This window comes from Chionomys nivalis, chromosome 4 (genome assembly GCF_950005125.1).
Source record: "Chionomys nivalis chromosome 4, mChiNiv1.1, whole genome shotgun sequence".
NCBI classification, from domain to species: Eukaryota; Metazoa; Chordata; class Mammalia; order Rodentia; family Cricetidae; genus Chionomys; species Chionomys nivalis.
Window position 1 is genome coordinate 24,728,557 of NC_080089.1, and position 72,089 is coordinate 24,800,645.

The 72,089-nt window shown below is 39.1% G+C and overlaps 1 protein-coding gene across 1 annotated transcript; it reads left to right on the plus strand.

The window, feature by feature from the left end:
* Positions 1–544: 544 nt before the first annotated feature.
* On the plus strand, positions 545–46,907 carry Septin7 (septin 7; the record flags this gene model as incomplete). The annotated part of the gene is made up of 13 exons (XM_057766872.1): positions 545–565; positions 2,347–2,449; positions 15,306–15,412; positions 24,859–24,959; positions 26,356–26,490; positions 29,277–29,394; positions 32,478–32,570; positions 33,978–34,074; positions 35,767–35,818; positions 40,459–40,584; positions 41,638–41,773; positions 44,386–44,525; positions 45,851–46,907. Coding segments are annotated over 13 exons (1,269 nt in total), but the record flags the coding sequence as incomplete, so codon positions are not given.
* Between the last annotated feature and the right edge of the window lie 25,182 nt (positions 46,908–72,089).

The following is a 72,089-nucleotide window of genomic DNA, read 5'->3' on the forward strand; positions in this document are numbered from 1 at the left end:
TGATTTCCTCGTATGGTACGGCATATCGTTTTCTTCCTCCGGTCTCTATGTCTTTTAAGTCTGAGTTTACAGAATTTGAAATGCATCATTGTATGAAAAGATTTTAACTAAAATGTTAAGCTGGGTTGTTGACCCACAACACAAAAGTTGTATGAAATTCATAGTACACCTTTCCAAAACATATGTCTACTTATTTTGTGGCATTTTCTCTAAGACACAGTATAGTAATTGGCCTTAATTAAAAGGTAGGAGGTCTTTTTATATTTCTAAGGGAAATGTAAAAACTACTAAAAATATGAAAACATTATTTTGGCATGCATAGGAAAGAATGTCTTCAATTTATTTTAATCTCTTTTATTAATTTACTTTTAAGTCATTGAGTTACATGTAAGTAATTTTAACTTTTTTTCTATATTTTGCTGTGTTCCAATGGATCTGCTACTCCTGCTTGAACTGAATGTGCCACTACAATTTGTGGAATTCCTCACATGCTGTCTTCTGTGAATTTGTTCTGCTGGAATCTGGAACACTGGAATGATGGACATGTTTCCATTACAAAGTAGCTGTGAGTACACTACATAATTTATGCAAAACCTTGTTAATAGTCTAAATTTATCTTGTGATTAGATGAAATATGACCTTTAAGGAAGCGTTTAACTTACAACATTGCTTTAGCTCCACTCATAATAGGCTTTCAGATACTTGGCTCTGAAATGCTGTATTATGGTCAGTTTGCTAATCATGTTCAAAATTAGCTTTTAATTTAATTGGCTGGCTTGACTTACAACATTAGGCTTAAAAATTAGTTAATTTTAATGGCAAGGATGAAAGTTGTAGTATAGCTATAAATGTGATATGTAGTAGGAGGAACGGCCGCTTGTCTCCCAGCTGGGCCCTTTGTTCCGTCCCCGAAATAACCACATAAAAACTGTATTCATTTAAACACTGCCTGGCCCATTATTCTAGCCTCTTATTGGCTAACTCTCACATATTAGTTTAACCCATCTCCAATAATGTGTATCGCCACTTGACTGTGGCCTACCTGCGTGAGTCTAACCAGCATCTGTCTTGGGCAGGAGAATCATGGCGTCTGCTACACTGCCCTTCTTCCCAGAATTCTGTCTTCCTGCCGACCAGAGTTCCGCCCTATCAACTAGCCAAGGCAGTTTCTTTAATACCAATGAAAGCAACACAAATACAGAAGGGCCTCCTACAGCAGTGATAACCAGTGAGGAGTGCAGACTCTGTTTAAACCTGGATGTGTTGGAGTAATGCTCTTCTGTCACAAGTTGTTTTATGACTAGGATTAAATGTGTCAGATTTAGGAGACATATGTGCCTCTTGAGAGTATTTTGCCACAATATTTAAAGATGACTATTTCTAAAGTAAAATTAAGCAGTAAATCAACTTACACATATGATGTAACTGAACAGTTGTTTTCACCAGTGGGTCAATTAAGAATCAGACTTACTTTACCAATGTAGAATTAAATTAAAAAAAATTACTCATGAAATGATTGTTTGGGTCATTGAAGAATCAGAACTCCATGTAGCTAACATAATTATGGTTTAAATTCTGGATACATTTCATTTCATGAAGATGGAGGCAGTAACATCATGGGTAACCTTGAAGTGACCCAAATGGGCCTGGGATTACAGCTTGAAAGACATGTGCCTACTGACATTGATTTTGAAAATCTTCAAAATTTACAGAAAAGAGCTGGGCGGTGGTGACGCACGCCTTTAATCCTACCCCTCAAGAGGCAGAAGCAGGCAGATCGTGTGAGTTTGAGGCCAGCCTGGTTTACAAGAGTTAGTTCCAGGACAGGCACCAAAGCTACACAGAGAAACCCTATCTCGGAAAAACAAAAACACCAACAAAAAACGATTTACAGAAAAGAATTGCTTTAACCACAAATTTTTTATTTTATGAGTCAAGATCAATTTCAAGAAGCTCGTGAGGGTAGAAATTAGTCAGTGTAAAGAAAGGTTCTTAGTGTACACTTAGGGGGTTGAATTTTTCCATAGTTGGAACTTGTCATTTTGTTCCTTGTTACTAGATTACTGTCAAATAAAATCTTTGCTCTGAAACAAGTTTCATTAATTATTTATTCTTGGATTTTAGTAATCATTTTATTTTCAATTCATGTTCAATTTATTCTGTACATTCTGCAATTAATGTTTTTATTGGTGACAATATAAACTTTGATTTTCTGTGAATAATAGTTTATAATTATAATTATGTAATTATAATTTTAAAAATAGTTTGTATAATTAAAAATTTTTTAGAAAAGAATGAGGGAACTTGAAATGTTTATTGGTACATGGTTCTTTTTGCCTTCCTCAGCAACCGAAGAACCTTGAGGGCTATGTGGGATTTGCCAACCTCCCAAATCAAGTGTACAGAAAATCTGTGAAAAGAGGATTTGAATTCACACTTATGGTAGTAGGTGAGATAATTTCTTACTAATCTGAGTTTTGGTCTTTATCTACTTTGGATGAATTTAAGGAATAATATCTCAAATAACTCTAGAGAATGTATGTCGTATTTTATGTAGAAATGTTTAAAAATTTAGCTTAGTTGCATAATAGAATTTGTATCTCCTCTTTCTCCTTCCTTTGGTAGAAACTGAAAATTGAGAAATGATGGGCGGTTGTGATGGATTAGAACAACACAGTGATTCTTTCCAAGTGATAATGCTAAGAAAGGAAGGCATCAAATAGCTACTTATTATTGCAGTATATGTTTGCTCTCTGGCTAATCACCTTCAGTGAAGTTGTGTCACATGAGCATTTAAGTTAAATGAGTATTTGCTTTAAGTTTTGCAAAGAAAGGTAGGATAAAAAATAATTCAAATGATTGCCTTTAGAATTGCACTAGTGTATGCATGTTTCAGGGAAATGTGATTCTCCTTGTTTTCTTTGTTTATTTTAATTTTATTTATATTTTATGTATGAGTGCTCTGCATGTATGCCTTCATACCAGAAGAGGGCATCAGATCTTATTATAGATGGTTTTGAGCCACTATGTGGGTGCTGGGAATTTAAACTCAGGACCTCTGTAAGAGCAACCAGTGCTCTTCACTGCTGAACCTCATCTCTAGTCCTCTCTTTGTTTTCTAATTCATCTGTGAATACTTTGCTCTGCTCTGTAATTCATTTGAAGATATTGTTAAGGGTTATTTTGCATATAGGTTAGTTAATGGCATTATTGTATATAAAGAAACAGCCTGTACTTTTATGACCTGGGTAAGATTACTAATCTCAGTGACAGTCTTATTCTTAAGTGATGATTTTCATTGGTTACATAGGCTGACTTTAGACTTAAGTAAAATCGGGAGTGTAAAAAAATTTTTACTATATTTTCCTATTACTTGTTTTAAGAAGGTGAAAGCAGGATAGCGAATAAACTATTTTTGACAAAATTGAGTCCATATTCAACTTACACAGTGTATATTGTTTTGCTAATCATGTTTTGCAACAGTTTTTAATTTTCTATTAAGTTACTAAATTGACTGTGAAGCACTCTTTACTGAGGGGAACAGTGTTTTTTCTGTGTTGATTACCATAATGTTTTTCCTATTGGTTAATTTTTTTTATTTTGAAAGTTGGATTCATTATAACAGTTCATGTAGCTAAAGCACTACAGTTTGCTTTTTTTTTTTTTTTTGAGCATGACAGTTTTTTACTCAATAATGTTGGTGTAGTGGTTTGAGTGAAAATGCCTCTCATAGGCTTATATATCTGAATATTTGGTTCCAGGTTGGTAGTATGGTACTCTGTGGGAAGGTTTAGGAGGTGTGGTCTTACCGGAGGAAGAAGTTGCTGGGGGCAGACTTTGAGAGTTTAAAGCTTCATGATATTCACGATTTGCTCTGTATGCTGTGAAGCTTGTGGTTAAGGATGTGAGCTCTCAGTTTCCTGCTGCAGCTGTCATGCCTCCCTGCCATGATGGATTCTTAGGCCTCTGGAACTGAAAGCCTTTCCTTCTGAAAGTTGCCTTAGTCGTTGTGTTTTATTACAGCAAGATCAAAATAACTAATACAGTTTAGTTAACTTGATTGATTCTGGTTGGGTAGAAGTATTGTACATGCAGCTCTGGAGCAGAGGTAAGACTAGACAGATGGGTTGAGTCTACCTTTTCTTCTGTAGGTTGGCAACTTGATAATTATATATGAAGAAACACTACATCTTTTGTTTGAGATGTCACTAATTTTAAAAAGGTTTTATGTTAGAATTTTGGTTTAATGAATAGCTTTTGAACGTGTGTTTAGTAGAATAATATCTGTGGTCATTTGAATGAGACATCCCTTATAGTCTCAGGCGTTTGATCTCCACTTTATGGTACTGTTTGGGGGAAGTTCAGGAAGTGTAGCTGCCTGAGGAACTATGTCACTGGAGGCAGGCTTTGAGAGCTTAAGGTCTCACCTGCTCCCAGTTGCTTCTCTGCTTCGTATCTGTGGTTCAAAATGTGGGCTCTCAGCTTACTGTCCAGCTGTGCCTGCTGCCATGATTTCCCTTTTATCATAGACTCTAACCTTCTTTAACCAGAGCCCAAATAAACTCTTCCTTAAGTTACCTTGGTCATGGTGTTTTATCATAGCAACAGAGAAGTGACTAATACACTCAGCTTGCTTTTGTTTTTTTAAAATAAACACCCGTCCCCAGAGGTGTCACTGCCCACAATGGGTTGGGCACTTCCATACCATCTGTTAATCAAGAAAGTGCCCCACAAACTTGATGGCAGCCTTTTCTCAATTGAGGTTTTCTCCTCTCAGATGGCCTCCCCCTAAAATGAATAAAACAAAACAAAACAAAAAACTAAACAGTACAAAATCTGATGGTGAGGGCCATATGGTTGATATAAAATTTGTGTTATTTTTCTAATTTGGGGTGGGTAGGTTGTTGGGTGGGTGAGGAGGCTAAAGTCATCTGATACTGATTTTTGTTTTTTAGAGGAAATATGCATTCTCGTGATGCATCTTATTTATGAGCTTTTCCGATGAATCCTTTAATGAAATTCACTTTGTTTGGTTTTCTTGTTATAAGGTCTCAAGTATCTGGTCATGAACTCAATCTGTAGCTTTTCTAGTTTGTTCTCTATTGCTTTCTATAAACATTATGGTCAAAAAACAAAAAACAAACTTGGGGAGCAAAGGGTTTATTTTTATTTTTGCTTACAGCTTATAGCCCATCATGAAAGGAAGTCAGGTCAGGAGCTGAAGTAGAGGCCAGGAAGGATTACTACTTACTAGATTGCTTCTTGTGACTTGTTTAGATTGCGTTTTTCTGCAATCCAAGTTCATCTGCTCGGGTTGGTATTACCCACAGTAGGCTGTGTCCTATATCAGTTATTAATGAAGAAACTGTTCCACAGACTTGCCTATAGGACAGTCTGATGGAGACCTTTTCCAAATTAAATTTCCTTTCTCTTCCCCAATGATTTTAACTTGTGACAAGTTGACAAAAAATAAACCAAACAGGACAGTAGCAGAGTCTGGTCTTGAGCTCATTCTCATACTTAAGCCTACTGAATCTTTGGGTTAGAAGTAGTGCACCTGTGCCCAGCTGGAATACAGTTTTTGTTTTTCTTTTTCATAAGGTTTCTCACTTATATGTCCAGAGCTATCTCTTTTTTGATTTCAGATCCAATTAAATTGACATCTAAGGCTAACAGTCACACTGCTTTTTTATTATTTATGTTTCAGGCATTTGTTTATTATGTATGTTAAGTCATTATCCTATAGTAACCATTGCAACTCATTTCAGATATGAAATTAAGGCATTAGATTAGCTTACTTGCTCATAGTTGCAAATCCAGTTTTTTCTGTAATTAATATCCATGAAGAGGCTCATATAAGAAAAAGGAGTATGTGTTAATGCTCAGTTGAATACACTGAAGCAAGTATAGCTGGAGAATTCTTTTTTGCAAATCTTTGTTTAAAAATTAATTAAAAACCATTATCAGGCTGAGTGTGATGATATACTTGGGATACAGAGACAAGAAGATTTCTAAGTTTGAAACCAGCCCAGACTACACAGTGACACTGTCTCAAATAAAAAGAACATAAGCAAAATGCCACCACCATCAAGAATCAATGCCAGGTTTGTCACATAATAAAGCAGTGCAGGTCAGTGTTCACTGAGACATGTCTCATTCTCGATGGCAGTGGGGTCAAATATATCTCTATTTGTGATTCCCTAGACAAGTGACTGGACTTTCACTAAACTGAGTTCTACACCTCACTAAATCATATTTAGTAGTAAATCTCATATCTGGTGAAAAAAAGAAGTCCTAAAAATATATCCTATATAAAGCACATACTAGATAAAGCTATGAATTACATGTCAGTCTTAAGCCTGTGATTTTTTGAGACAGGATTTTTCTGTGTAGCAGCCCTTGCTGTCTTGGAACTTGCTTTATAGACCAGGCTGTCCTCAACTACTATAGGCATGCACCACCATGTCTGGCTTAAGCCTGTTTTTATTAATACATTTTCATGACTTAATTTTAAGATCCAGAACTGAAGAAGGATGCTTAAAAGAAATCCCACACTAGCTCTGAATTGAGAAATAGATGGTTATTTATTTAGAGGTAGACAAACAAATCAGAATCCTCTGCTTGAACGGTGATCAGAAACTGAATGTGTAGAGCTGTATCTTATTGTTTTCATTTGCATTTCCTTATTATGAAATAGTCTGCTTTATCATGTACTTTATTTGCCACTTGTATGTCTTATTTGTATCTGGTAAATTATTTAGTCCATTTTAAATCACTTTTCACCCATTCAGTTTTAAAATGTCCTTATATATTTTTTGGATAATAGTGTTTTATCAGGTAGGTATGTATATACATGTTTGTGTGTGTGTGCGCGCGTGTGCGCGCGCATTTTGGGTGTATGTGTTTTGCTTTTCACAGAGCTGAAGTGTTAGATTTGAATGCGTCTAGTTTATCAGTGATTCTTTTCATGAGCCCTACCTTTTGTGTTCTAAGAAGTCATTGCTATGTCAAGGTCATCTAGGTTTACTCTTACATTATATTATCTACCATGAGGTTTGTAGTTTTGCATTTTAAAATAGGGCTATTGTCTATTTGGGGTTAATGGTTTTTTTTTAATGAAATGTGTGGAGATTCACTTTTTAGTGAATTATGTATGAATAGTCAAGTATGACACATGCAGTCGTTTCAGTACTAGCTACAGAATGGCTTTTTTACTCTGAAGTATGCTTTTATTCCTTTGTATAAGATTGACTGACCCTGAATTTCTTAATATTTCTGAGTTCTCTGTTCTGTTCCAATAATCTGTTTATCAGTGTATAAGCATATGTACACATATACATATGAACATAAGGTGTATACATAAACATAGAATTGATTACATTGTTGCTATTATTTTGAACAAAAATATCATATGTTATGTTATATTAATTAGGAACAGGGAAAAAAAGGATAAAACTAAGTTGCTAGGCCTAGTGGTATATGCCTTTGATCCCAGCATTTGGTAGGCAGAGACAGGTGGATCTCTAAGTTCACGGTTAGCCTGATTTACAGAATGAGTTGGAGACCAGCTTTGACAAAAATACCACTTAACAGGGTAGGGGCATGGGGATTAGAAGAGTTAGTAAAGAGTATGAAGACACGAATGAAAATAATAAAACAGAAAACATGAGATAGTACTGGGAGAGAGTTCCAGTGAATACTGAAATTGCCCGTGTTTAATTTCCAGTTGCTTAAAATACCCCTGACTCCAAAAGGTAGGTGTAAAATAAAAAATTGCATTAACATGATAGAAGGAAATGAACACACTAATTGAAGGTTGCGGGCTGAATTCTTAGATAAACATTTTGTTACTAGAACAAGACAAGTAAAGCTCACACTCTAGACCAAAACGTTATCTCCTAAAGGGCCCAAGAGCTTAGTAGGATCCTTAGACTTTTGTTTGCAGTAGAAACACATCTACTTTTCTATTACTGAAATAGAAGGGCTGAGTATTAGTCACACCTGGAGACAGTAACCTTGAGAGAGCAGAACTGTGATCTAAATCTAGATAGAAATACTCAATAACCTTGAAGGAGTAGAGGTTAAGTTCCAACTCTGACTTTTGGTCCAAGGTAGAAATAGGCTCACATTTTTTGGCCTCCACAGTAAGTTCTAGGACAGGATTCTACAGAGAAACTCTGGTTCAAAAAAACAAAAAACAAAGCAAAAACAAAACAGCGAAAAAGTAAACTAAAAATTTTGTTGTTTTATTACTGTTTTCCCTTTTATAATTATGCTTTTATATTTATGTTTCTGTTCTGCCTCATACATTGTAATATTCAGTTCTATGTATTTACCTAGACATTTGCACTTTTAAGAGTATTAAAACGGAATGCACATGTCCTTCAGGTGTGTACATGTTGTCACAAATGACAAGATTTACTTCTCTTTTAAGGCTAAACATGGTTCCATTTTTATGCTACAGTTTTTTTTAAATATCCGCTGATTGGCTGTTGTGAATAATGCTGCAATAACCATGAGAGTACAGGTACCTCTTCTAATGCACAGGGTTCATTTGTTTGGTTATATAACCATTAGTTGGGTTGCTGGGTATGTAGTCATTTTAATTTTCCTTTTTGCATCTATATTTGTGTGTGATGATGTTCTTGTATGTGTGATTTTGTGCTCACATGTGTGTGCATGTGAAGGCCAGAAGTTGACAACCATTGTCTGTCTTCAATCACTGTCCACTTTATTTACTGGACAGATTCTCGTGCTGAACCTGAAGGTCTTGAACTTGCTCCAAGGATCTTTGTCTCTAGCTCAGGGGCTCTGACTCACCAGAGCTTACATCTAGCCTTTCTTTTCAGTCTGTTGCTTATCCCAGCTTCAGTCTTCAAGATTGCTTGGCAGTTAGTTTATTCATTGAGCCATTTCTCTAATTACTTATTTTTAACTGTTAATTTTTTTTTTTAAACTGTCTTCTATAATGCCTGTACCAGTTTATACTCCTAGCAGTGCAGAAGGGTTTCCTTCTTCCAATTCCTGGCCAACACTTGTTATTTCTTATGCTTTTGAGTTAAATGTGTTGCAGCAGGTATGGTCTGATGTGCTTTTAATTTGTGATTCCCTGCTGGTTAGTGAGACTGAATGTGTTAATCAGGGTTCTCTACCAGTAGCTCTCTACGCCAGTCACCTGCTCTGTTTATGAGACTGAAATGCTGAAGGGCTGGAGGATTACTGGAAAACTACTAGTTACTCTTCAGGCTATGTTGGAAGCCCCAAAGAAGTTGAGTTCTGTTATCAGTGACGAAATGTAGAAGTAGCAACAGCCGGAGCAACAGTAGGGTAGATGATCTTTCCAACAGGATAAACAAACTCACCAATATAATATGAAGATACTGAGGCCTCAAACAAAGCATTTTCTCTTGGCTGCCACAGGAAAGGACCATCCACAATTAGAGTGTGTCTTCCAACTTTAAATAACCTGATCAAGAAGGTCATTTATATGTGAGTGCGTGCTTTATTTCTTCATTGAATCCAAATCCAGGACAAATTGAAAACTAAGGTTAACCATCACACCAAGCACTTTTCACATGTGTGGCCTTTTGTAAGTCTCTTGCTTTAAGACAGGGCTCCACTATGTAACTCTGTAGTTCAAGCTGTCCTTGAACTTAAATTTATCTTGCTTGTGCTTCCCAGTTGCTGTGAGTACAAGGGTCTGCCTGGCTTGTATGTTCTTTGAGAAATAAATGTCTGTTGTCTCTTGGTTCATTTTAAATTAGTTTGTTGTTATTTTGTTGTTGAGTGGTAAGAGCCCTGCACCTATTCTGCATAGTAACCCATTATACATTGTTTCCAGATATTTTGTCCTATTTTGAGCCCCACCACACCTCCTGCATATACACTATGCTATGTAGAAGATTTTATTTTGGTGTAATTCTGTAGTCCTTTTTATCCCTCTCCTCCATCCCCTGTTGATTGTCCATGCTTTCTGGGGTCACATCAAAAGCCCTCTTAAACCCTAACCTGAGAAGTCAGTAATTGCTGAGATTTAATTTCATTGAGCTTTTTCCTATGGTTCTTCATTAGGATTATACAGTTTCAGGTCTTATGTTTAAATGTTTAATTCATTTGAGTTAGATTTTTGTAATCTTAAAATTTTGCTTTTGAATATTCAGTATTCTTACCACTGTTCATGGAAGAAAGCTGTTGGCTTCTCCATTGTGTGTGTTTCCCATTCATGCTCAGTCTTGAAAACCAAAGCATGTTTCTGAGCTTTCTCTTCTAGTTATTCAGTCTGTTTTATATCAGTACAATTGCTGTTCTCATTACAATAGCTCTGTAATATATTCTGAAATTGGGAGTCTAATGCCTTACTTTATTACTCTTTGATACTCAGAATCTTTTTCTCTTTAGATTTGTGTGTTTTACCTGTGTGTGTATATATGTACCATGGCTGTGAGTCATCATAGGGGTACTGGGTCCTCTGTAAAAGCAACAGGGCACTTAACCACTGAACTATGTCTCAGCCCTGATATTCAAAAGCGTTTTTGTGGTTCCCTGGGAATTTGAACATTTTTTTGCATCGGTCAAAAATGTTGGAATTCTTATCTTTTGAATAATATGGATATTTATCAATGTTGATTTTTGTTTCAGTTTGTAAACATAGTCTTCTTTTTTAAATTTGTGTTGTCTTCCATTTCTCTTATTTGATAACTCACTGTCTAGACCAGGCTGGCCTCAGACTCTGAGATCTGCCCGCCTCTTCCTGCTTAGTGCCTGAGTACTGGGATTAAAGGTGTATGCTGCCACTGCCTGGTTTATTATTCGTATTTTTGGGGGGCTATTGTCGTCAATGGGTTTCTTCTCCCTCCTCCCTTTGATTTATTTTCTGTATAGTTTTTATTAGTGTATGGGAACAGTTTTTTGGGGGGGAGGGGCAGCAGGATCGGGGGTATAGACCTTAGAGTTTTCTAAATATACCTTAGTTTTCTAAATAGACCTTAGAGTTTTCTAAATAAAAATCTTGTCTGAAACAAGCAGTTTTTCTATTTTAGACCCCTTCTCTCCTTTTCTCGCCTGATTGATCTGACTTGGAGTGCTATGCTCTCTATAGACGGCATGTGTTATCTAGTTAGTTGGCATATTAATAGTACTCTGTTAGTCTTTTTCTTACTGTACAATTAGGAATAATAAAAATCCCATTTTTTATTTCTAATTTCATTAATTTGAATTTTTCTTTCTTATTCTCAGTGTAGTTGATGGCCTGTTAATTTTGAAGGCCCGTTTGGGCAGCTCACTTAGTTTTGTTAATTTTTTTTTCTTTTTTCTCTCTCTTTTTTTTTTAATTTGGAAGGGGTGAGAGCCTGCCATAGCCATTATTTTGCTTTGTGTTTAGTTTACTCTTTTCTAGATCATATGCTGAAAAGGTCATTTTTTTTTTTTAAATCTGATCATTTTTATGTGAAAGCATTTATGACTGACAATTCCCTAGCACTGACTTTCTCAGTGCTATAAGGTTGGCACACTGTGTTGTCATTTTTGTTTTTCTCTGTATGTGGATTACTCTCCCTTATAGTTTCCTTTTTGATCCTTTGGTTACATGAGAGAGTATGTTGATTAATTTATAAATATCTGTGAATTTTTCAGTGTTTATTTTATTGTACCTAGACTCATGTGACCATGCATGTGGAGGCCAGCAGTTGACCCCAGGTGTCAACCTAGACTCACTGATTGGCTAGACTACCTGGTGATCCCCAGGGACACTCATGTCTCTGCCTCCCTCCCCAGTATCTCATCCTGCTTTTACATGGTTCCTGGGGATCACACTGTTGTGTTTGCGTTTTCACTGCGAAGTGCTTTGCTCACTGAGCTGTCTCCATAGCCTCAGTTTTATTTAATTTTGATGAGGAATATGTTTTCATTTCAGTTTTTTTTTTTTCAAAGTCTGGACTCAGACTTAAAAGTAGATGCTCTTAACAGGACAGTTTATGTCTCCTGGCATTGTGTTCCTGGCTTCTTTCATTCTCTTAGCCAAAAGTTAGCATATTTTACATGCTTAGTGTCTTGTTTCTTCAGGGCAGTATGTCGGCGTTTCTGTTGCAGGACACATGGAATAACAAGATGCTAAATCTTGGGTGTTTTGTTCCTGGACTTTTTAACTTCTTTGTATAAGGGCTTTCTGATAATATTTTGGTGGACATCATCTTTAGAGAGATTGAAAAGCTTTTCGATTCTGCCAGCTTTTTTTTGTTCTCAACGAATGACGCACAGAAGTATCTTGTCAGGCCAGCTATATCTTTTTTTTTTTTTAAATAACCAAGTTGAAAATACTTAAATTAAAATCCGCAAACAGACGCTTCCTCTCTCCAGTTCTTCATGGCCTATAACGAGATTGTCCCTTACTCAACAGCAGGAGCACTCTGCCATGGATCAGCACACCTGGTTCATGAATAAACCTTGTTTCTTATACCCACCACTGACTCAGACCAACACAATGCTTCCACTCTTCACTCAGAGCATCAGCAGCCAGTCTTGTGACCATGTGCTCCTCAGAAGTTACAAGTTTCTCATAACAGGTGGCTTCATCTCCACACAGCCAGACACCTAGGAAGCACCACAAAGAACTTACTTTAGTATTTTTAAAGGCAAATGAAGGCTTTTAGTCATTCCTAGAAAATGTTTACTTTACACTTGAGCAAAATGCCTATTAGTCACCTGGGTTCAGTGTCTTGTCTATATGGTTAGGTCTACTTTGGTTACAATATAGCTCAGATCTTATTGTTTCCTTATTTTATTGCCCATCTAGTTGTTCTGTTATGGGATCTGTTTGGAGCCAACACAACTCACACACCAAGTCAATGCAGATGACAAAAACTTACTGTAATCAAGTTCCTACTGATTGATCAGGGCTGCAGAATAGACTCAGGAGCTGAACTGTGACCCCAAGCCAGAATGTTAGAGTTTTTAAACCTGAAAACCACAAACATCTGTGCCAAGTTACACTTTCCACCAATCAGGATTCAGGGATTAGGGACTGTCCTATGAACATTTCCCTATATAGTTTACTTACCTTGTTCTCATTGGTTGGTTTACTTAAATATCTTGCCCACAATTCATGTCTCACCTTGTCAGCCAAGATGTCAGTAGTTATCCAGGGAGGTCTGGGGAGATCTTGGGAACTTAAACTTTATTTGACCCTTATTTAAAATGGAAGTTCTATCCAAAATGACTTCAGTTTGGTTCCTTCTTACAGTTCTGTTTATGATTGAAGTGTCCAGCTATAATTATAGAACTATTCACCTTTAACAGTTTACTTTACATGCTTTGAAATTTTGCTATTTGGTATCTGTATGTTTATAAGTGTTTGTGAACTGGTACTTTTTAAACATACAAGGTTCTTTTTGACTGTACTAACAGTTTTGACTTATGTATTTTGTGTGATACTAGCATGACTATTCTACCTCTTTTGCATGGAGTGTCTTTCCAGCCTGTTTGTGTTCTTAGTTCTAAAGTGACTCCTTTATAGCTCCCATGCAATTTTACAGTACTTTATCCATTTGAGTCTAGATTATTTAAATGTAAATGTCAGTGAAGAACTTGCACCATTCTATTTGTTTTCTGGCTTTTTATAGCTGTAAGAATCTTACCTCCTTCCCAGCACTTGGGAGGCAGAGGCAGGCGGATCTCTGTGAGTTCGAGACCAGCCTGGTATACAGAGCTAGTTCCAGGACAGGCTCCAAAACCACAGAGAAACCCTGTCTCGAAAAACCAAAAAAAAAAAAAAAAAAAAAGAATCTTACCTCTTTTGTGAGCTATTATAAACAGAACCTAGCCTGCATATTTAAATGTTATTATTTCAAAGCATGCCTGTTATTGTGCATTAATTAGTATAAATGCATGAACTGTTACATCAATCATCATTATATTTTATAACATATTTAACCTTGTATAATGTGTACCTTAAAGCTATGTATGTTTTGGAAAAACTGGTATGGTTGGTACTATATACTAAGCATAAAAAATTAAAGATACCACAGGAGAAATCATGCCCTAGCCTTTTCTCTTCTTTGTTGGGCATGTGCATGGATGTGCAAGTACCCTTGAGGCTAGAGGCATTGGATCCCCTTGAACTGGAGTTACAGACAGTTGTGGGCTACCTGACATGGGTATAGGACACTTATTTGGTTCCTTTGCAAGAGCAGTATGTGCTTTTAACCACTACTAAGGTATCTTTCTAGTCCCAGATTTCCATTTTTTAATGTCTTTAGTCATTCACTATTGTCTATACTAAAGATTAGTACTTTTACTTTTTCACGAAGCAGTGATATGTAAACTATTTTTTTTCCTTAATGTGACTGTATTTGGTCACTAAAACACATTTTTGTTAAAGTGACAGTTACAATATTATTTGTTACTTTTTTTAAAAGATGGGTGTAAATTATTAAACTGTTTAATTCCAAACTTTGACAGTGTGGAATTTATTTGGCCAATGTCTCTTCCTGTGGCTGTGGTATATTCCCTGACAGAGCCAGGCAGTGCTGGCGCACGCCTTTAATCCCAGCACTTAGTAGGCAGAGGCAGGTGGATCTCTGTGAGTTTGAGACCAGCCTGGTCTACAAGTTCTATCCATGACAGGCTCCAAAGCTACAGAGAAACCCTGCCTTGAGAAAGCAAGGAAAAAAAACCTGACAGATCAACAATAAGAAGTGTTTATATGGGGTCACAGTCCATTAGAACAGGGAAGGCCTGGTGTCAGAAGCTTCAGGCAGCTGGTCACTGCAGCCAGGTAGGAAACAGAGAAAGTTTATTGCTTCCTCTCACCTAGCTTTCTTTTATATTTCTTTAAGGTTCTTTACATCTGTTATTCAAATCAAATAATCATTCACAGACATGCCCAGAGGCTAACCTAATCTAAGTATACTGGAAGTTTGTCTTCTGGATGGTTCCAGGTCCTATTAGGTTGATTACCCTAGCCCAGGCTTAGTGTGAAACTGAGGACAAACACAATTTTTCTGAGGCCTGCTCTTTTCTGAAGGGAAATAAATGTAGGATCCGTGGATCTGGACAGGAGAGGTTGTGCGCAGAACTGGGAGGAATAGATGTATAAGAGAAGAATAAAGAGGAAAAAAAAGTTTTTTCTTACATAAAGTCTTGATATTTTTGATTGTGAGTTTATTCTTTAACGGTTGAACCATCTTTCCAGCCCTGATGTGGAGTTTTTATAGTATATTTGAATGTCACTAACTAGTGAAACACTAGCATTATTATATTTGTTGTATAATTTGGCTGAGTTTGACAGGTTTTTCTTCTTTTTCTTTTAGGTGAATCTGGATTAGGAAAGTCAACATTAATCAACTCATTGTTCCTCACAGATTTATATTCTCCAGAGTATCCAGGGCCTTCTCATAGAATAAAAAAGACTGTACAGGTTTGTATGTTATTGTTATTAATTAGTAACAGTCATGTTAGCACACAACACATTCATTTTATTTGGTGTCTAGAAGTAGATTCATATTTGACTTTTAGAGGAAAGTGTTAAACACGACTTGATTAAACTAAAACAAAAACATATATACATGATCAGAGGTATTATCCTGACTAGAACCTGCCATAAGTGATCTGATGACCCTCCTAGAAACTGCATTGTGATATAGGAGTAACTCTGGGGTTGTGTTGTCCATTATGATACACTCTTTGCACATATGACTAAGGTCAAAACAATAAAATAAAATTTAGAATGCAGTTTCTCAATTACATCATAAACATCTCAAGTGCTCTGTAGCTCCATGTGCTAACTGGTTCTTTTTTTGGACAGCCATATATAAAACATTTCCCCTATTGGCGTGAGTTAATACCATATGATAACTAAATGGCAGTGGTAATTATGTAAGACTGCCAAACTATATATTGTCCAATTTTCACCTCTTAGTCTTACGATACATGCTGATGAGCTGAGATCTTACTAAATATAGTTCCTGGTCTTGTATGTGTGAAGTCAGACTGGACTTCTGCATTTCTAACTGGATCCCAAGTAGTGTGGATGCTGCTGGTTGGTGGAACACACTTTATAAACAAGGTCTAGACTCTAGAGCAGTGGTTCTCAACCTTCCTAATGCCATGACCCTTTAATATAGCTTCTCATGTTGTGGTGAGCCCCAACCATAAAATTATTTTGTTGCTATTTTATAACTGTAATTTTCCTACTGTTCTGTATCCTAATGTAAATATCTGAAGTGCAGGATAGCTGATACATGATTCCAAAAGGAGTTGTAACCACAGGTTGGGAACCACTGCTCTAGACTTTAAATCTGTACTTTGCAACACAATAGCTTGTAACTACCTGTTGCTCCTGAGCTTTTGTAATAAGTGTATTCCAAATTGAGATATTCTACAAGTGTAAACTTACTTCATGATTTTCAAACTTCTCATTGGTTTTTGTCTATTTGCTTGTTGTTTTGTTTTGTTTTGTTTGTTTGTTTGTTTGTTTGTTTGTTTGAAACAGTTTCTCTGGGTAGTCCTGGGCTGTCTTCTAACTCAGAGATCCTCCTGCCTTTGCATTTACTCCCAGTGCTTGGATTAAAGGCATGCACTACCACCATCCTGCTCTTTCATTGTTTTGTATCAACTATATTTAAAGTGGCTACTGAATTTTTTATTTATTTTATTTTATTTTATTTTTTTGGTTTTTCGAGACAGGGTTTCTCTGTGGCTTTGGAGCCTGTCCTGGAACTAGCTCTTGTAGACCAGGCTGGTCTCGAACTCACAGAGATTCACCTGCCTCTGCCTCCCAAGTGCTGGGATTAAAGGCGTGTGCCACCACCACCCGGCTGGCTACTGAAAAATTTAAATCTACTTATGCGGATCACCATATACTTTACTTTGGTAGCACTGCTCCAACTGCTGGTTCAAAGCTTATTGGTGGGCTGATAAAGTAAGATATGGCATATTGTTGAGGCATGTGGGTTTAGAGCTGGATTTGAAGTAGTGATTTATACCACTGTACAAGATGGAAGGGCAGAAACATGTATATCATACTGCCTGGTGCATTTGATTAAGGAGTGTTTTGTGAAGAAAATATTTTATTTCTCATTTAGCTTAAAGAGGGAATAAAATGTAACTTTTAAATTACCTACAGAAAAATGTTCCTAAGAATGTGAGCCTACATGGCTTATTTTGTGGTTAATATTGAAGATTTTAATCTTAAAGAAGAAAAACTTATCTTCAAAATGTAGATCTTAATATTGAACATCAGAAAACTTGGATATTTATAGTGTCTAAGTTCAGATGTATTTGGTTTAAAGTAATCTAGATATTGTCATGGACTTATAAAAACTATTCTTGGTTAGGTAATTTTTTGAGTTCTCATTGTTGTTCTAACTTGTAGATAGCTAATTCCAAATCTCCATGAGTAATGATTTTTGAGACAGACTGTGCTGTGCCCTGAGATCTTGCAATAAATGAAAGAGACGAGTTTCAAATCTGAACTGTTTGTATACACACACACGCACACATGCTGTAGGTGTTTAATGACTGTTAGTTGAATAGACTAATCAGTTCTTTAAAAAAAAGGAGTAGCTTTTCTTTTCCTCCTACTTTATGAATAACGATGCACTATCAGTTTTACAAGTTAGCACTTCGGATTTATTTTGCTAAATGGCAGTCTAAGGTGGTTGAGACATGTCTTCCACTGGCTGGAAGTTGCTTAGGCTATGTTGTCTATCCAGTGAACCGTAGGTATATTCCTGTCTCCACTGTTCAGCATTGGCATTGCAAATATACACTGCTGAACCTGAGTGGCTTTTTTTTACATGGATTTTGGAGAATCAGATTCAGATCCTTTTGCTCCTGTGGCAAGTACTTTACTGATGGTTTTCTCCCCACCCCTAGAAATGAGGAATACACTAGCAAAAGTTACTGGGTGTTTTAATAGATAAAAATATTAACATGTAATTTGGGGATTTAAGACAAAGAAATATATTTGACAAAACATTCATTGAGATATTATAGTTATGGTTATTTTGTTATTCTACAAATTTTAGAAGCATCTTTTAAGTAGGATTCATAAGACATAGCTGTCACTGATTTTCTTTTTTTTTTTTTTTTTTTTTTTTTTTGGTTTTTCGAGACAGGGTTTCTCTGTGATTTTGGAGCCTGTCCTGGAACTAGCTCTGTAGACCAGGCTGGTCTCGAACTCACAGAGATCCGCCTGCCTCTGCCTCCCAAGTGCTGGGATTAAAGGCGTGCGCCACCACCGCCCGGCCTGTCACTGATTTTCTATAGTACTGTGATATTTTTTCCTTTGCCCTTTTTATTTAGTTTTGTTCTGAAAGTCATTCCTTCCCCAAAGATAAGCACCTCACCTCTCTAGATTGATTAGTTTGGATGTTCTTGAACTTCATGTAGGTTTATTCTTGAAGCTGATTTCTTTCACTGAGAATTATTTTTCTCACTTGTTCATGCTTGTTGTACTTGTTCTTTCTCATTACTGGATAGTATTGTGGGAGCTCAACCCTTTTAGCCAATGACATTTGGGGTGACTAACCCTATGGGTCTGGTTTGCTCTGAATGCATGACCAGATAAAACTGAGGAAGGGGTAGCATGCTCTTTCTTGGGTGGTCATAGCAGGGGCAAACCTTGTGGTTGGTCCGCATCACCCTTGAGAAAAATGGCATGACAACAGCAGCTGCATCAGTATCAGCTTATACCTTGTTCTGTATTCATGAGTCCGTTTTTCCGTTGTACCCCTTAATAAATTACAAACTAGACTTTTATGAATTTTCACTTCACCTGGCACCCAATGTGGGAATAGAAAAAAAGGGGATAGATAGATAGGATAATAAGGTAGATTATTGTATCTACTTGTAAACTAAAATAGCAGCTATTAGTTTTAGATAATTTGCATTGGTATGGATTCTTGTATATTGATACAAATATAAAATTATTTTTCTATTCCTGTCCAAGATAATTTGTGTATTGATATAAATTCAAAATTGTATTTGTCATATTGAATATAATGTTCCTACTTCTGTCTAAAATACTTTTATATATTAATACAAATGTAAAGTTTTTTATCATACTGTATGTATGTTTCTACTTCTGTTTAGGATATTTTGTATTTTGATGCAAATTAAGGATATTTTTGTCATTGAATTATACATTCCTATCTCTGATTAAGATACTTTTATATATTGTCACGATTTTGAGGTCACTGTTCTTACGTTGTACATCTGTTTAAAGACTGCTTCTTTTTATAATATGAAGCTTTATTCTTTAAGCTATATAGGTTATTAAGAATTATAAGTTAATAGTTACTCATGTTTGTTCTACTTACGTTATGTTAGTTTTTCTAGATGCACAAAGATGTATTCTATAAAGCTAGGTAATCTTCAAATGCTTCAAAGACCTATAGACTATGGCATTTAAATGTTTTAATAACTTAGAATTCTGTTGATATAAGGCTCAACGGCTCCTGGCAACACCCATTTACTCCTGAGAGAATGGTGGGCACTGAAGACCCTCCATATGGAGCTTGTTTTCTTCTTGGCAAAACCGGCCTAATGGGCAGAAAACTGCCCTTGCCTCGACTGCTGACAGCATGCTGTCCAGTCCAGACAAGCAGGATACAAGGAAAAGCAATTGTTGAACATTGCCAAGACAGGGTAGGACAGTCTTTCAAATTTTCCTGCTTCTAAAAATGGTCTTGTCAGATATTCTAGGCCTGTAACCAAAGTTGGATGCCCCAACATTACAGAGAAACGTTGGGTGACTGTCCAGGCAGCCAGGTGTTCCTTGCATTTTTCGGAAATCACTTGCTTGCACTTCCTACTTAACTTAGGTAATACTATGTTCCTTTTCAGGTCTTTGATGAGGTTGAAGACTAGATAGTTACAGTTTTTGTAGAAATATATCACAGCATGTCCTTTTTGTTTTGGATAAACATTTAGGTTTCTATTTTTTATTCATGTAAATATCCTGTTCTATATGTATGTGTAAAGACAAAGACATTTTACTTTTTTCATCTGTTTCCATTTGTAGTTCAGTTGAGCAGGTCTGCTTTACTCATTGGCTACTTAGGTTTCATTGAACTGCTTTGGTCATTTTAATATTTCCTGACTTTTTCTTTCTTATTTCCAGGAGTTTTTTTATCTAGATATGAATCCCTGACATTTTAAACATTTCAGTGTCTTATTCCCAGCTATAATCTATTTAGAAAGCTGAAACTTTTGCTCATTTACTCTCAGGGAAGAACATGACATACCGTAGAAAAGAGTCAAGAGGCCTGAATGTAGTTAGAATGTGATCATCCTTTGCAGCCTCTTGGCTCCCCCATCCTCAGCCCAGCAGTCTAGCAGATAATCTGTCCTTGATGTAATAAATTGTCTCAGTAGAGGGTTTGGTCTACCGTTATTGTATCCCATTTTATAAATATAGACCAATATAGGCATACTCTCTGGAGTTTTGAAAGACAAATGTCTGTGGTTTTTGTGATCTGAAGGATTTTTAGAACATTTCCAGTTGTCAGAAAATGAAAGAAGAAAAATCCTGTCCTAGAGTAAAACCCTAATAAGTAATACCGCAGTGCCAGTCGCCTTCCTGAATGTTATATTTATAGGAAATTGTGTTTTGAGGGAGAGATTTGTTGACATTTATGGTCTTGGAAGATTACTAAGTATTTAAACTAATAGAGAGTCGATTCTGAGATCTCTGTTCCTCATGAAGGTCTCACTTGAACTCTGAGATTAATTCTTAATCTCCTGTGTTTGCTTGAGGACCTCTATGGAGCATTTCCAGATGTGAGCAGACTCTAGTCCTGGCTTTCTCTATACTATTGTTTTCAGTGTGAGTGTATATCAGATGAGGCAAAACCCAAATAATTTGCATTTCTTTTAAATTCTCAAGTTGTTGTAGTCACAAAGTTGAGTATTTACATACTCCTGGACTATTGTAAACTGCTTTCAGTTTATTTCAGGGAGAAGGTCAGAGAGGGAAATGTTTCTCCTTAGTACTTTTAGGGATATTACAGAGTGAATGCAATAGTGCCTGATTACTTCTCTGTTGGTTGATGTTTTTTCCCAGTAGATTATTAAAATTAAAGGGAAGAATACATAGTTGTGCTCTTCTTGTTCTTATTTCAAATATAGATCCCAATATTGACAAATTTTAACAAACTATGTCATAGTATATGTATATAGTTATTACATTTTATTTCATATTTTTATTGTTTTTTAAAAATGGTGTCTTTTCGTCACTGTAAGATTGTGAACTATCTTTCCTTGGTGGCGAAACTATCTTTTATTTGAGATTTAGTTAATTTCAATTTTAATTTATTGATTGGCAAATTTATGTTGATGTACTGTAGAATGTTTTCTTGGTGTGAAGTTTCGTGTATCACTTTAGACGTCATTTTATAGTGATACAGGTGAAGTAGCTCTACAATTTCTGGAGGTGAGAAAAATTGAAAGCAATAAGTTGTACTCTTAAATAAAACTCTTCAGATTTGTGGACTTCTTGAAAAGTTTTCATAAAGCACGATTAAATATTCCTGTAGATAATACTCCTTTTTTGGTTTTTGAGCTGGTTGTTTGCATGAACATTTTAGTGCTTTGCATACTAGGTTTGTCTGTACAGTAATAAAGGACACAGCATTCTCAAGGATCTCTAGTGGGAAAACATAGAAAATATGAAATCACACGATGCTGCTGTTAGTAAGGTGCCTTTCAGAATTGGTGAAGTGGTGTGATGGCAACAGGCAGTAACAGTGAAGAGGGGCGATAGCTGTGCAGAAAAGGGCAAGAGCAGATACTTATAAATGAATAGTCCCAGGATCCCTATGCTAGCCTGTAATTTACTTCCTGGGTGCTCAGATTACAATGTTATGCTGTCACACCCAGATCTTTTTCACTTTATGTTTTCTAAAGAAACATTTGAGGTATTATTAAATGGAATATTCCCTGTCTTTGAGCCAAGTAAATGCATCAGGCTGTCTGTTCATAGCTTTGGCCTTGCTGCTACTTCTTAAGGAAGGTGTAAATCCTTGACAGAAATTTTAAACCTTTTCTTCAATATGGTTTTCAGTTAATTAAATAACACATTTATTTATGTTAATGAATACCTTGTGAACATGAGATTAAAAAGTTAAATGTACTTGGTAGTCCTTTAAGTTTTAAAACCGAATAATAAACATTGAAGGCTTGACTTGCTTCTAGATTGAAAAACTACAATTTTAAAATAGTGGTATCTTTCATTTGTTGGATGAAGAGAATCAAAACATGCCTCAATAAATCAACAACACACATAAACAATATGAGATCTAGTTTTACTTAGTTTCTAGAGAAAACCATAGCAGAAAATGCCCTTGCTTCATTTCTTTGTATCACTTCATTCCATTGGCATTAAGTTATACATTTAATCTTAGACAAGTCTTGAGATGCTTTAGAATGTCCTGATGTGACCTGCTTAAGAAGAGTGCATGGGAAAGTGACCATTTGAAACAAATTGTTTGAAAACTTTGAAATTCCTGGGCTTGTATTAGTTTGTTTTTCATGGATCCCGTGAGGATACTTGCAAAACCAGATGATATGATAAAATTGGATACTGTGAATGGCATTAGATTTTTTTTTAATATTTTCCATTTGTTGCTGACTTCTTTGTATTTGATCATTTATTGATACACCAAATTTCATAGGCCAGAAACAGAAAATATCTTTATAAACAGATTCATCAAAGTACCTAAAAGCTTCATTTTTCAACAAATTGAACTGTTTTGAAAATGGTACTGAGGCCTTGAAAATGCTAAATAATCACTTTGTCACTTTACTTACAGACACCGTGACTAATCTTAATACAAAAACAGTCTTAAAATACAAGCAAATTAGGATATTTATTAATATATGCTATTACTGAAAGAGTAATAGGACTTATTAATAAGAAAACCAGAAATTGTTTGGAGTACATTTATTTTAAAATATGTATGTGATGTGTATGTATACCATGTACATGGTGCCTTCAGAGGTTTAGTAGAGGGTGTCAGGTCTCTTGGAACTGGAGTTAGTTGCAAGCTTCGATGCCAAACTTGGTTCTTTGGCAACAAGTACTCTTAACTGCTGAGCCATCCATTTCTCTAGGCTCTGTTAATTTCTTTTAATTACATATTTCATTAATGAATAACTTATGAAAGAACTAGGAATGAATTCAAGATATTTTGAGATAATAGATTAGATCAGATTATCCTTTGACTAAAGAACCATAAGAAAATTAAAGTGTGAACTTCTTGATAATCTAACATTGAATAGTTAAAATTTTGTTTATTGGTATTTGGTTTTTAATCTATATAGACTTCATACTTAGTAATATTTAATTAATACTTTTAAATGTTCAGATTGCCCATAGATAAATATGCTTATGTTTGGGATACTCAGTTTTCACCGATAACATAAGCCAAGATGAAAACACTTTGAAGAATATGATTTGAGACTTTTCTGAGAGATAGGAATCATGCTTTTCATAGATGTGCATGTCTGAATTACTGGCTTTCTTTCCCCCAATTTCAGTAGCTTCTGATAATAAGCTACTTTTATCAAAAAATTCTTGATTGCAGTAAACATAAAATGTTCAGTTTGGCAGCTACATGTGAGCTATTTAAGTTTATTCACATGAAATAAAACTAAATATTCAATTTCTTGATTGCACGCATCAATATTACAAGAGGTAAGTAACCACATAACTGTACAGCAATTGCTGTACTGGATGGTAGAGTTGAAGGTCAATTTTGTCACTTCAGAAGTCCTATTTTTGGACATGGTTGCAAATGACTCTTGCCCAAACACCCTAGCCTCAGCTTCACAGACTCTTTATTGACGAGCAAACGTCTGTTAAAATGCCAGATGGGAGTGGAAAGGTATTCTCATTTGCATAGTCCTTAGAAGTATATCAGACTTTCTTAACACAAATTGCTGAAACTGCTTTTCATGTTTCCTTGATCACATTTTCCTCTCACATCTGATAGTGTTAATGTTATTTTTGACATTTGACATTCAAAGTTTGAGTACAAATCTTGTCTTCTTTAACTTAAATTATCAGTACATCTACAGCCCCTGGGGAAAGTATTTCTGCTCCTAGAAACAGTGATTGATTTCTCTTAGATGCCTGAAAGTTGATAGTTTATAGTTATCACAACAGCATATGCTTTGGACAGATAATATATACCTTTGGACATACAACGGGCTTCCAAAAAAAAAAAAAACCTGTAAGTTCTGTCAGGAAATAAAGCTGTTGTTTAAGGCAAACTTCTGAAGACACTTGAAGTATGAGTTTGCCATACTATTTACATGTGCTTTTCTTTGAAGTAACTAGACTCTAATGACCACAGTCATTTTCAGGAAAATATAGGGGCTGGAAAGATGGCTCAGTGGTTAAAAGTGCTTTCAGTCCTAGTGTGAGGACTGGTGTTGTGATCTGCATCCCAAACTGTTGTCAAGACCTAGTGAGTGTGGCAGAGACAAACCCACAGCAAAGTGATTAGCCAGACTAGTGATGCCAGAGGGTTCTGGGTTCAACTGAGAGGCCTTGCCTCAGTGCATAAGATAAAGAACAATAGATGAAGGACTCCCACATCAACCGTGGGCTCTACAGCCATGCACATACAGGTACATCTGCACCTGCACACATGGATACATATATGCCACACACCATGCACATTTGCATATGCACACACACACACACACAGTCAGACAGACAGAAAACTTGTAGGTGGTTAGATTTAATTTGTAAACAGCTTCCAAATTGGTTTTGAGAAACTTGAATGTCCTTGCCTCTTGTTATAGGAAATAACTCACATAATATATAATTAACATGTACACCAATGACTCTTACAGGTGGAACAATCCAAAGTTTTAATCAAAGAAGGTGGTGTTCAGTTGCTGTTGACGATAGTTGATACTCCAGGATTTGGAGATGCAGTGGATAATAGTAATTGGTAAGAAATGTTTGTCCCCATTGTTTCCCAGGTCATTTCAAATACTAGTGTAGTTACCTAGCCAGACATGATGGCACATTTCTTTAATCACATGAGTTGGGTAGCAGAGGCAGGCATATCTTTGAGTTGAAGGCTAGCCTAGTCCATATAGCTAGTTCTAGGCTAGAACTACACAGTGAGACCCTGCGTTATAAACAGAAACACAAACCTAGAACAACCAAAAACTTAATAGTGAGAATCATTACGTTTTAAATGATTAGGACTTGGGTTCATATACCAACTTTGCTATATCTCTTACTTGAAAACATTTCTTCCTGGACTTTTTTTTTTTTTCTGTCCTTTTTTCTATTTTGGTGTTTTGAGATGTGATTTCTTTGGTTCCAAAGATGGTTGAGAACTTAAATCCTCTTGCTTTAACCTCTGATTTCTCTCTTTAAGCAGTGGAGTTACTACTTCTTATACTAATATATGTGTGTCTATATATGTGTGTGTGTGGTGTAAGATAGATAGATAGATAGATAGATAGATAGATAGATAGATAGATAGATAGATAGATAGACGCTCATGAAACTCTCATCCAAAATAATTTTATATTAGTATTTATAAACTGTTTCCTCTTTGAGTTTCACATTGATGTTGAGTTGCAAAAGATGAACATTTTTCCTCAACTCTTTTTTTTCTCAACTCTTAAAATATTCAGTAGGCTAATCATGAGGTTTTTGTATTCTTTAATCTTTGTTGAACATTTAAAACTGTAGATGTAATTGTTTTCAGATTCTAAAATATTATCAATGAAAATAGTATACCAGAACTTTGTTTTAACAAAGGACAAGTCATTTTTTTTAAAAAAATTAACGAATCAAGATGTATTTCATGTAGTTTTTTAAGCTATTTTGTGTGTGTGTGTGTGCGCGCGCGCACACGCACGCATGCACGTGTGTTTTCATGCATGTATGTATGTTGTGTGTGTACATTCAAATATGGTTAGTGTCTCCTTAATTGCTCTCCACCTTTAATTTTTGAGACAGGGTAAAGCTTATCAGTTTACCTAGACTGATTGTTCAGTGATCTTGAGAGATGTATCTGTCTCTGCTCAATACTTTTCTGTAAGCTTGGTGTCAGAGGCACATGCCACTATGCCTGGCTTATTACATGGGTTCTAGAGATTGGAACACAGGTCCTCATGCTTTCAAAGCAGGTACTGTACTGATTGAGCCATCTCCCCAGTCCTAATTTTTACCTACTTTTGAATCAGTGTGCAGAACAATTCAAGATGTTGTCTACTGGTGAAGTAATATTTTTTAAATCAAATTAAAACTACTATTCTTTAATTGTCGAACAGTTCATTCCTTTGTAGGTTTGCAACTTAATTGTTCTGTTTTTCTACATTGTACAGCTGGCAGCCTGTTATTGACTACATTGATAGTAAATTTGAGGATTACTTAAATGCAGAATCTCGAGTGAACAGACGTCAGATGCCCGATAACAGGGTGCAGTGTTGTTTATACTTCATTGCTCCTTCAGGACATGGGTCAGTACCTTGATGCTTTGCTATTTTATTGTTTATATTGTGTATATTACTCATCTTGTGTGAATATTTTAGAAACATTGTGTCTGTGGAGTACATATAACTAGATCATTTATAACAGAACCTAATACCATGTTAAAGTGGATTGGAACAACTGGTTTAAGACCTAGGTCGTCATTTTCATCTGCTTCATAAAAAGAAGTGTTTCCAATTTCAGTCAGATTTTTGAGTTTAAAAAAAAAAAAACTTAAGTTTTTTTTCAAGTTTTTCTTTTAGCCATGCTTTTGTAAGAGGTCAAATTATCAAATTAAGAAGACAGCCATAGATGTTGAGATTATGGAGATCCTAAGAAACTCTAAGGTAACAACCTTTAAACAAGGAAACTTACCATAATCCAAACAGAAAAAGTGATAATAATAAAAACAAAATGTAAGTGTTAGGTGCTTTCTCGGGTTGTTTCTTTCTAAATGTTTTGTCACACTTTAATGTGAAGATTACTGTGTTTAGGTCAGAATTACCATCTTTTAGTAGTTCACACTGATCTTTTTGATAGTAACTAACCTCTTCTTTAAAAAGAAAACAAAAACTGTACTCTTCTATTTTGGGTAGGTAGTGTCATTATTAGCTATTAATATTTCCATTGCTCTTCAGTCTTTTGGGGGGGGGTAAATCACAACATAATCTAACTACCTAATCATTGTCTTTCTACCCACTCTTTACCAAAAGGAACTAGACTGTTATATGACATAAACTAAGTAGTGTTGTCGCCCAATACTCAAATTAGAGTAGTATAAACTCATTCTCCTCTGGTTTTGGTCTCTTCTGCCTAGTATGATGCCCATTTTTCACTCTGGTAGAACAAGGAGCTATATGTAATTACTATTTTTTGTAAGATTGAAAAGGATTCTTTTATGCTTAATATTGTGTAGTATTGTCAGAAGTTTATGCATTTATATCACTAAGCTAGCACATCTATTTTACAGGACTATAATAATAATAATAATAATAATAATTAATAATAATAATAATAATTTAGAAATGCAATGTGCCAACAGGCTTCGGTGGCACATATCTGCAGTCTCAGTATAGATAGCTGAAACTAGGAGATTGCAAACTGAAGATCAGTCTAGGCTATGTCTTTTTTGATAGCAAGACCCTACCAAAAGAAAAAAAAATTAAATAAAGGAAAAAATGGACTATGGTGTAGCCCAGTTTAACGTTCTGTGTTCAATTCTCAGGAAAGCCAATTCTTCACCCTGAAACCAAAACCAAACCCGAAACCGTCACACACTGTATATACTGCTTTTTATGAGCACTTAGGTAGCTCTTGAGTTTATGCTTTTTGAAAAATCTTTCTAGTGTAATGGTTTTTTCTTTTGCTTTTTTGTTGTGGTTTGGTTTTTGTTGTTGTTGTTTGTTTTTGTTTTTGGGGGGACAGGGTTTCTCTGTGAAGCCGTAATTGTCCTGCAACTCACTCAGTAGACCAGGCTGGCTTTGAACTCACAGAGATGTGCCTGCCTCTGCCTCCTGAGTGCTGGAATTAAAGGCATGCTCTACCACCACCTGGCCCTAGTTTAACTTTATTAGCACAGTTTTGTAGAAGTCAGCCTAGTGATGCTATGTACAGTTAATAGAATCAGTGAGTTTATAACGAATCCTTCAGGCTCTAAGAGTTAGTGATTCTCATGAAATTACATTCTTCTATCCTTTGGGGGTATATTTTATTTCTAAAAATCACTTAGAAGTAAAGAGTTTTTTTAAGAGAAGAAATATGATTTAAATGATGTGTGTGACTTTAAGCCATTTCTTGCTTGTCAAAAGGGAATATTTTTATTTCCTGTGCCTATTCCTAAACAGTTGCTCAGCTTAATAACTTTTAAAGATGGAGCAGAATTTTCCCTGTTGATATATACTTAGTAGATTTGTTGAAAGAATGCGACATTGAATTTGATCTTGAATTACAAATGACCTACTCTCTATAGGCTGAAGTTACGTACAATCTGGTAAATGAATCAGGCTTTTCTCTCCATCCCTCAATCTGTACAGTAGTCTTAGTACCTTCTACAATCACTGCTAATGTCATATATAACTACTGGGTTAGATAAAATTTTGAGTAGGTATGGATGTGGTAATATTTTGTCCTAAATTATTGTATTCATGTTAGTCATACAGAATGTAAGGTTAAAAATGAAGTGACCTAGCAGAGAATTCTGAGGAAATCGCATGTTAAAGACCTAACTGGCAAAGAGAATCCTAAGGATTCTAGAAGAACTGGTGAAGCAATCATATTTTAGATGCTGAATTCTGGGCAAATTAGTGATGATAGGTACTATAGTGGAAGTCTTAGATGCCAGAGCCAAATTATAATAACAGAGAGGCATATTGAAAATTGACGTTTTAGCATTTTGTCTAAGAAAGATAATTGACAGCAAGAATTGCATATATTGAAAGAGGACTACTGTTTTTCACGGGAAAAAACCCAACTACCTTGTTAACCTTAATAAATAAATATAAAGCTTATTCTAGGAAATTCTACTAGGAACCTTTGTGGTTTTTCCAATTCCTCTTTTAGGGGCATAACCCAGTGACCAGGGTGTTTCAAAGGCAAGAGTCAAAAAGCCTTCTTAACCACTCCATTGCTTCTTAAAGTCCTTCTTGTTCTGCCTGTTGGCTGACCCAGTACATCTTCAAAGTGTTTCTGATAAGTAAAGTAGCTTATTGCATTTAATGTGAAGAATCTGTTCCTTCAAACAGATGTATTCAGTCATATTAAATACTGTATATTTCAGGCTTAAACCATTGGATATTGAATTTATGAAACGTTTGCATGAAAAAGTGAATATCATCCCACTAATTGCCAAAGCAGACACACTCACACCAGAGGAATGCCAACAGTTTAAAAAGCAGGTAAGGAAGAATGAATTAACTTTTGGATTTTCTAGCCATTTTAATTAATATGTTATTTTTAGTCTATTTATCTTCCATATTTTCTCTTGAATCTTTTGTTTGTATTACTTAATAAAATAAATGTTTAGAAAATAATACATATATATACACATACACACACACACACACACACACAAATATGAATTTAAGCTTCCTTCCCCAAACTCATGCCCTGTTATTGCAGTAGCAATCCCCCCATCCCCACCCCTTTTTTGGTTTTAGTTTTGTTTTTTTTTTGTTTTGTTTTGTTTTTTCTTCTTTTGAAACAGTTTCTCTGTGTAGTTTTGGCTATCTGGAACTCTTAAACCAGACTGACCTCAAACTCACAGAGATCCACCTACCTTTCCTTCCCAAGTGCTAAGATTAAAGGCATATGCCACCTCTGCCAGACTGTAATAATATTCTTAATGATACATTTTTTCATTTTGTTGTATTCGGTTTTTTATATATGGAATTTATGAAATCTAAGTTAAATTTTTGAAAGTCTGTCTATTCCAATAGTCTTTTTAAATTTTAGATCAGTGTTTAAAAAATGATTTTGTATTCAAAATAAGTCTTATATTTTTGTTATCTTATTATCTTTATAAGCTTCTATGTAACAAGATATCTTTTAAAACCTTTGAAATATGAATTTTAGAATACCTTAAAACTTGTTACAAAATGAACAATGTTCTTGAAGTGGTGTTAAATTCATACAAATTTTGGCATCTTTAGACAGCTTTTACTACCAATATTTTCATCCCAGGTATGTTTTTCCTCTTCCTTTCTTTTTCTCCATCCCTTTTCTATTCATTCTCTTCCTTTTCATCTTTCATCATTTATTTCTTTGCCCCCTTTCCTCCTCCTTTCCTTCTTTTGTCTTATTTCTTCATTGTTGTAATTTGAGATGGGGTCACTATAACCAGACTGGACTCCACGTTGAGGCAATTCTATCTTTGCCTCTTAAGTTTCTGCCTTGAATAGTTTGTATCTCTATATTGATACTGATTTATTCTGAGAAGTTAGATGTTGAAAGGATATATTAGTATTAGTAATGATTTCTTCTTTAAGATTGGTCATGTGCCTACTGCCCTCCCCCTGCCCCCCATCCCCCATCCCTTTTCTTTTGTTTCACCCAGCATTGAACTCAAGGCCTTTGGTATATGTACTTTAACTCTGTACCGTGCTTCTAGGCTCAAGTTTCTTTTCTTTATGCTTAGAGCCATATTTCTTACTCAGGAAATGATTTGGAATTTTTTCAAAACAATTGTTAGACATTAGTTATAAAGAGGAAGTTGGGCTTTAGCATTTATTTTGAAAATGTTCATTTACATAATTTTAGTGTGTAACTTTTGACCAAGGATCACTGCTGTTTAAGCTTGCAATTTTTCATAGTTGGACTTTCTTTGTCCACTTTCTCCCAAATAATGAAATGGACACCTATTATTAAGTATGAAAGCTTGACTTTAGCTTAGACTTGTTCCCAACTAGCTCTTAACTTAAATTAACTCGTTGATATTAATCTACGTTCTGCCACATGGCTTGTTACCTCTCCTCAGTAGAGTCTGTCCTACTTCTTTGTTGCCTGTGGCAAAAGGTATTTTCATTTTTATTCTTCAAGACAGGAGTCTCACTGTGTAGCTCTTGGCTTGGAACTCACTATTTAGACCAAGATGACCTCGTGAACTCACAGAGATCAACCTGCCTTCTGAGTGCTGAGATTAATGGTTTGTGCCACCTTGCCCAGCCATTGATTTATTTTTAGGGTAGATAGATGCCCAGTGTTAAAGGCATGGTCCTATTGATGGCCATTGATAACTTGTTCTTTTTTGAGCTAGGTCTTCACTCTTCAGCCTAGGCTAGCAAAGAACTCTCAGTCCTCTGGCCTCAGCTTTCCAAGTGTTTGGATTACAGATGTGTACTACACTATGCAGGGATTACTCCTGTTTATTTCTGTTTAGCATAGTAATCATATAACTCATTTGGTTTACAGCCTCTATATGGCTGTTGGAGTCTTTTGTTGTGAGCACAGTAGTAAAAGTTACAAGGGGAGGGTTGTTTTGGGAGTTTGAATTGTATAGGTAGGTGACTGTTAGTTGGACGTCTGTATTTTCCCTTGTGAATTTGAAATCCTCTTAGACAAGGTAATTTAATTTGAAATAAATAATTTCTGTTATTATTAAGTCTTGAGGTTCTTCTAGTGTGTATTTTCTCCTAACTTGCTTGTCTAGCCTTTGATTTATGTGTGTATGCTTGTTCATGTAATAACTTTTTCTGTTGCCGGGCGGTGGTGGTGCACGCCTTTAATCCCAGCACCTGGGAGGCAGAGGCAGGCGGATCTCTGTGAGTTCGAGACCAGCCTGCTCTACAAGAGCTAGTTCCGGGACAGGCTCCAAAGCCACAGAGAAACCCTGTCTCGAAAAACCAAAAAAAAAAAAAAAACCCTTTTTCTGTTAGAGTGTATACCTTTCTCCTAAGACTAATGTTGTAATTTTTTTACTTACCCTTTTCTATTATTTTTAGGTGACTTTAAGCTATGTTGCTTAGGTTTTATAGTAAGTTATATCAAGAGAAAGAATCACATTCATTTTAAACGAATGATCAAAAACCATTATAGTAGATAGAGACCACCTGGATAAATGCCATTCTAGAGTAAATATTCTTTCATTTGTAGAATTATTTTTGGATGATAACCGTAAGATTGACACTTCTGAAGTGATTGAATTTAAAAATGTTTTAAATTTCATTTTGCTGTGTGCGTGTGTGCACTAGAGGGAAGGGAGGGTGGTGCACATGCCACGTCATACTTGTAGATGTTGGAGGATAATTTTGTGGAGTTGGTTTGTTGTTTGCTTTTCTTTCTTCTTCTACGTTTATAAATCTCCCAGACTTTCATGGCAAGCATCTTTACCTTCTCTCCCTGTTCTCCAGTAATAGGTTTTGGTATTTAAATATGAACAACAAATGACCAGAAACTGAGGTGTCTCATGAAAATCCAAGAAAAAGGAAAAATAACTGCTTATGTCATAATTATATGTGGTGTTCTTTCCCTGCTTCTGTTGTAGATAATGAAAGAAATCCAAGAACATAAAATTAAAATATATGAATTTCCAGAAACAGATGATGAAGAAGAGAATAAGCTGGTTAAGAAGATAAAGGTAGGTTTGTTTCTATGCACAGTGAAGTATTTGGGTCTTCTAATTATACTCTAATATGAAAAAACAGAAGTTTCACTTTTAAAGTAGTTGGCTTACAAAAACAAATACGGATATTTCTTAATGTTTATCAGCTTTACAGTTATCTTTGAATAGCAACACATAGCATAGGGCATTGCATGGAGTAGGTGGGTGACTACCATCACATTCAGTTAACAGAAACAAATATGAAGCCGGGTGGTGGTGGCTCATACCTTTAATCCCAGCACTCGGGAGGCAGAGGCAGGCCTCGTCTACAAGAGCTAGTTTCCAGGACAGGCTCCAAAGCTACAGAGAAACCTTGTCTTTAAAAACAACAACAACAAAACAAAACAAAGACACAAATATGAGCAGGAAAGAGATTGTTGTGTGTTTTGATCTTTCAGGAGCCTGATAAAACTGTTGTTTCATTTGTCTTTTTATAAAGGTCAACAAAAACTCTACATCATTTTAATTTTTTTGTTGTTGTTGTGCGTTTTCCTGTGTGTGTACCCCTGCAAGGTTTCTCTGTGTAGCCCTGGCTGTCCTGGAATTTGCTTTGTAGACGAAGGTGGCCTCAACCCACCTGCCTCTTGTCTCCCAGGTGCTGAGATTAAAGGTGTGCACCATCATGCATGGCATTAAAGTTTGTGTGCTTTAATTTAATTTAAAATAGTACCTGGAGCTAAAGTGGTTTAGTGAATACTGGTCTAATTACTGTATAATTGATAAAATATTCATATCTTACATATTTTAGAGGTTTTGCAAAATAGCTTGGTAGCTATGAAAATATCGAAAAGTTAAACTCTGCATTAAAAATAAGTGAATACGGATCCAAAAGTGGGTTTGGGGTTCTGAAGTTATAGTTTAAAAAACAGAATGTTTCCTGCACCTCATAGTGTTAAGGTTAATGATCAGATGGATTCATGGCCTTATTTTTTTTTGTCTTCTAAATACCAATGTATTTTATATTCTATTCCCCAGGTTTTAGAGTAATTTTTAACAACTAATTTGACCAGTGCATATGATATTATTCTTAAAATTTTAACAAAAATGAAATTTTATTCATTGTTTACCTTGGTAGTATACCGTTTGAATAACAATTTCTAGGCCGGATGTGGTAGTACACGCCTTTAATCCCAGCACTTGAGACTGAGGCAGAGACTATGTGAGTTCAGCACAAGCTTATTCTACAGCCAGTGCTACCCAGAAAAACTCTTGTCTTGAAAAACCCAAAAGCAAAAAATAAAATTTCCTGAATATTTATTGCTTGACTGATAATATAGGTACTATCCAAGCAAACTTTTGGTAATATGTTGACTCTTGTAAATTATTTATAATTGAATCATGAGTACTGTAGAGATCTGTTTACAATAACACTTTATTTTATAGGATCGTTTACCTCTTGCTGTGGTAGGTAGTAATACTATCATCGAAGTTAATGGCAAAAGAGTCAGAGGAAGACAGTATCCTTGGGGTGTGGCTGAAGGTAAGGTTCTTTTCAGTGGATACCTTAATGTAAGGTCTCATAAAGATGCTAAAATGTGTATTATAAGTAGTATAAAATATGCGGTGCATGGTACACTCTGGGTTTTCAAGAATAGCTTTTATTTCATTTCCCTAGTCTTTGTTTCCTTCTTAAAGATATTTCTGTTTTTCAGATGTGTTACCTAAGTCAGATCAAATCCTCAAGTTGTAATACTTCACAATCAGTTGCCATTGACCACTTGCCTGTGCCTACACCACTGTCAAGCCAGTGTCTGTCTCTTTTGAAAACGAGCTTTGTAGTTCAGGGGTTTTCCCCTGGCTTAAGGTTATTTCCTAGGATCTTACAAATTTTTGGAAACTGAGCAGTTTGGAGAGAGCCAGCCACAATCATATAACCAGTGCCTCTTCTTTCCTCAAGGAGGAGGTCACCTTTTTAGTTAATTTACTAGTTTGTTGGTTTTCATTGCCAATAAACTCTTAGTGATGACACCAAACCCCAGATACCGTATTAGCAATAGAAATATTTGAGTTTGTATTCATTATATTAGTTTACTCTACTATTTAATCTATATTGTACTAAGTTGGAGTTGCTGTTTGTTCTGTGTGTTGATGTAATTGCACAGTTTTTATAAAATCATGCCAAGTTACTGTCTTTATCTATGGTTTTTGCCCACGGACCATCAACTTTGTTCCCAGGAAACCTGCAATTACCAATTTAGGGCTTTAGAACTTTATATCCTTAACCACAGAGAAACCCTGTCTCGAAAAAACCAAAAAAAAAAAAAAAAAAAAAGAACTTTATATCCTTTAGAAATATGCTCTGAAGCAATTACTTTATATATTATTCCCACTTCCTTGCTATCCCCATTTAGTGTTTTTTTTTGTTTTGTTTTTGTTTTTTTAATAATGAATCTTAGAGCTCTTGTTTAGCCTTTCATTTTGATTGTCCTAAGGAGGTTTTTAATATTTTCAACCACAACATGAAGGTTTTTTGTTTTTGCCTTATTGTTTTGGTGCTTTTGTTTTTGAGGCAGGTGTCTGTGTGTGTGTGTGTGTGTCCCTTGCTGTCCTGGAACTCGCTTTGTAGACCAATCTGGCCTCCAACTCATGCCTTGCCTCTGCCTCCTGAGTGCTGGGGTTAAAGGCATGTGCCACTGCCACTTCCCAGCTAAGGTTTTTTGTTTGTTTGTTTTGTTTTGTTTTTAAATATATCATTTGATGAATGTGTTCTGTACTAATAAGCAGAAAGTGCCTCTTCTTTCAAATTACCAGTGTTTATTTCCAGAGAGTTCATTCATTATATGGCTGTCATCTAGGATTAAGCTATATGAAGAAGGGCTGAGGAGGTGGCTTAGTGGATAAAATGTTCAGTGGGATCCTGCCTCTGTAAATAAATTGAGAGTGGAGGAAACAGCTGTTGTCAACCTTTTCTTCACAGATACGTGCACATGCACCCACACATATATGACATACACATACAAAGAAAAGTAGTGTGTTTAAAATGCCACAGCATTAGTATTAGGGTACATTTGCCTATTGTTCCTTGGGGTCTGTGTTAGTATTAAACCTTAATAAAATTCTCATGTAGGCATTTTAAATATTTTCTCCTTGGTATTATTTTTTTTATTTCTATGAAAAGATAAATTTTATTAAAGTTAATATGTGTGCTCTATTTTCTCTTCCTTTTCTATAGTTGAAAATGGTGAACATTGTGATTTTACAATTCTAAGAAATATGTTGATAAGGTAAGTGTGAGCAACAATGAAAATAGCAAAGTTTTTTTTTTTAATCACCTATAGAAAGTTACTTTGGAAGACTTACTTTGTGCCTCTGTAAGTGGAACTACTATATATTGGCATCTTCAGTCTCCTTTTGAAGTATAATAATGCATGACAATTATTTATATTGTTTATGTAAAGTTTTGAAGTCATTAGCAAAAATATTAAGTGAGGAATACAAAGAAATACTAGTCTTATACTTTTTTTGTCAACAGTCCTTTTTGAAAAAACTTTTGTTTATTCTTCTCTTGTACAATACATTCCTACTGCAGCTTCCTCTCCCTCCATCCCTCCCCGTTCCCTTCCAAGCCCACTTTTCCCTCATTTACCCCCATCGCTCCACTCTTCCCCCAGACAAGAGCAGACTTCCCAGAGACATCAACTGAACATGGCACAAGATATAATAATACTAGTTCCAAAAACTCACATTAAGGCAAGACCAAAGGCCTCCAGTAGGAGGAAACGGGTCCCCAAAGCAAGTAAACAGTTAGAGATACTCCCACTGTCAGAGACCCCCCCCCCCAAAAAAAAAACCACCAAGCCAACAACTATAACATACATGCAGAGGACCTAGCTCAGATCCATGGAGGCTCTGTGATTGCCATTTTAGTCTCTGTGATCTCTTATGGGCCCTGCTTATTTACTTTCATGGGCTGTGCTCTTCTGGGGTTCTCTACCTTCTGGTTCCCACAATTCCTCATCCCCCTTTCTGTGGTGTTCCCCCTGAGCCTCAAGGGGAGGGTCCCAGTGTAGACCTCCAACCTGGGATCTCTCTCCACCTAGTGTTTGACTGTGGGTATCTGCATCCGTTCCCATCAGCTACTGGAGGCAACCTCTCTGATTGCGACTGTAGTTTCATATTTTCATCATTATACTTCATGTTGGATTTAATTCAGTAATAGATTTGGAAAATAGGTTAGAAAAGGCTCTAGTCAAAAGAAATACTTTTGAGTGTCTAAGGTACACAGGTTAGTAGCTGGTAAATGGAGCAGTTTAACATACTGGAACTTCATAAGCAAAACCAATCTTCCTACTAGTTCTTTAAACTACTTTTCCTGGTACTGAAAGAGAAGGAAAGTTAAGAGAGTAGGATTGAGAATATTTTGATTAGAGAAACCCAAGGACTTGAATTAGAATAGTAGCCACAGAGAGGAAATCGTGAAAAAGTACAGTGAAACTAGAGAAAATAGGAACAGAGAGGTGGTCAAATGAGCTGGAGTGTTTTCATGTTAATCTGTATTACATCTCTTCGTTTTCCTTCTGTTTCTAGTTTTCTTCTTTTATCTTGTTTTCCCCAAGCCCCTGCCATGTGCTGTCTTCAAACCTTGGTTTGGGATGTAACCTGAAGTTGATGTATTTATATTCACAGTACTGTTCATTTTCTCAGTACACAGGAATCTCATTTGCACTATAGAAATTGTAACACATTTATGAATGCTAATTGGAAATCATGGAATAGCAAGATAATTACCATAATGAAGGGGGGCATGATTCACAAAACTCAGAGTGCTCCCTCAGAAGCTATATAATCAATGAGAGAAAGTTTGACATCAAAGATTTTAGCATCTTTTCCAAGAGAACACATGTCCAGGGTTCTCTGACAGGAAGTTGATGATAAAGTGAAGTTAATAAATGGGTTTACTTCACATTGTAAGAGCATATCAAGTGTGTGAGAATGGAAAGCCTTCACAGCAGTTTCAAGAGTACATGCTTTAGGTTCTGTTGCCAATTGTTCTCTTTCATTTTGATCCTTATAGAGAAATTTCAAAAGAATATAGTACCTTAGGAGGGCATGGTGGTACACTACCTTTTATCTCAGTGCTCGGTAGGCAGAGGCAGATGGACATCTGTGAGTTGGAGGACAACCTACTTACATGATGAGTTCCAAACCACCCAAGGCTACATCCCGTGATCCTGTCTCAAAACAAACAAACACAATGTCTCATGACAGCATATAAGGACTATTTAAATACATCATTGTGCTCCATCTGGATTTTAAATCTATGCTTCTCACTGTCATATCACTTTTTCTTATGTATTTTTATATATATATATATATATATATATATATATATATATATATATATATATAAAACTAGTAATTACCTACATATATAAAACATTGTAGAAGGGGCTCAAAAGTCACTTTGAATTTTCGTAGCCTCACAACTGGTAAGGAGGACTTCTTAGTATAAGTATTGCAGAGGAAATTGACCAACTTGCAGGAGGATTTAATAAGTGCATCAGCAAGACATCTCATGCTTGTCTGAAAATAAAAATTCTAGCATTGGGTTCAAGAGATGGTTCAGTGATCTAGAGCATTGGCTGATCTTCCTAAGGACGTGGGTTCCGTTCTTAGCACCAACATGATGGCTCACAACTCTCTAACTCCAGTGCCAGGGAATCCAGTACACTGCTCTGCCTGTTACAGGTAATGGCCACACAACTGATACATAGCCCCACATGTGGACAACACACATATAAATAAAATAAAAATAAAATTTCTAGTTTTATTTGCTGTAAGAAGGATAAGTGTTTCATGTAACTTCTAATACAAAGGCACCCACTGTTGTCTAATAAATATTTGAAGGAAGGAAATGTCAATGCCTGTCTAAATCTCAAGTAGTTATCTTACAGGCCAACCTTAAGACTTATACTTGCTTCTAGGAAAGGTAAATTCAAAGAAGTGTCATTTTGCTAAGAACTGGCTGCTGTTGGCAAACCAAGGAAAGCAACTGAAGAAGAAAGATGAAACACTGTTTTGAAGGTGTAGGAGTGAATGGTACAGAAATCACGTAGGAAAAAAAGAAGAGAAGAGAGCAGTGATCAGCAGTGAAAACCTAGAAACTAGAGAAAATTTCTACTGAGTTTTCAGATGGAGGAATGGATTACAAAAAGAAAACACGGATAGAAGTAAATGCAGCTTTATACTTAGCCTCTAAACTTCAGAATAAGACAGTCACAGGAAAAAAAAGACAGTCACAGAGTAGTAGTTTAGTGAAGTAAGTGATTGCTATGCTAAATGATACTTTAAATACATGGAGTTTAGCAATATCTTATTTCTATTTATAAATCTCCTTTGCTATAATGTTTCTTAATGATGTAGTGATTAAATGAGTATTAAATTATATAAAATACTGTTTTTTTTTTCTTTGGTTTTTAATTTTGGTGTAGTTTTAGGTAATGTCTTTGAACTTTGGCCTGGCTTTGAACTCTCTTTGTAGCTAAGGCTGGCCTGTTGATCTCATCCTGCTCCTTCTATTTCCTAAGTGTTTGAAGTACAGGTGTGCAACACCACATCCTGCTAACAATACTGTTTCATGTTAGCATTGTACAATTATCTTTATTCTTCATCTGGAGAATTTCACATAGTGATTCGTTCTTAAATACTATTTATCTTATCTTCTGTATGCAATTGTTACATTATTTAAAGTTCCTTTTATCTGATATTTATCTGTATAAAGAATACGATGAAATACATGTTTATGTTAAAGACAAGCTCACAATATAGTTAAAGACATAATTTGTTATCACTTATAACTTAATGCCAGTTCCAAAAGATTTAACAAATTAGTTGAGCTATTCCATTTCACCTGGTGTTTTAGGAATTGGGAACTGCTCCACTTGACTAAAGTAGAACTGCAGAAACTTAGATATAACTGTTGAGGCTGGAAGAGAAAGTGAGTGTAGTGGTAGACAGGGTTTAAAAGGAGAGGAGACTGGAAAACCCAAACTTAGTACTAAGATAAGTCAAGTAGAAGATAAACCAGATAATTAAGTTACTTTGTGTTTATGATGTGGGGTGAGGTACTTCATAATGGATGGGATTTGGGTGTAAGGAAGGATAAAACACTTTATTTTTGTCTTCCAAAGGAAGTTGTAAAATGGTAAAGATGGTATATACAGGAAGTTCAGAGTGTAATGGGGAAGGAGAAAAGGGAGGATTATTACTCAGTCTTTATCATCTCTAATCATTAAAGGATTATGTCATCATATCCTTTATCCATATTGTATACTTTATCCCCTGTGTGTTGATGTTAGATAACAGAAAGTTATCTAAATTAAGATACCCTAGTTGGAGCTGGGTGATGGTGGCCTTTAGTTCCAGCACCCAGGAGGCAGAGGCAGGTGGATCTCTGTGAATTTGAGGCCAGCCTGGTCTACAGAGTGAGTTCCAGGACAGCCAGAGCTACATGGAAAAAACAAGCAAAAGATTTTCTAGTTGGTTTTATAGTTGATACATAACTTAATCTGTTGTTTTAAAGGTCCTTATATAAATTAACCCGTGAAAACTCAATATTACCTTGTTAATAATTGTACAAGGGAAAACAGTTTCTGCTAGATTATGAGCTTCAGTAGTAATCCACTTTTCATTCTCAATTAAGTTAAACTAGTGGCAATGACTATTTCTTTGGTAGAAAGTTTATTCAGTAGTTTGAGTGATTCAGGGCTCTTGAATTTGGAACCTAAACCTGTTTGTTTTAATCTGCTTTGTTTGTAAATGAAGACATATAAATGACCAATATTTTGTCTGAAATTTTGTCTTGGTGAAGTTTTTAATTGTGCCAAAGCCTTTGACACGAGCAAACTCTTGCTGTTTATGACAGAACACACATGCAGGATCTGAAAGACGTTACTAATAATGTACATTATGAGAACTACAGAAGCAGAAAGCTAGCCGCAGTGACTTACAATGGCGTGGATAACAACAAGAATAAAGGGCAACTTACTAAGTACGTATATATATACCTGAGTATGTATATATTTCTCTACAGAAAAAAAATGTTTACATGATAAATATTCTATTTCCTATCTTGAAATTCTTGTTACATTAGGAGATTAGAGTTATATTCTCTGTAATAGCAGAAAATTTTACTGTTAAGTTTTGTCTTGATAGTTTTATGCCTTACCTATAATTGTTGGAATGCTTATTTTTCTGTTGTTCTTTTAAATAAAGAACTGTATGCTTCTTGTCTTTTGCCATTCATATTTATAATTCATACAGCATAAAACAAAACAGATAAATATATATTTTGAAGAGAAAGTTACAAGCAATTTCTTGGGCTAACAAGATGGCTAACAAGACGGGGTGCCTTTTGGTATGTGGTTGATTTATTATGACACATAGATTTATTATTAATTTTGAATGCTCTGCCTAGTTTAGGCACATTTCTGGTTAGCTCTTTTAATTTAATCTGTTTCTCTTTCTCTACCTATTGTATCGGGGCTTTTTACCTTTTCTTATTTTCTTCTTGTTTCTGTGTCTGGCTGGCTAATGGCTGCCACAGTGGGTTGGGCTTCTCTTATCAATCACTAATTAAGAAAATGACCTATAGACTTGCTTACTGCCCAGTCTTATGTAGACATTTTCTCAACTGAGGCTTCCTCCTCTCTGGTAGCTCTAACTTATATCTAGTTAGATAAAAAACTAGCCAGGGCAATTGTCTTTAGGACTGAGGTACACATGATTTAGAGAAGCGCCTTCCTAACAGTTTTATTTTAGACTCTGCTTCATAGTAATCATTTGTAGAGATTGATATTTAGATGAACACCTGTTAACCTCTATGGTTATGAGCACATTTATGTATTTTACAGTTTCTAAAGGATTTTTTACCCATCTGTGTTACATAAGATTTGGAATTTATGTCAAAATGATGCAAATATTTTTATGCAGCCTAATGTTAATGACATCTATAGCATCTCATTTGTTTATCAGCTCATTCAGAATGTAGTATTACAATTTTCTTTTATAGACCTTAATGTTTTTTCTTAATTGTTGGTAACAGGAGCCCTCTGGCACAGATGGAAGAAGAAAGAAGGGAACATGTAGCCAAGATGAAGAAGATGGAGATGGAAATGGAACAGGTGTTTGAGATGAAGGTCAAAGAAAAAGTTCAAAAACTGAAGGACTCTGAAGCAGAGGTAATCAGTTTTATTAACAGGCTGTCTGTATTTCTTTTAAATAGTATGTTTATTGAAATGTAAATTACATCTATACATTTTCAAAAATAGTTTAATATACTAGTAAAATAAAGTAGAGGAATAAAAGTACTATTTTTATTATAAAATTACATATTTCAGTATGTAAGGGCTTAGATACAGTATACTGAGTAGGAGGACAAAATATTACATAGTTAAAATATCTACAATAAATTACTAGTTATAACGAACAATAAGAAACACAATTATAAGTCATTTTCTAAACTAACTAGCATTTTTGTCACCTGCCTGTAAATGCCAGTAATTGGTGCCCTTCTGGGGGAGGGACTTGTGATGAAAGCTGGGCTAAGTTTCCTTTTCCCAGATGCCTGCCTGTTGAATGTGTCTATTCCTCTTATTTCATAGAACCCCACTCTAGTATGCTTACCAACATCCCTAAGATAGTTTGTAAACCCTTTTATTTACATGTATAAACATATTTATTATATACAAATAAATCATAGAAACCTTTTCAGCCGGGCGGTGGTGGCGCACGCCTTTAATCCCAGCACTCGGGAGGCAGAGGCAGGTGGATCTCTGTGAGTTCGAGACCAGCCTGGTCTACAAGAGCTAGTTCCAGGACAGGCTCCAAAGCTACAGAGAAACCCTGTCTCGAAAAACCAAAAAAAAAAAAAAAAACAAAAAGGAAAGAAACCATTTCAGCTTTTATTCTTGACTCTATTCTGCTGGAATTACTTGACATAACTGCTAATATCTTTAACATCATCGTACGTCATATACAATACCAAGTTTCTGATGTATTTTGTCACTTAGTCCATGCTGTGGACATAGAAGATAGATATTACTGCCTATCCTTACTTATCCGCATGAGAGAAAGGATAAAATATATTAGTCAACACTACAGCTGCATAAGCCAGCATAAAGACAATATGTGTATGTGTTTTGATTATGGTTGCTGCCCTAGATAACTTCAGAAGATATATTTTAAGTTATAATTTATATCCTTTTATAAGATTTAGCTATTTATTATTTGTGTGTGGGTAAATGCATATAGTGGCACTGGTATGGAGCTTAGAAGACAACATGTGGGAGCCAGTTCTTCCCTCCTACCACGTGGAGTCTGGGGATTAAACTCAGCCCCCTTTACCACCTAAGGATCTGTCTTTCAGGTCTGTTGCTTCTTTAATACTTGAAAGATTTTCTACTTCTCAATACAGCTGATTGTGACCTATGCTTTTACTTACAAAATATTCATTTGTAAAATAATTGTAAGTATTACTTACTTGTAAAGAGTGAACAGCTGTGAGCCTACTTCTCCCAGCTTAAAAAATATAACGCTATGAATTCATTTCAGTTCTGTGTGTCCTTGTCTTTATGTGTCTTCTCTCTCTTAGAGGAAATTACTATTTTGAATTGTGTTTATGTGATTGCTTTGTATTTGTTTATACCAACTCTGGTACAAAATTTATACAGTCTCTTTTGTTCCATTTTTCATAGTAAATTGCTATCGTGGAGAAGGTTTCACCTCAGATTTTACAGACCTTAGAATAAGTGTCATTTCCTTTTATAGGAATTAGATGAAATCTTTGCAGTAGTATTTTTAAAATTGGTTTTTTTGGGTTCACAAAATAAAACAGATTGTATGGAAAGTTATATTAAACTTCAAATTCAAGGTATTAATTTACCAATAAATCTTTAGTGCATATAATTCTGGGGCAACTGCATAATCTCAACAGTCATTCAGCATCTGGTGTAGTGTGACTCAATCTGCTTTTTTCTTCTTCTTCTATTTTTTCTTCCTTTTTTTTCTTTTTCTTTTTAATAGTTGATTGTTTTCTTTAGGAATAGATTGGCTAGTGCTGCAATGGAGTTATTTTTCTGATTATTCATTAGATGTCAGGTTTTTATTTCTGTAATTAACACCTATCAGCCAGCAATTCTTTACAGTATTAGTTCTTAGCCTTGGAAGGATCATGAGCATAGGATCATTAGGACCTGCCTCTTGAAAGTCATGATCTCTCCATTTAACATTTGAAGGTTCTAATCCAGTGGATCTAGATTATGCCTTAGGATTCTGTATTTTTAGCAAGCACCACAGGTAAAATTTGTATGAAGAATAATGTTTGGGAGCCATTCCTTTTCAGGGACTATGGGGCATTATCCACTACCAGGATCATTAGAACTTACAGGCCCTTTGTTAACTACTTCCTCTAGCTGCTGATTTAGACCTCTGAACCTGGAACTAGGAGATTTGGGATTATGTACTCCATATTGTCACCCTCTGGTCTGTAGTCTACAGCTGTTTCCTCATCTGTTCAACCTCCATTACACTTGTGAATTAGGAAAAACGATGAGAAAACAGTCATCTGTTATAAAATATACACAAATATAAGTTTGTTACATTTATTTTTAAAAGTGGTTATTTTCTGTTTTCCTTTCTGGAGACATTTGGGTGGCAGATTCTGCAATGGGAGGAATCTCAGCAGTGCTGGCTAAGTGGCACCCTGGCATTGTGAACCTGGTGCACACACTTGGCACTAGACTGTCTGTCCTAAATTTATTAAGCAGTTGTTTCATCTATGATTCCGATTTAGCTCCAGCGGCGTCATGAACAAATGAAAAAGAATTTAGAAGCACAACACAAAGAATTAGAGGAAAAACGTCGCCAGTTTGAAGAAGAGAAAGCAAACTGGGAAGCTCAACAACGCATTTTAGAGCAGCAAAACTCTTCAAGGTAACTAATATCAGGATGCCTAAGAAATGGATATATCGATATTTTAAAGAACTTTTATCTATTTTTTAAATTAAAAGTCCATAGGCTATTATACATCTCTGTTTTAGTTAGGCTTCTATTAATGTAGTAAAGCATCATGACCAACTTTGAAGAGAAGGAGTTTATTTTGGGGCTTATACAGTTTTAAAGTGCTAGTTAGGGCCCATGACCCTCATGACAAGAGCATGGATGGCAGCAGGCAGGTATGGCGCTGGAGCAGTAGCTAAGAGCAGAGGCATCATATCTCATACATAGATGGTTGTGAGCTACCCTGTAGTTGCTGGGAATTTAACTCAGGGGCTCTGGAAGAGCAGCCAGTGTTCTTTACCTCTGAAGCGATCTTTTCAGCCCAACACACCTCTTTTTAACAAGGCCACATCACCTAATCCTTCTCAAGTAGTTCACCAACTAGGTGCCAACTATTAAAATAGAAATGTGAGCCTCTAAGGGCATTCTCATTAAAACTATTACAATCCCCAAGCAGAGTTGTTTTCATAAATAAATGTTTTTAAATGAATAGGTTCATTTGGTGTACTGTAGTATTTTCACCTCCTCAACTCAAGTGTTAGATATGATGTTTTCAGGTGTTGGGATTAAACACCTGATGTCTTGCAAATACTAGGCAGAATCTGTGCTTCCTATCCCTTAGGAGATGCTTCAGTTATATCTTTAGAATAAATTCTTTAAGGTAAATATGACAAATATAATTTGTAATACTGCTAATTATCTCGATATGTATAAAACTCAATATTGTTTAGACATTAGTTTTCTTTTTTTGATCAGTGTCATTTAAAATTGAAAATGTGAAGTCCCTTTGAGGAGTCTCTGATTCACTTTTTCTAGTGAGGCCCTTTCATACTTAACCATTGTTGTAGTACCTTCTTGTGAACGTTCTTTCCAAATAAGAAAACACGTTTGTCAAAGCAGAGTAATTAAGAATACAGCTGACAGTAAAGAAGGCACCAGAATTGATCTTTTAAATTTTCTACAGTTGAATTTTAGAAAAAAATTTCTTGTAAATTAAAATGAGTAAAATGGAGCTTCACTCTGTCTTTTACTACTTGTTTTGGAATTTTGTCAAACATTTGATTGTCTAAGAAGATACTTTCTGTGTGATAACAGTGGTTCACTGTTTATTTTTAAATGTTTTAGATTTTTTTTTACAATGAAAATGTATTTTTTGAAATTCCAACATAGTTGTATTTGGATTAGCTGTTTCTGCCATTTGTTACTTTTGGCTTTTATAATATAGCAACTCATCTTTGTTATTTTCTTTTTTCATTTAGAACCTTGGAAAAGAACAAGAAGAAAGGCAAGATCTTTTAAACTCTATTGACCACCAGTTATGTATTAGTTGCCAATATGCCAGCTTGGACATCAGTGTTTGTTGGATCCGTTTGACCAATTTGCACCAGTTTTATCCATAATGATGGATTTAACAGCATGAAAAAAATTATTTTTTTGTTGTTGTTCTCGAAGGAGATTAAGATGCCTTGAATTGTCTAGGATTTTGTGTACTTAGAAATTAACAGCTCTGAGTACCTTTCTACATTTTCTTTTTTTCTTTTTTTAAATTAAAAAGATGTCTTCAGTTTAATGCAAGAAAACATTTTACTGTTGTACAATCATGTTCTGGTGGGTTGATTGTTTACAGAATATTCTAAAATAAAAGGACTCTGGAAGGTTTTCATTGAGGATAAATTGCCATAATATGATGCAAACTATGCTTCTCTATGATAATTATAATACAGAGGTTCCATTCAATGCAGCCTATACAATAATGTATTTAGTCTAACACAGTGGACCCTATTTTTTGACACTTCCATTGTTTAAAAGTACACATGGAAAAAACCTATATGCTTACAGTGCACCTAGAGCTTTTTATAACAGCCTTTTTTGTTGTTTGTTTGTTTTGGATTCTTTAAATATATATATATTATTCTCATTTAGTGCCCCTTTAGCCAGAATCTCATTACTGCTTCATTTTTGTAATAACATTTAATTTAGATATTTTCCACATATTGGCCCTGCTAAAATAGAATATAGCATCTTTCATATGGTAGGAACCAACGAGGAAACTTTCCTTTAATTTCCTTTTTACAATTTCTGGTAAGTAGCAGGAGGAAAAATGCATTTGTAGATCATTTCTAGGCAAATTGTGAAGCTAACGACCAGCCTGTTTCTACCTATTCTCAGTCTTTTGTTTTACTAGAAATGGGAATCATGGCCTCTTGAAGAGAAAAAAAAGTCACCATTCTTCATTTAGCTGTATCCATATATTGCATACATGTATTTTTTGTTTGTATTGTAAAAAAATTCACATAATAAACAATGTTGTGATGTAACAAAGTGCGGTGTCGCCTGCATATTCTTTAGTACACTGACAGGTTGGGAAGAACCTTGAATTCCCTCCGAGGGTCTGCTGCGTGACCATCTTGGTAGGTGTATGTGCCAGTTCTTGAGTGCCAGCACCCTCTGCTGTTACTGCTGCGCATTAGTAAGTTACCTCTGAAAGTTTTCCCACTCGGGTTTGGACTGTGTGTAGTCTAGAAACTTCTAGAAACTGTTGGATTTTTTTTTTAAAGGAGTATAGTGTAGTTTTTTATTAAAGTCAAAATAGTTTTTTAAATTAATGACCAAAGCATAAATAAATGATCATTCTAATTAATGTGGTTTTTACTTAATTCAGAGCCTGAAAGACTGGTCAGAATGTTTGAAAGATGCTTACTGCTTTTCAGAAATACTTAGTTCTGAAATTTAAAATAATAATTAGAAATACTACTTGTGGGTTTTGTCTCTTTAAGAGACAAGCCACGCCCACTCCCGATGACCCCTGCACTCCCCCGCCATCTTAGATTCTGTCTGTCCCTCTTGGCACGCACATCTCTCTTCTCTCTCGGGCCCTTCTCTGTCTCTCCTTTCTCTTCTCCTTCCCCCACACTCTACATTCTTTTTCTCTCTCCTCTAAATAAATATTCAGTTCTATTCTGTACTTTGTGTCTGCCCATGTCCCTGCTCATACCTGCTCACTGCATGGCGGGACCACGCTGCACTTGGGCTCACAGCTGTTCTGTGGGGGATCTTGAAGCATTTTTAAAACTACTCATATTAAAGAATTATTACATGAAAATTCACTCCAAGGTGGCTATTTTAAAAGTAGAACTTTAAAAGCATTTAACCCAATTGTCATTTACTCTTAGGAGATGGCCTTCGTCAATTTGAAATTACCTTATGTGCTTTGTTTTAATACTAAAATACCATCTGCTTTTGGAAAACTGTAGCTTTTTAAAAAATATGATATCTGCCCTGGTGACACAGATCTATATCCCAGCTTTGAGGAAGCAGAGGCAGGGTTACTGCTGCAAGTGTGAGGTTAGCCTGGGCTACATGATGAGTTCCAGGTCAGCCTGGGCTAAGAGTGAGACTTTGTGTCCAGAATAAGTAAATAAATTTAAAAGAAATTGCAATATGTGTTATAAAACAGAATAACTATGGTAAGGAAATTTTTGGATGTATTTTGGTTGATTGCCTTTTTCCTAGTGCTGTGTTAAGAGACTAATGTTTCTTTTCAGAAAGGTTTAATTTATTTAAGAAATTAATAAGTTTGAAGAATAGGAAATGAGAATACTGAGGTCTCTTGCCTAAATACTATTGTTTCTGCAAGCAGTTGTCATGTAATCTGTGTGTTATTGATAGGACTTCCTTCAATTTACCACTTTTAATGAAAGCAACTGAAAGTCTTTTCCATGCCCAGCCTTTCACTGAGTCATATAAAGTAGCTGTGGAGGTTTACTGGGTATTTTGAACATTAACTTTTGAATTTTAAGCACAGTGACTACTGTTTTGTCATGTGATTTGTGTTTGTCTGATTTCTGACTTTCTGCTTGCTATCAAGTGGGCTTGACCAGGCTGGTATTGATCACATGGGAGTGCCTAAACTTCGGGTAGTAGGATTTTACTGCCACCTAGTGGAGGTGGATCTAATTGATTCTCTTTCCTTTGTAGCTCAGATTGCAATCCTGAAAGCTAGAAAGGGGCTGGGGTTTCGCCTCTCAGGCTCATCTAGGAGTGAAAGTCAGCTGGAGAAAGGAAAACACATGGTTGCTATTAATTCTGCAAGAACACTGTTGACTTAGAAAGTTGCCTAGGTCCCTGGCCCTGAACCGGAGCCTACTTTCTTAGTAAAGTTATTTTGGAGAATACATCCATAGTTCCGTGTTTACATATATAAAGCTACAAAATGTACTACCAAATTGCTGTGAACATTGAAGTCATTGAAATGTTTAGCATTTAGTATGCTACTTGGGAGCCACTGATCTAGGTCTTATGTTGGCAGTAGTGTGTAGAGACTCGTTATTATTCAGCACTGCTCTAAGCAAGCACAGTTGACACTGTCTTCCGTTTGATTTTAAATCAACACTTGTTTGATACTCAGATTGGCATTCAAATAAAAGCCTTGATAAACAAGCAGAAGTCCCTGCATTTCATCCAACTTTTCTTTCACGGGTCACTTATGAACTGTTTTAGAAAGTAAGTCCATTTCTTTTTTGTTTTTTTGTTTTGTATCATGTTTAGCCTTTCATGCTAGCAGATTTGTTTGCAGATGTAAAAACGGGTTGGAGGCTTACTCACCTCAGATGTAGTACCTGACGGGAACATCCTTGTGTGACAGCATGTGCATGGGTGTCAGAGTATCACTGGGTTTCGTCTGCCAGGCTTGCGGTTCTCCAGTTTAGTAACTGATGCTCCTTGGTGCTTTGTGACTTCAAACCTCATCTCTGAACTGGACACCATTAGTCATTGTTTCCCCAACTATAAAATTGAGCTCATGTCTTTGCATGTTCCAGGATTAATTTTGTGACTTAATGAGATATCCAGACCTTGGGGTTAGAGTGTCTGCTGCTGTATGTATCTATACCTACTTCCTTGCTCTTTGCTTGTTTTTTAAACATTTTGTTTTGCTTTATGTATATGTGTCTGTGTGTATGTATGCTCCATGTATTTAGGTGTCCTTGGAGGCCAGAAGGCATCAGGCCCCCCCGAAGTTTTCAGTCAGGAGCCACTGGTAGTTGATCTGATTTGGGTGCTGGGAACTGAAGCTGGTCCTCTATGAACGTTAGCAAGCACTCTGAACTGACGTTTTTTGAGTCACTGAACTCTGGGTTTGAAAGTAGGGCACTCTAGAAATCTGGTAACTATCCCAAAGAGGTTAAGAATGTGAGTCAGAATGACCTCTTGTGTAAGAAATGAAGTTTACTAGCCATCTCTGGCAGGCACGTTGCAGTTTATGACACCAGCAGTATTCATTGGCTTTTGTATAAATGGTTTTCACTAAACGTGAGGGCTAAGGATTTCCTGTATTTCTTAGATTTTGAGAGCTTCATGGGAGAATGAGGAATATTATTGGCCTGGGCAAAGGACAGTTGGGTCAAAGGAGACTTTGTCTGACTCACAAGGAGTAGTAGGAAACTCTTGGCCAAGCAGAACCTCTGGGTTCGGTGCAGTTTACAGACCCCCGAGATCTAATAGCACTTGGTCTTCCTGAATCCTTGTAGTGGTGAGAGTAGGGATAGGTGGCTCTTCTGTGATCTGTGGGTGTCACTATGAAATTGTGGGGAGTTAGGCACAGCTAATAAATCTTCCAGGGTGGAGCCCACATCGGTCTCTGACCTCCAGGCATGACAAGGGCCAGTTTTCCTATTTACAAGTAAATGGAGCATCAAATTCCTGATTGTGGAGCTACTTGGCTACCTTTGAACTTCACCTGTTTCATATAAAAATGGAGTGCAAGTATAGTGAGTGATATTTATGTTTTAATAAAGTTTACTAAAGATCAGAAGGGCAAAGCTAAGCCCCTAGAGGTCAGGCAGTGGTGGCACACATCTTTAATCCCAGGATTTGGGAGACAGAGGCAAATGGACCTCTGAGTTCAAGGCCACCCTCAGCTATACAAGATCAATACTGAAACAAATCCAGGTGGTGGTGGCGGAGTAACGCCTTTAATCCCAGCACTAGAGGGAATATAAAATGGGAGGAGAGAGAAGGGCTCAGGCTGTTTAATCTGTGGTCACCCAGATTTTCCTGTGATGCCTCTGACACCCCTAGCTCTTATAATCCCTCCTCCTTTTCCTCAGAAGGACTCCCTGAGCACAAGCTCACCCAGTGTTTGGCCATGGATCTCCTGAATCTGCCTCCATTAGTCCCTGGATGAAGGCTCTCCCTTGACAACCAGGGTAGTCACCAGTCCAATCATGGGATGGCCAGTTCAAGAGCTATGCATTCACTGCTTCCAGGAGTCTTAGCTGGGACCACTCTTGTAGACCTGTGGAAGTCTCCTCTGCATCAGGCTTCTACCCTACCCTGTAAAGCCTCCTTTTCTAGTCATCTCTCTCAGCACTCCCCCCATCCTCCCACACCAACGATCCCTGCAGTCCACCCGAAAAATCTCTTATTTCCTCTTCTAGGGAGATCCATGCATTCCACCCCCCCCCCCACCAGCCCCTGCCCTGGGCCTTCCTTTTTACCTTGGCTTTCTGAGTCTGTGGATTATAGCATGGTTATTCTTTACAACTAATAGCCACTTATGAGTGAGTACATACCATGTTTATCTTTTTGGTTCTAGGTTACCTCAAGATGGCTTTTCTAGTTCCATTATTTTGCCTTGAAATTTCCTGGTGTCATTATTTTTAACAGCTGAATAATGAATGCTCTGTTGTGTAAATGTAAACATTTTCACTATATTTTTCAGTTGAGGAGCATCTAGGTTGTTTCCAGGTTCTGTCTATTACAAATAAAGTGCTATGAATATAGTTGAGCAAGTGCCCTTGTGGTATAATTGAGCATCCTTTGCATATATGCCCAAGAATAGTATTGCTGGATCTTGAGGTAGATTGATTCCCAATTTTCTGAGAAACCACCGTATTGGTTTCTAAAGAGGCTATACAGGTTTGCACTCGCACTAGCAATGGAGGAGTGCTCCCCTTGCTCCACATCCTCTCTAGCATAAGCTGTCATTTGTGGTTTTTGATCTTACACATTCTGACAAGTGTAAGATGGAATCTCAGAGTCATTTTAATTTGCATTTCCCTGATAGCTAAAGATGATGAACATTTCTTTAAGTGTTTCTCTGCCATTTGAGATTCTTCTGTTGAGAATTCTCTATTTAGGTCTATACCCCATTTTTAAATTGGATTATTTGTTTTTTTTATGTCTAGTTTCTTGAGTTCTTTATGTTTTAGAGAGCAGCCCTCTGTCAGATGCGAGTTTATTGAAGATCTCTTCCCAGTCTGTGGACTGCCGTTTTGTCCCATTGATGGTGTCCTTTATCTTTACAGAACCTTTTCAGCTTCACAAAGTCGCTCTTATTGTCAGTCGTAGTGTCTGTGCCACTGGTGTTCTAGTCAGGAAGTTGTCTCCTGTGCCAAATGCAGTCAAGGCTGTTCTCCACTTTCTCTTCTATCAGGTTCAGTGTAACTGGATTTATGTCGAGGTCTTTGATCCACACAGGCTTGAGTTTTGTGCAGGTTGATAGATACGGATCTATTTGCATTCTTCTACATGCTGACATCTAGTTACGTCAGCACTGTTTGTTGAAGATGCTTTCTTTTCTCCATTGCATAGTTGTTATAGAATATTAACTAGGCAAAGATGTGTTACATTTGTTTATGCTGCAGAATATTACTTAAACTGTGTAAAGCTGTGATACTTTTGTTTATGCTACATTTGTTTAATGTAAGGATGTGTGTTCAATTATGTAAAATAGGTTACATCTGTTTCACCTTGCCCGCCTAAGGCACCTGATTGGTTTAATAAAGAGCTGACCAGCCAATAGGTGGTGCTAGCAGGCAGAGAGAATAAATAGGGGGAGGCATCTTGAATCAAAAAGAAGAGAGAGAGGAAAGAGCGGAAGAACAGAGGAGAGAGTGAGAGAGAAGCTTGGGCCAGAAACCAGGCAGCCATCAGCCAGCCAGTCATAGAGACAGCAAGCAAGAAAGAAAAGTTCAAAAGTGCCAAAGCAAAAGGTAGATAAAATAGGAAGGTTAATTTAAGTTTAAAAAAGAGCTAGCCAGAAATGTGCTTAAGCTAGGCAGAGCATTCAAAACTAATAATTAGACTCTGTTTTATGATTTGGGAGCTAGTTGGTGGCTTAAAAGAAAAAGCATGATATATACAGTTTTGAGTTCTTTGTCAAAAATCAAGTGTTCATAGGTGTGTGGATTTATGTCTGGGTCTTCAGGTCGATTCCATTGATCAATGTGTCTGTTTTTATGCCAATACGATGCGATTTTTACTAATATAGCTCTAAGTAGAGCTTGAGGTCAGGGATGGTGATCCTTCCTGCTGTTCTTTTATTGTGCAAGGTTGTTTTAGCTATTTTGGATTTTTTGGTTTGTTTTTCCATATGACGTTGACTATTTTTCTTTCAACATCTGTAAAGAATTGTGTTGGAATTCTGATGGTGATTGTGTTGAATCTGTTGTTTTTGGCAAGATGACCATTTTTACTGTGTTAAGCCTACTGATCCATGAGCATGGAAGATCTTTTTTTTTTTCAAAGATTTATTTATTTATTATGTATACAACATTCTGCCTCCATGTATGCCCACACGCCAGAGGAGGATGCCAGATCTCAGTACAGATGGTTGTGAGCCACCATGTGGTTGCTGGGAATTGAATTCAGGACCTCTGGAAGAGCAGTCAGTGCTCTTAACCTCTAAGCCATCTCTCCAGCCCCAGCATGGAAGATCTTTCCATTTACTGAGAACTTCTCCAGTTTCTTTCTTCAAAGACATGAAGTTCTTGTCATACAGGTCTTTTACTTGCTTGGTTAGAGTTAGCCCCAAGATATTTTATATTGTTTGTGGCTATTGTGAAGGATGTTGTTTCCCTGCTTTCTTTCTCAGCCCTTTTATCATTTGTATATAAGAAGGTAAGAGGGTTGCTGAAATTTTTTTTTTTTTAGTTAATCTTGTAACCAGCTACTTCACTAAAGTTGTTTATCAGCTGTAGAAGTTCCCTGGTAGAATTTTGGGGGACATCTATGTATACTTTCATCTCATTTGCAAACATTGATTTCTTCTTTTCCATGTTGTGTCCCCTTGGATCTCCCTTTATTGTGTTATTTCCCTAGCTAGAACTTGCTAATATTCAAGTTCTATATTACTCAAGTACTATACTGGATAGATATGTAGAGAAAGGACAGCCTTGTCTTGTTCCTGATTTTGGTGGAATTGCTTTGAGTTTTTCTTTATTTAATGGCTTGCTATATATTGCTTTTATTATATTTAGGTATTTCATTATTCCCTGATCTCTGCAAGACTTTTATCATGAAGGGGTATTGGAGTTTGTCAAAGACCTTTTTAGCATTCAATGAGATGGTCATGTGGTTTTTTTTCAGTTTGTTTATATGGTGGATTACATAGACAGATTATGCTGTCTTTAATTTCTTTATTCTATTCCCAGAAGTAATTCAGTTGAGAGTTGTTCAGTTTCCATTTGTAGATTTTCTGTAGTTTGTGGCGTTGTTGAACTCCAACTCTAATCCATGGTGATGTGATAAGATTCAGGGAGTTATTCCTTTTTTTTTTTTTTTGTATATGTTAAGACTTGGTTTGTGACTGAGAGTATGCAGTCAGTTTTGGAGAAGATTCTATGAGGTGCTGAGAAGAAAGTATATACTGTGGTGTTTGAGTAGAATTTTCTGTAGATATGTTAGGTCTTTTTGGATCATAACATCTGTTAGTTCCATTGTGTTCTGTGTTTAGTTTCTGTCTGAATGACCTGTATATTGATGAGACTGGGTGTTGAAGTCAAGGGGCCAGGGGTCTGAAGCTCCCAACAGCTCCCACTTTCCTATATAGTTAGACCAGGCCTGTCTAATTATATATATTACCCATCTTCTGTCTTACCCATCTCTGGATCAATGGTCTTTCCATAGCCTGCTAAGCCATTCTGCTCTCGGAGGAAGCCCACTTTCTTGGGCAAATAGTGATTTACATCACTGTAGCTACAGCTGATGCCTGTTGTACAAGCAGAGCAGCAGACATCCTCTGGCTACAGGAGTTCTGAAGGCCGGCTGTTCAGCAAGCCTAGGCTGTTGGAAACTGGCTGGACTGGCTTGGGCGGGGCACAAATATAATGAAAGGAAAGGGAGTAGCCAACCGCATGCTCTGACTGTTTTATAGGTCAAACCAAAAAAAATGTCCTGGCAAAAATTCTATAGGGAATTCTGGATCCAGTTGTCTCAGAGGCTACAGCGGTGGCAATAGCAGCCACCCATGGTGATCCCAAAGTCTTGGTCAGGATGGGTCAGCACCAGTTGACTCCCTGGAACAGGCACCAAGCCTGGAACCCGGCCCACGGCGGCAGTCATCTCGTTAGCCCAACAGCTGTTCAAAAGACATAAAACTTGAGAACAGTTAAGGGCAGGATCATTCAGGGTATAATTAGCCACAGACAACCACATGAGAAGCCCTATTTTGGCTCTGGTTTTCCATCTTGCTGTGCTATTAAACAAGGTAGAACCCTGCACAGCCAAGGGTCTAAAGTTTAAACAGGCAGAAATCCACAGAGATACCATCCTGTGAAGGTAGACACTATCCCACCTTGAGCTGGACTCTGGAAAAGAAACTCCTGAAAATAATATGCACTCTGGTCACAAATCATAATACCATGCCAACATTCAGCACAAAGAGAAGAAAAATTCAGCAAAAATAAAACACAAACTACCAGATACCCGGGGAGTACTATAATCCCCATTTTTTGTTTTGTGAATAAAGTCTTTGAGAGTTCAGTGAGCCCATTCCACTATAGCCTGTCCCTGGGGATTGTAAGGTATTCCTGTCTTATGAAGGATGTCATAACTGTCACCGGATAATTGAAAGCCTTTGCTGATATCTATTTTAATCAATTTTTGGGCCCCCATGTAGGCAAAAGTTTGGAGGCAATGGCTATTTACATCCTTCACCGTTTCCCCTGAGGGGGCGGAGGCAAAGAGCATGCCTGAATAAGTATCCACAGAAACGTGCACAAATTCTCATTTACCAAAAGATGCCACATGAGTAACGTCCATCTGCTAGACATGATTGGGCAAAAGATACCGAGGATTAACTTGTAGATAAGAAACAGGAGCAAGTTCTGCACACAAAGGGCATGCTTTAGACAATCTTAAGAGCTTGTTCCTTAGAAATTTTATACGTGAGCCTCAAAGAAGTAACATTAAGATAGAATTTATCATGAGCCTGCTGGGCAGAGGCCAAGGAATCCTGGGGCAGAGAGATTAAGAGAGCATGGGTCACTGTGCATTGCCTTCACTAAAAGGACCAGGTAAGCCAGAATGTGCCCAAAGGTGGCCGATATAAATCTTATCAGTAAAACGATTAATAGGTTCAGCTGGAAAGGTAATTAAAGCTAAATGAATGACAGCTGATTCTACTATTTGTGCGGACTTGTAGGGTACTTTCATTCTAACAGTCTTCTGGGCTGTGACTAGGACAGCTGTGCCATTGGAGATCCATCTGTAAATACATCAAGGGCGCAATCTCAGGGAGCTAGTGAAATAAATTTAGGAAAGCAACCGGGATGTTACTAATTTACTAGGGGGAGTAATGATTGTCAAATTCAGCAGTCTGAGAGGTTAAAAAGATGGTCCGTTCTGGGCTAAATAACTGGAGCCAGTTAAGCTGCTTCCCTATTGTATGGAACAATCACTTTATCAGGGATTTTACTAAACCTCCTGAGACTTTCCAGATAGGCAGTTGCAAATGATAGGGCTGCACAACCTTTTTGGGAGAGATTCGTCCATGTACCCAGAGAATAGGTCCTTCCTGCCAAAAGACTGCAGTGGGCTGCAAGGCTGTGCAAAAGACCAGCAGGGCAAAGGCTGGCGATAATCAATATAATTTAGATGGGCTTTGCCTAACAGCTGTTCGACTAATCTACGACCTTCAGGTGTCAGTAGCCTGGAAGACATGGGGTTTGAGTCACACCCGTCACCCCCCCACCCCACCCCGGGACTGGAAGGCACTGGAAACACACACAACTGGCACAAACCCGAACCATCAGCCATGCCCTGGTGCAACACAACCCATTGATACCTTTGGTGAGCTCTCTGAAATCAAGAGAGGGAACACTGAAAGCAAACTTGTGTGAGTCCTCCGGATGCAAAGGAATAGTAAAAAGCAGTCCTTGAGGTCAATCACCACCATGTGATAATCCTTAGGGTTAGCCACAGGTCATGGCAATCCTAGCTGTAATGATCCCATAATTTTAACCTGCCTAAGGTCCTGCAATAGTCACCAACTGCCAGATTTCTTTTTCCAAGAGGAAGTGTCTGGGACCACATGCCCAGCAGCTAACAGTTCTACATAAGCTGCTGAACAACCAGTAACCTTTCCTCTGATAGGGGCCACGGTTCCACCAACACTGGCCCGGCCTCTCTCCATTTGATGGGAACCGCAACATGTGGCTCAACAGTGGCCCTTAGAATAAATTTTCCAACCTCGTTCTGTCCCTGCCACACTCCACAGTCAATCCTTCCCATTGGCAACAGCCTGGAGATCCCCCTGGGGATCTCCGCCCAGCCCCTGCTCAGGGCTACAGTCCTGGTCTGTTAAGGTATACCGCACAGGTTCAGTGGCCAGAACTGCCCCCACAGCTTGCAAATCCTACCGGGCACATCCCACTTACAACCAGTGGCCCAGCTCCACCAGGCTAGGCACTGACTAGGCCAAGGCAACATGCCTCTGGCTGCCACTGAGAGCCAGGGCAGCAGGTGCACTCAGGGACCCTCTGCGACTGCCGCATGAGCTCCTCGGGTTCTGCAGGAAAACTTGCTGCTCAAGCCGCTTGGGTGTGCAAAGCCAGAGACCACCACTGTCTTCTGGACCTCTCTGCAAAGACTCACAGTGGCTGAATGTCACAATCCTGCCACCCACCATCATGGCACTGGGAGAGGCTCGGGGCTGGTGAGGGGTGGTGGCTTGCAGCTTGGAGCAGAGCCATAGCCCCAAGGTGGACGGTGCGGCAGATGGGCTCGCTCTCAAGAATCGTGGAAGGGGCCAAGCTCGCCACCTGCACCCTGCTCATTGGGCCCACAACCTCTAGAGAACAATTTTGGGAATTTGGGCGTAGCTCTCTCTTAAAATACTTCCTGCTGATTGGGAGTATTCACAGAGACATTTCAAGGGGTCTTGGTGTATCAAACCACGTCAGCCTGGAATGAATCCACAGGTTCTCATCCTTTGTGGAGACAAAAGCAGACCCTCTTTTCCAAAGCAACAAATTCTTAAACCCATATTTTAAAGTCCAGATACCTTTCTTGGCAGTTCCCAGAATCAAATGTCTTTCTCCAGTCAAAAACACAAAAGACAACACAATAACATACATCTGTACACATTCCATCTTTTTAATCTGACTATCTAGACTCTGCCTCTTTTAAAACTTACTCTTTACTTTGTCTCTTTAAAAAACATTGAGGCCTTCAATTCACCCTCCCGCCTCCTCTTTATTACTTTCCTGCTGGCCAGCCTTCCAGAGGGCGTCCCTCAGAGAACCTCTAGTTCCCTATCTCAGCGGTGACTCCTGTTGTGGTGCCTGCACCACCTGGAACCTCTGTCCGGCAAGAGTCTGGGGGTAAAAAACACATATACTTCATATAATCCACCGTCACTATTCCCAAGGGTGATCTTCTCAGCGTCTGCCTAGTTTCTGATCTCTCCGGGAGCCTCCACTTGTAAACAGTTGAAACAATCCTATACCACTACAAAATGGTATGCAGGACAGGAACTAAGCTGAAGACTTAAAAACACATGCACACAGACAAAGACACGGGGACACGGGTCATCCTTGATACAAGATTGCCAAACTTTATTGTGCTCAGGGGCAGCTTACATAGGGATCCTTATCCACACCTAGCTCTCAGGATCTTTCAGCTGCAGAACCTACTCTCCTGCCTTCCTGGTCTTGTGCTCAGAGCAGCTGCAGGCACAGGTGTCTTGCTCAGTTCACTCCAGCAGGCAAAGGGTCTAAAGCAAGCAAAGAAAGTCAAGAGGCCAGAGATCTGTAGCTCCCAACACATGCCTGAAAAACTATGCAATCCATGCCTTGGACAGGAGAAAGTCCTTAGTAGCTAAATCCAAAATTGGAAAAGTTTTTTTTTTTTGTCCTGTTGCAAAGCCACATTGTGGTCTGTGGGGATCTTCAGCTCACAGTGCCTGCAGATGTGCTGCAGAAGCTGTGTGTCACATCTCAGCAAGCCCTGTGTTAGGCTTGTGCTCTTGCTCCAGAGAGCACCGTGAGACCAGTGTAAATGGATCTGAGTTGCTCCGAGTGACAAGTTCTACCCTTGAGCTGGTTGCATGAACTTCCAGCCATTGAACAGAATGTTATCCATCAGTGCAGGAGCTAGGGAGGTGGCTCAGTGAGTCATGCACAAGCCGTGCAAGCTTGCTGACTTAAGTTTGAGTCCTAGAGCCCTTAAGAGCTGGATGTAGTGGCATGCATCTGTCACTCCAGCACTTCTGTGTGGGAGTGAGGTGGAAGGTAGAGATGAGAGAATCCTCTGATGCTCCTGGGCCAGGTAGCCTGGGGTAGACCGGGCAATGCAGTAGTAGGAACAGGGGCCTTGCTTCAAGGCAGAAGGCAAGAACTGACTCCCTAAAGGTTGTCCCTTGACCTCCACATGTGTACTGTGATATATGTACACCCACAATACATAATAGTTTTGTTTTTAAGGAAGGTATATGCCAAATACATTGATGAGGATATCAGACAGGTTTTACAAGTTACATTGGTATCTGGTGACCTTTTAGCTTTTGGTCTGCAAGAATACATTCTAAAGGTTTTACCTGCTAGTTAAAAGAATTCCAGGTCAGAGAGTGTTCGGACTAATTGAGTCCTGGCCTTCAGCTTCTCTTCCCTGTCTAGAGCCTTCTAATTGAAGTTACTAGAAGCTGTGCCTAGCCTAGAGGATCAGAGGATGGGATTTTCACCTGTTGGCCATTGACTGCAGTGTATTTAAGCCTCCATGGTGCGATTAAAGGGGGGCTTTTTGGTACCAGTATTGGAAGGTTTGTGTGTCGGTCTGTCTCTGCGTGTGTATTCTCAACCTCCAGCCCCTTCCCCGAAGCTCGTGAACTGCATAGAGCGCATATGGGGCTGTGGTGCGCAGCAAGAGAGAGAAATAATAAATGGCCCTTAAGAATATTAAAGATAACCTAAGGTAAATTTGGCTATTGATCTGTTGTCGCGGCCCCCCTCGTCCAGCAAGGAGGACGCGCAACACCGGAGCTCTTCTCACTGCAGTTTTATTCAGGACCTTTTGACAATTGTAAAATCTCTCTCTCTCTCTTTTCCTCTCTCCCTGGGCAAACCTCTCCCAGCCCTTAAGTAGGCATGGGCAACCAACCCCGGATTGCCAGGTGGGCACTGCCCATAGGTTCATGCATATGCAAGCAGCTGACAATCATTGCGTGATAATAGCATAAGTCAGGCCTAGTTGATATTAGAAGTTGATTATCACAGAGAGCACTCGCTTTTGGGATTGTGGAGGGCGGGAGCCAGCACCATTAGGTGCGACTCCACGCAGCTCTCTACACATTGCCATCAGGTGTGACTCCACACAGCTCTCTACAGTTCCTTTTTGTTTTGCAAAGCAACAGGCAAGAGTAGAGGTCTGATCTCTGTTAAAAATGGAACATGTACTAGTGTCTGTTCAGGTGTCATCCACCCAGAGAACACTAGACCTGTCCGGTGTCTTTTTACAGAGGTGGGAGCTGGACACCAACCCACATGCAATCAGACTTGCTCTTCTTGAGGTTGATGTATGCTTACCTCAAGTGCAGTGCGCAAGCCTCGCATCCTGTGCTCACTTCTATCTCTTTTAAGATAGATAGCCAAACTTGGGGAGACTGTCCTGCTTCAATGGCCGTGAAAGCCTGAATGATCATAACTGCATTGCAATGCTGTGAAACCCTTATGTGACAGACGCACCACAGGCATACCAGGGAGGCAAGCACCATTAAGCCTGCTAGGGCTCCTACTCCCGCCCACTCCTTCAGATGATCCATGGAGTGATCCAGGAGGATAGTCCTTCTGCCAGGCTGGTATCCATGCGTGTGGAATCTGCAGTCGCAATTGTCATCCGCAGCTTTTCCAGTTGTTTTTGAATTCACCAGACCAATTACCTAAAAGATATCTAGACAATTCTTTAGACAGATTAGCTGCATGGGTTAATCTTTCATACTGAATGCTGGTCACACACAGCCCTGGATGGATAGAAATGTCTGACAGACTAGGGTATGGACTTGCCTCTCTTAACATATCCCAGCTGCCATACCCCCGTGGCACATTCATTCTTGTCAGCTGAGTGCATGGAAGACACCTCCTCGTGCACCTCTTTGGCTTCCCTAGCAGCTCAGCTGATCCTGCTTCTGCTAAATGACCATATGCTGTATTCTCATGGGTTGTCTGATCTTACACAGGATTTAAAGATAAATGCCCATAACAGGTGTTGAGATTGCCAGCAGTAGGGTTCCTAATCACCATTAGACCCAACCTCCCATTTGGGCTATGGTATTCTACCAACCCTTTGGCTAAAACAGTACCCACAGGTACCTGCTCTTACAATAGGGCAGTCTCTTGATTTAAATTCGCTCTGTCGCAGACTCTTCAGCAGCGTGCAGAGCCTAAAACTGCCATTACTTTTTCCTTGCTCTGCAGCTACGCTGCGTTCTCGGGCAGCCCTGTGGGGTCTGTGCTCCAGCTTGTCTCAGCTCCAGCACTTGTTGCTTTGCTGATACTCTTAGCACTGCTGTGGCATCAGCCAGGCTAGGTACCGACTGCTGAGGCAATGTGCCTTCCACCACAGCCACCTAGCAAAGCTCTGCTCCAGCTGCCTTCTAGCCTCAGCTGCATTCGTTCTGGGTCCAGACTGGTGCACGGAGTGGAGCAGAACTCAGGGAAGCAGGCTTGCTGCTCTGCAACCATTGAAGGGTCCCCACTTACACGTTTTAGGGAATTTGGGTGTTGTCAATCTGTCTGGCTACTTCCTGCTGAGCGGGGACGTTGCATTCTTACTGCCATTTTCAGCTGCGCTTGGACACAGGTCGCAGCAGCGACTGGAGAGAGGAGGGGACTCTACCTCCCAACCAAGCTGGAAGGTGGAGGCGCGGCAGCGCAGAACAGCCCTGGTTGTGCTGCTTCTATGCCCTGAGGCACACGCTGGGAGTGGCTTAGCGTTCTGGCCTTGTGGGTCCTCAAGGCAGGTCCTGGGTGTTTGCAGCTTCGCAGACCCTCAGCGCTGCTTGGCCTTGGAGCCGCAGCTGCTCACTCCACTGCAAACTCAGGAGGTCTCGGTAATTCAAACCACATGAATCTAACTCCCTTCCTTAGCGTACCTTGTTCTGCGGCAAAATTCAGATCTCTACCAAGCTTGACCCAGGATGACACATTAAGATTGCCGGAGACGGCAAACCAAGGAGCAATTGTGTCACATTCAGTCAAAAACTTTTCCAATGTGCTCCTTAACAGCTCGTTAAGAGCCAGAAAAATCAGGTGTGATGCTGAAGCGCCCATTCTAAAATCCCATTCTTTTATTTTCATTTTAAACCGTCCACTTTGGTCGTGGCTCTCATTTTGATCCGTCTGCTATAGTCGCAGATCTCATTACCCCCACTCTCCCTTCTACCGGCGAGAGCGGAAAACCCGCTTTTTTTGCGGATCCCCAATCTTTACCTGAGGATTATCCGGTGCACCCCCTGACTGCAGCAAGTTCTGGGCTCCACGGAGAGAGGTTTGGAGGATCCCTGTACGCGGCACCACTTGTCCCCGTACGGGCCACCAACTGTCGCGCCTACCTCGGCCAGCAAGGATGACGCGACCACCGGAGCTCTTCTCACTGCAGTTTATTCCAGGACTTTATTCACAGCAATCTTTTCCCTTCTCTCTCCCTCTCTCTCTCCGGGCAAACCTCTCCCAGCCCTTAAGTAGGCATGGGCAACCAACCCCGGATTGCCAGGTGGGCACTGCCCATAGGTCCATGCATATGCAAGCAGCTGACAATCATTGCGTGATAATAGCATAAGTCAGGCCTAGTTGATATTAGAAGTTGATTATCACAGAGAGCACTCGCTTTCGGGATTGTGGAGGGCGGGAGCCAGCACCATTAGGTGCGACTCCACGCAGCTCTCTACATTGCCATCAGGTGTGGCTTCACGCAGCTCTCTACAATCTGTAACATTTCAACTCTCTACTATCAGACCATTCTAATAAGTCTGTAGACTCAATATTTAAGTGTGGCTTTTCCAAGGAACTTCAGCCCACAGGATTAGCTTAGCCTCAGGAACACAGTGATTTTCCTCTTTACTTTGGAGTTGCTGGGCAGGAATTAGAATCTGCATCTCCCCACCCGAACCCCTCACCTTGTTAGTGCTGGAATAGACCATTCCACGTGGTCAGGTTCTTAGAACATGGCATGAAGACAAACCAAAATTCTCCCTAATCTGTGTTCTGGCAAGATGGACCTGATCATTCAGTCCATGTCCTGGATAGGACATGATCTTTCTCTACAAGTGAACTAAAAGAGCTGTCACACCCATCTGCCCCACCAGTGTGACACTTTAGACAACACTGGGAGAACACCTATTTACCAAGGGAGAGAGAGCTTAAAAATGTGAAAGGGGGAGAGTCAGTAATACATCAGCAAGAGTGGAGTGTCTTCTACATGCCAAATACCACATTCACACACGTCCCCAGAACCCATGAAGAACTTCAGCATTTAACCCTTTTGTGAATGAAGATGTGTGGTCATGTGATACTCAATGTCACTGGTGATAGGTGCCCTAGCAACAGAACTGTGTTGCAGCAGCATTTGCAGCAGAACTGTAGCAGTATTTGCTGCAGCAGCACTGGCCATTCCAATGTGCAAGATGGTGTCTAACAGACTGGCCGGCATCTTCAACTAGGGTCTGTGGTGAGGATGTCCACTGAGGCTCTGTGTAGTAGGGAGACTACTTGTTCTCTCTGGCTGCCCAGACCTGAAACAATCACTTAGAAACTATGTCATTCGAATCACTGCTTGGCTAATAGGTTAAGAATATTTTTAGCTAGCTTTATATCCTGAACTAACCCATCTCCATTAATCTGTGTATTGTCACGTGGCTGTGGCTTGCAAGCAAGGTGCCATCTGGTGTCTGTCTCTGGCAGGCCTACATGGCTTCTCCTTGACTCTGCCTACTCTCTCTCTCTCTCTCTCTCTCTCTCTCTCTCTCTCTCTCTCTCTCTCTCTCTCTCTTTTAGCCTGGCTATATTCTGTTAAGCCATTGGCCAAAAGCAGTTTTGTTATTCATTAAACAATAAAAGCAACACATACACAGAAGGACTTCCCATACCAGCTCCAGTCTGCAGAAGGCTTGAATGAGGCTGCAGGACCACTTGCCAGTGGCAAGTTGATGATGCCAGGATACTCAGTCCCTTGCCTCGGGAACCTCTCTATAGGATTGCTGTGAATGTCTTTTGGACACAGGTGTGTGTTTTCTCTCAGGCAAGTGATCCAAGAAAGAGCAAGGGACAGGCTACCACGTTTGACATAGCGTGGGAAGTCATACAACAGAACTTCCCAGTGTGCTATTGGTTATGCACCTCAGCTCTTTCGTATGAGAGCTGAGCACTGGAGGGCTGCTGCTGCCTCAATGTCCTGCCCATCAGCTTCTTAATAGTTTCTCAGGTGTGCGTGCTGCTACAATGAAGATCTCTGCAAGTCTTTCCGAAACAGGAGTTGCTATGGAGGAGTCACATTTGGGACCATTGAACAGAGCTTCCCAGGGCACAGACAGGGCAAGGGCTAACATGAGGGCCAAAAAAGTGTCTGGTCCCACCCTCTGGCTTCTGTACCGCAAAACCAATTATATACATAAAATGGGGAGGGGGTGATAGAGGAAGAGGATGGAGAATGAGAACATGGGGGAACAAGATGTTCGGTTGAGTTGGAGGGAGGAATGGAGAGGGAGGACAATGAAAAAGATATCTTGACAGAGGGAGCCATTATGGGGTTAAGGAGAAACCTGGTGCTAGAGAAATTTCCAGGAATTCATAAGAATGACCCCAGCTAAGACTCCTAGCAACAGTGGAGAAGATGCCTCAACTGGCCTTCTCTTGTAATCAGATTAGTGATTACCCTAATTGTCATCATAGAACCTCATCCAGTAACTGATGGAAGCAGATACAGAGATCCACAGCCAAGCACCAGGCCAAGCTCCAGGAGTCCAGTCAAAGAGAGGGAGGAGGGATCATATGAGCAAGGGGGTCAAGATCATGATGGAGAAACCCACAGAGAAAGCTGACCCAAGCTCCTGGGAGCTCACCGACTCTGGACCGACAGCTAGATAGTTTGGTATGGGTCATCTGCACGTGGGTGACAGTTATGTGGCTTGGTCTCTTTATGGGGCCCCGGTGGTGGGACCAGGATCTGTCCCTGGTGCATGAGCTGGCTTTTTGGAGCCCATTCCCTGTGATGGAATGTTTTACTCAAACTTTTGATGCAGGCTGGGGAGGGGCTTAGTTTTGCCTCAACTTGATGGGCTAGGCTTTGTTGACTCCCCATGGGAGATCTTACCCTTTCTGAGGAGTGGATAAGAAGTAGGATGGGTAGGGGGGAGGAGGGAAGGGAAGGATAACTGTGGTTGGTATGTAAAATGAATAAAAATGTAAAATTATAAAAAAAGAAAAAGAAAATTTAAGGGCTGGTTGGTGGTGGTGCACGCCTTTAATCCCAGCACTCAGGAGGCATAGGCAGGTGGGTCTCTGAATTCAAGGCTAGCCTGGTCTACAAAGTGAGTTCCAGGACAGCCAGAGCTACAAAGAGAAACCCTGTTTCAAAACAAACAAACAAGCAAACACACACACACAAAATTTAAATATTACCAAAGAAACAGACTGGAAACAGCATTATGAACAAGCATAAAGAAAAGAGTGCCCACCTGGCATCCTCAAGAGGTTCTCTAGAATTCCATAGGAGCCAACATTTCTACTGTCCCATGTGGGTGCCGCAGAGAGGCAACCTGGGATGCTGGAGCAGTTGTCACAGCACTATTGCCTGCAGAACGAGGTGGTACAGGTGCCCCTCAAAGACTGCCCAGAGCAGGAAAATACATTCAAATTTTAATCTACTCAGAGCGAGGTCTATGCAAGTTACAACATGGATGAATCTTGAAGCTATGATGCCAAATGTGAAAGAAGGTAGACACAAAAAGAAAAGTACTGTATGACCCTCCCTCCCTCCCTCCCTCCCTCCCTCCCTCCCTCCCTCCCTCCCTCCGGCCCTCCCTCTGTCCCTCCCTCCGGCCCTCCCTCCCTCCGTCCCTCCCTCCCTCCGGTCCAGTGTGAAGCTTCAAACATCTTGACTAGGCCCTAACTGACCTGCCTGGTAGCAATCTTTCCGTTTAGCTTCGTACTGTCATAAAGCAAATCTGGGAAAGAGCCTACGCTCTGGAGGCGTTAGCTGTGGAGAGAGGCACACGGGCTAGATTGCCCAGCCATGGAGACGCTGGAGTGCCAGACATAATGGCAAGAGATCGATTACTGTGTGTGTGCCACTTAAAGCTGTAGTCGAGGACATGGGGCATGGGCACCAGTTCCTTGGCTTTGAAAGGGGTTTGCCTACAGCAGAAAATTACCTATCTGGGTTTGGAAGTGTGGTACTGGGCTTAAGAGTCTGGATGGTCTTACCCTATGCCCGAAGGATGAGAGCTTCTTCAATAAGGCGATCTCAGCTTGAGTGTGACAAGCCCTAATGAGCAGACGGACATGGTCAATGTGTACTTGGATCTTCACTGTCAAAATTTTGGTTTCATATGTCTATTGACATCGTCTGACTGGGAGTGTAAAAGTCTGCCCCTGCAGGTGGACTTCCTGTCCTGCGAAGATGGTTGGGGAAGAGCTGGAGCAAGATGCCAGCAGCCACTAGGTGGCAGTGCTGCCTCGGCGCCAACCTTCCGGAACCCTCTGACTTCAGTCCCTGACTGGACAGTGAGCGCATGCAGCTAAAGTAATGAATGCTTCTGGAAGCCAAGAAGTAAAAGTCCTTTCTGAGAACCATGGACTTGGTTCACGGAAAGCCCTGCCCTAGTTCTGTATTCCAGCTCTCTCCGAGAGGCAAGTTTTTCTCCTCTTGTTTGTTTTTCTATCTGCCAAATGGAAGCACTTGTGTAAAGACTGCTATCAAATACTGTCCCTTGTGTGTTGGCCCAGCTGTTGCCTCACTTCAGAGAAGAAATGTGCCACCTGCGGTGTGGTTCACAGAGCCCATCCTTTGGGACCAAAGGAAGCCTGTCTGCATAGATGGACGTGTACAGCGCATGTGTGGTTTACCCTGCTTCAGTCAAGTAGCCCGGCTAAGGGATTCAGTTAAAATCAAGTCTGGCCAGGGGGAGACCTCAGAGCCTAGGACTCCTCTTGCAGGTGTGTGAAGGCAGACCTTGGCTACCCACTGCAGGGCGCCCAATTCCAGGACCTCCCGTTTACTAAGACGTTTTTATTTATTTATTTATTTATTTATTTATTTATTTATTTATTTATTTATTTATTTATTTATGATTTCTGCCTCCTCCCCGCCACCGCCTCCCATTTCCCTCCCCCTCCCCGAATCAAGTCCCCCTCCCTCGTCAGCCCGAAGAGCAATCAGGGTTCCCTGCCCTGTGGAAAGTCCAAGGACCACCCACCTCCATCCAGGTCTAGTAAGGTGAGCATCCAAACTGCCTAGGCGCCCACAAAGCCAGTACGTGCAGCAGGATCAAAAACATTGAGCCTAGAATTCGTGATCCTAGAGAAGCTAAATAAGAAGGTTAACCCAAAGAAAAACATATAGGCATCATCCTGACCGACAATGGAGCACCGGACTGAAATCTCAAGGTCCAAATCAGGAGCAGAAGGAGAGAGAGCAGGAGCAAGGAACTCAGGACCGCGAGGGGTGCACCCACACACTGAGACAATGAGGATGTTCTATTGGGAACTCACCAAGGCCAGCTGGCCTGGGTCAGAAAAAGCATGGGATAAAACCGGACTCGCTGAACATAGCGGACAATGAGGACTACTGAGATCTCAAGAACAATGGCAATGGGTTTTTGATCCTACTGCACGTACTGGCTTTGTGGGAACCTTGGCAGTTTGGATACTCCTCTTACTAGACCGGGATGGAGGTGGATGGTCTTTGGACTTCCCACAGGGCAGGGAACCCTGATTGCTCTTAGGGCTGACAAGGGAGGGGGACTTGATTGGGGGAGGGAAATGGGAGGTGGTGGTGGGGAGGAGGCAGAAATCTTTAATAAATAAATAAAAAAAAAATAAAAAAAACCCAAGAAAACAAAAACCCATTGCCTTTGTTCTTGAGTTCTCAGTAGTCCTCATTGTCCGCTATGTTCAGCGAGTCCGGTTTTATCCCATGCTCTTTCAGACCCAGGCCAGCTGGCCTTGGAGAGTTCCCAATAGAACATCCCCATTGTCTCAGTGTGTGAGTGCACCCCTCGCGGTCCTGAGTTCCTTGCTCCTGCTCTCTCTCCTTCTGCTCCTGATTTGGACCTTGAGATTTCAGTCTGGTGCTCCAATGTGGGTCTCTGTCTCTGTCTCCTTTCATCGCCTGATGAAGGTTAATATTCAGGAGGATGCCTATATGTTTTTCTTTGGGTTCACCTTCTTATTTAGCTTCTCTAGGATCACGAACTACAGGCTCAATGTCCTTTATTTTTGGCTAGAAACCAAATATGAGTGAGTACATCCCATGTTTACTAGAACCCTTTTTATGGGAATTGTTTCCTTGAAAGGGAGGGAGAGGAACTTGGTAACTTTTATATGGACCGTGTGTGTGTGTGTGTGTAGTGTGTGTGTGTGTGTGTGTGTAAGAGAGAAAGAAAGAAAGAAAGAAAGAAAGAAAGAAAGAAAGAAAGAAGCCAAGGTCTTAAAAGTCCTCAGCAAGTATTCTACCACTGAGCAGTACCCATGCCCAGAAGGCAGAAGGTGGGGTAGCCAGAGCAGGGTGGGACAACCCCAGGCCAACTCCCAGAGCTGTGGTGGACTAGGGCTTTGAAGGCATGGAATCCTGAGGGGGTGGGGAAGAAGGAAACAAGACAGGGATGCTGGAATAATCCGGCATAATAAACCAAGCTCCCAAGCACATAGGGTCACCCTCCTGTCTCACCAGAAGGCTTTGCAAACCCAACGCAACTTTCTAGAAGGCGGGAGGTTTAAGGTCCACTCCACTCAGTGCATCTTCATGGAGGTCAGAGGCACACCCATCCTGCCTCTGTCACAGAACCCAAGGCAAGTTTCATTTCTTCTTCATCAAGATGTATGTTATCATTAATTATGTGTATGCGCCTGTATCTGCGCTTGAGAAAGGCAGTGTCTGTGGAGGTCAGAAGAGGGCACGTGACCCACAGAGGCTAGAGTGTGCACTGCTGACAGAGGTGCTGGAAACGGAACTGCAGTCCTCTGAAAGAGCTGCGAGTGCTCTCCTAAGGGCTGCAAGCTTCTTGGCTTTGTTAAGTCTTGCTCACGCGAAGACTTTCCTCTACCCCACAGCATCTTTGTGTAAACAACATTTGCTTATTGCCTGCTCTCTGATTTGTAGAGCATCTAGAATGTGCAGTGTGCTCATACAGTACAATAGTACGAGCAATGGAGATCATGGCTGCTTGGTTTTGGGGCTGTCCCAAGTATGTCCTGATCCTGCCTGTGGGGGTGGGCCAGACCAGTTACGACTCATTGAAAAGGAATGCAAGGTATTCTTCTGCCTAAACAGAAAACTCAACTTGGATGTTCCTAGGGTTTGACTCTATCCCACCCACCTGTGGCCTGAAAAAGATGGAGGCAGCTTTGTGTTTAAGGCTGTGAGCCTGTCATGCACTAAACAGTAAATGTGCTGTGATTGGGTGACCAGGACATGGGCAGCAGCCTTGAGCCTGTCAGTCTCTCAGGGAGTGGTAAGAATAAGCCAGGTGCTCTGGGAGGGCAAGTATGGCTGCTGAGAGGAAGACGGGTGCAGGGCAAAGAGTGGAGGGCAGTGGGGTACAGGCTGTGGGCACTGTAGAGAGGGCCTTGTGTAGGCCCCATGGGAGGCCGTGGAGCTGTGCTGAAGCCCACTTTTTGGCAGGACCCTGGCAGGTGGAGAGGTGAGGCCCTGGGACTGGGATGGTGGTGTGCAGCCCTCTCTATTCAGGAGGAGCTGCTGTGGTTGGTCTAAGAACTCCTGGTCTGAACGCCCTGAGGACCTCTTCAGGGTCCATCCATCATCACCCCCATCCTGAGGACCTCTTCAGGGTCCATCCATCCTCACCCCACCCTGAGGACCTCTTCAGGGTCCATCCATCCTCATCCCCAACTCACAGGACCTCTTCAGGGTCTGTCAATCCTCACCCCACCCTGAGGACCTCTCCATGGCCTGTTCATCCTTACCCCCACCCAGATACCTCTTCAGGGTCTGGTCCATCCTCACTCTCACCTAGGGATTTTTTTTTTTTTTTTGATAAAAAGGAGGAATCCTCAAATACTATTTTTTTGAATCCTCGAATGATTTTCAGTGTCTTCTCTTAGTGGCTGACAGCCTGAAGCGGTTGGAAATAAACCAGGAGGAACTGCTTGGCACTGCCCTCGTCTCGTGGGGCCCTCCAGTGAAATGCGAAGACAACACAGAACATGTTTTTAAATTCTTGAAATCCAGCAGGCTTGTCCAGGGAAAACTGCTCAAGTGTTTTTTCTTCTGGTGGTTTTGGTTTTCTTGACATCAAACTTGTAGGTGTAAGAAGTGCCAAAAAGCTCCCACATCTGGAAGCCAGAGAGTAAGAAAGCTGGACCCAAGCCAGATATATTGTTGTTACATTCAAATAAACGTGTGTGTGTTTGCAGTGACACTTAGAATACCGGCAAATGTTTATAAAGCCAGGTGTGATGGTGCACCCCTGAAACCAGCTCCAGGCTGGGCTACACAGATTACATCTTGTTCCTAGCTCCCCCTGCCCCCCTACAAGAGATATCTCAACTGTTTTGAGAAGCATACAGGGCCCAAGGATAAATGTGAATCCCTAAATAAAGGAAGGGGGGTACCCATTCAACCAAGGCAGTGATGGAGAAACAAGTGGGCACCCACTGGGTCCAGGCGGCGATGGTTCCTAACTTGAGGCATATAGCTAGGAAAAATCTCTATAAAGATCCCACTGGTACCTCCAAGCAAAAATGCTGGGCAGTGACCCCTGAGGGAATCCAGTACCACAGACCGCAGGGAACTTTTAGGTCTAGAGATCTTCTTGTACCTGTGTGCCTGAACCTTCGTTTCATGAGCCTCGGCATTGGGTGGATTCACAAAGTTTTCTAAACACAGAAAGCCTCTGTTTGGCAGCATTTGCTCACTGGTTTCTCTCGGGGTTGACATTACAGGTAAATTAGTTCTCCTTGGAGCGTTGGCTCCTGCTCTCCCCACAGAGAAAGTCTATCTGCAGCCCAAACCTAGTCTGCCAATATGAGTTTTAGGGAAGCAGAGCTGAGGGCTGGGCCACATCAAGATAGTCCTAGTCAGTCCTGGATGTGGTCCCTTAAGCAGGGGTCTAAATGGATTGCCCTTGTTGAACAAATGGGACATAACTGCAGTTCTGGTCGCCAATGCTGGTGACATAGGCTGATCTACTGAGATATATTAGGCCCTTAGTGCTGAGTCCTCCAAAGACTCCTTCTGAGGGGGGTGGGGAAGCTGAGAAATAAGCCAGCCGAGAAATAAGCCAGCAGAGAAATAAGTCAGCTGAGAAATAAACCAGCCGAGAAATAAGCCAGCCGAGAAATAAGCCAGCTGAGAAATAATCAGCAGTGTTTAATAAAAAAATAATTTTATTTCTAACATCGTTAAAAATAGACTATGAAAAAATTTACTACAAAAATATATTTACTCTCTGAACTTTTAAAAATTGTTGACAAATGCTGTAAGAATATTAAATCAATGAACAGGGACACCCTGTCCACGCATTAGAAGACGAAATATTGTTAGGATGGAGACACTTCCCGGATTTGTTTGTAGATTTTACACAGTTCTGGGGAAACGGTTAGCTGTCTTTTTGATAAAACTGCAAGTTGTTCCTCATGCTAGCAAAACTCAGGGAACCCAATCTTTCTACTTTGCTTTTTTGTTGCAATGAAACACTAACTAAAAACAGCTTGAGGAAGGAGAGAGTTTACTTGGCTTGCAGGTTCCAGTGCATCATTAAGGGAAGCCAAGGCAGGAGCTCGAGGCAGGAGCTTGAAGCAGAAACCACAGAGGAATGCTGGAGCCTGCTGGCTTGCTTCCAGGCTCACACTCAACCACCTTATACCCCCAAGGGGGGCACCTGCCTAGGGTTGTACCACCCACAGTAGACTGAACACTCTTACATCAGTTAGCAATCAAGAAAATGCCACACAGGCCCATCCAAGGGAAGTGGTTCCTCACTGAAGTTCCCTATCCTCAGACGCTTCACAGTGCCGATTGGGATTAACTATGACACCAAAGTAGCTA